The sequence below is a fragment of the Rhinatrema bivittatum genome, chromosome 5 (assembly GCF_901001135.1).
Source record: "Rhinatrema bivittatum chromosome 5, aRhiBiv1.1, whole genome shotgun sequence".
NCBI classification, from domain to species: Eukaryota; Metazoa; Chordata; class Amphibia; order Gymnophiona; family Rhinatrematidae; genus Rhinatrema; species Rhinatrema bivittatum.
The window spans coordinates 65,144,287-65,202,663 of NC_042619.1; the positions used below are offsets into that span (position 1 = coordinate 65,144,287).

The 58,377-nt window shown below is 42.3% G+C and overlaps 1 protein-coding gene across 1 annotated transcript; it reads right to left on the reverse strand.

The window, feature by feature from the left end:
- Positions 1-523: 523 nt before the first annotated feature.
- On the reverse strand, positions 524-46,032 carry LOC115092349 (matrix metalloproteinase-20-like). Its single transcript, XM_029603150.1, has 7 exons — positions 45,875-46,032; positions 40,912-41,060; positions 40,686-40,811; positions 28,155-28,316; positions 15,981-16,137; positions 8,936-9,039; positions 524-1,054 (listed from the first exon to the last, which is right to left on the reverse strand). The coding sequence occupies exons 1-7, from the start codon at positions 46,024-46,026 to the stop codon at positions 954-956; spliced, it is 951 nt and encodes a 316-aa protein (XP_029459010.1). The 5' UTR covers positions 46,027-46,032; the 3' UTR covers positions 524-953.
- Positions 46,033-58,377: the final 12,345 nt, after the last annotated feature.

Here is a 58,377-nt window from a genome sequence, read left to right on the forward strand (position 1 = left end):
CAAGGAGGGCGAAATGTGAGAATAAGGGACGGGGAGTGAAGAGGGCAGAGAGCAAGGAGGTGGCGACAACAAGGGAGTGAAATGGCAGAAAGAAAGGAAGATGAGAGCAAGAGAATGGAGAGGGTAGTAGAGCAGTGAAAGAGAGCAAGGAAAGGTGAGAGGAGAGAGAGCAATCGGAGATGAGAGGTTAACATTAAGGTGACAAAAATGGGTAAGAGTTCTGAGAGCAAGGGGGTGAGATAGGTGAGAGCAAGCTGGGATGAGAGAAGTGAGTGTGTGTGTGTGTGTATGAGTGTGTGTGTGTGTATGTATGTGTGTGTGTGTGTATGTGTGTATGAGTGTGTGTGTGTGTGTGTGTGTATGTGTGTGTGTGAGTATGTATGTGTGTGTATGAGTGTGTGTGTGTATGTGTGTGTGTGTGTATGTGTGTGTGTATGTGTATGTGTGTGTATGTGTGTGAGTGTGTGTGTGTGTGTGTGTGTATGAGTGTGTGTATGTGTATTTGTGTGTGTGTATGTGTGTATGAGTGTGTGTGTGTGTGTATTGGGGTGGGGGCAGAGAAGGGGCGCGGGAGTGAAACACATCTAGTACAGTACTTAAATAAGGGGCCCTCCATTTCATTACCACACCAGGCCATGATCCAGTGTAGATGGTCTGGACTACCTTTTGATACTTCATAACGTTTCTGACTGAATATTCTATCCCCTAAAATACTGCCTTTCAAAGGGAGTTAAAATACATATTTTTTTAAAGTTCCTATCCTCCCTTACAAGAACATCTTTCTCTGTATTAGCAGACATTAATAATTGCCCAAATGTGGGTAGTTTGAAAAAAGTTGATCTTGATGAATTGTTTTCTTTTCAAGAGACTAGGTCCGTTCTGCAGGCAGCACGAGTATTGGAGGAAGGCAGGTGAAGAATCCTGAATTTGCTAATGGGATAGATTATTATTGTCTAACATCCCAGCCATGTGTTGGCCTTTCCAACTTCAACTGTCTTCAGAGTTTCGTAGTCATACTTGTATGAATTAGGTCCAATAATAAAGTGTAGAAAACCTGTGTTTGCATAAACGAAGGAGATCTGTTTGATTAAACTAGAAACAAAAAGCTTAATCAAAGAAAATAATTAGTAAGTTTTAATGCTCTTTAACAGTCTTCGAGGATTATTTTTGTTTACATAGGTATGATCTTTTTGGACAGGTGTATCATAGCTTTGGGAGGAAATCATGAGGACTGAGGAGTTTCCAGTTGAAATTAATTAGATACTTTGGAATTCATAAACTCATAAACACACTGGACAGGTCGGAGATGGATTGTAAGGTGGGAAACTCATTTAGAAATTAGTTGAATGATAGACCACAGAAGGTGGTGGTAAACAGAGATTACTCCAAGCAGAGAAAGGTGACCACAAACTATGTGGCTTACTAAATACTGGTATGGCTCTTGAGGTGAGATCCCATATGGTTGTGTCCAGATTGTAACTGGGCAGTTATCTGAGGAAAGAGGTAAAAAGAGAGTTAGGAGGGAGCCAGAAGAGATCAGTATGAGAGACGTTAGCATGCAGACAGCGGCTGCTGACACTCTGGCAAGTTTACCACGTACTCCAAAGGAAAATCATGGCAACAGGACTAAAGTAACTCATTGTCCTACAAGGAGCGATTCCTTTCTGTGGAACAGAGATGAGAAAGATGACGCAACTACAGAGATCCACTAAGGTTGGATTGATGGAGAAAGAAACCAAGGTATGGGCAGAATGCCTGAGAAGTGCCAGGAGAGTTTCAGTAGTGCTTTTGCTCGGGGAGAAATAATTATTTGGACAAAGAGCTTCCGTATTACTGTTACCACACAGAAAAAGAAGTTAGAAAAATATCCCTTAAGCTGCCTTGAATGCAGGCAGTTTGAAATCCCCTCTGGGTGAGGAATGCTGACCTATTGTGAGGATTGTGATGAAAACACTGAACCTCGTAAACATCCTTTTTGATGAATTTTGTTAATAAAGCAGGCCAATTGGGAACACAGCAACTGTGTAATCTGCAGTTTTAGAAAAGAAAAATAGGATGGGATCAATATTCTGTGATGCGGTGAGTGGCAACAATATTCATGGAAAATCAAGCATGAAACTTGTCCTGGATATTCAGTGGGACCTATATTTTCAGGTCTCCCACTGAATCAATTCAGATGAAGTTCTGCCTGCTATTTTTCCAACTTAAGCCAAAGCCCAGGCGTTGGGATGCGGCCTCCGAACCAGGCCCCGGCATCAGGCCTGGGCTTGAGCCCAGGCCTTTGTAACTCAATCTTTGGATCGGGCCCAGGCTTGGCTTAGGCCGAGGCCCAGGCATCGAGACCTGGTCTCCAGACTGGGCCCCAGTAACAGGCTTGGGATGGGATATGGCCTAGGCGTCGGGACCCGGTCTGGTCATGGCATCGGATCCCAGATGGATCAGGTAAATGGGGGTTGGGAAATTTCCTGACCCCTGCAAAATTTTACAGGGGAGCCTTGGTCTTTGCTCGGGTCTCAGCTGAGACCCCCAACATTGCATTCGGACGTCTGCTGCAGCCCGATGCAGTCGCAGCCTATGCCTGTGGGGACGTTTGCAGAACTGAAGCCATAATGGACTGTAAGTTACTGAATCTGTGATTCATTTCTAGAGTCAATCACAAAGAATCAGAGCCAATTTCGCATTCATTATTACATTTAGTAAAACTTCAAAAATTTATTGGGGGTCTATTCAACCCTGCTGGTTTAGAGTGGATACCTGCAGTTTGAAGTTTGCTGAATACCAAATCTTGTTAAAGGAGATGTGTGAAGTAACTCAAATAAGATCTAGCAATGCTCAAAAAAGAAATGTGGGGCACACAATGGGTGGAGTCACCTTGGGCATTCCTGTTACAATCTGCACTCCTTCTATAGACCAGCCATGAGAAATTAGGAATGAATTTTCAAAGAAGTTTTACATGTAAAAATAGCATATAATGCAGGTAAGTAGCATGTACATACATATATATGTGCTATAATGTTGAGAGTCTATGCATAATTTCAATTTCATGTGTACATTTTCCTGGGGAAAAAATGAGACAGTCCAGGGGCATTCCAGGGTGGGATTGAGAAGTACACGCAGCAGTTGCTGGATTATGAGCCCACAGGGGACATGCAAATACTTACAGTACCTGAAAGTAATGCACTTTGAGTTCCTGAAAGGTCAAATATATAAAATAAATACATTTTATAAATGATTTATGCATTTCCATCACCAAGCTTCTTCGTACACTTTCATACCTGCTAATTTAGTTCAGTTTAATTTCAAACAGTACTTCAGGCACTAGTTTTCTCCAGCACTGACTACTGTAATGCACTTTTACTAGGACTCCCAAATACAACATTAAGGCCACTTCAAATACTTCAAAACACAGCAGCTAGAATACTAACCAGAAAAAGAAGGAGAGAACATATAACTGAAACCCTAGCTGAATTGCATTGGCTACCTATTGAACACAGAATTAAATACAGTCTTATGTACCATACATAAACTAATTCATGATGAGAAATCGGACAGGCTAAACACAGCACTATGAGTACACGTCCCACACAGAAACCTTCGTTCAGCAAACAAAGCACTTTTAACCATTCCTTCAGTAAAGACAGCAAAACTAACCCAAGTGAGAGAAAGGGCCTTATCGTTAGCAGGCCCCACACTTTGGAACACAATGCCTCTAGAGTACAAAGGGATCTCAAAACCTTTAAGAAAAGTTTTAAAACATGGCTTTTTTAAACAAGATTTTTATAAAGAGACCAGAGAATCTACCTTATAAATGGGCTCTGACCGACGGCCCGCAAATGCGCAGTAGAGAGCAGCTCTACCGCGCATGCGCAGGCGAGCACGTCGGTCAGAGCCGAGCGTGCCCGAAAAAAAAAAATGGCGCTGGGGCCGCAGGAGCGGCGGCGGCGGTGAGAAGCAGGATCGGCGGCGGCGGTGAGAAGCAGAAGCAGGAGCAGGAGCGGCGGTGAGAAGCAGGAGCAGCAGGAGCGGCGGCAGCGGCGATGAGCAGGAGCAGCGCCGTGCGTGCGGGAGGGACACCCCCCTCCCCCCTGGAGATCTTCCGTCTGCGGATGAGCTGAAAGGGGAGGGCATTGGGAGAGGGAGGAGAGAGGGAGAATAGAGGGGGAGAGGGGGGGAGAGGGAGGGAGAATAGAGGGGGAGGGGGAAGGTGAGAGGGAGGGAGAAAAGAGGGGGGGGGGAAGGTGAGAGGGAGGGAGAATAGAGGGAGGGAGAATAGGGGGGGAGGGGGGAAGGTGAGAGGGAGGGAGAATAGAGAGGGAGGGGGAAGTGAGAGGGAGGGAGAATAGAGGGAGGGAGGGAGGGAGTGGGAAGGAAATGGACCGAAATTTTTTTTTTTAAATGTAGCCCATTGTTACGGGCTTAACGGCTAGTAGAAAATAAACAAGAATAGGCAGAAAAGCACCAGCACACAGCACTATTGTTACGGGCGCGTCCACCACGCCGCCGACGGGCCGAGGGTTTGGAGGCCCTTGGGTACTGTTGTAGGCATGTGGAGCGCGGCCGCCTCTAGAGCAGATGGTGAGCCCTTGGGCCACGGCAAGACTTAGGGGAACCCAAGCCACACCGTAGGAGGTGAGCCTGACGGGTACTGAAGCAGGGGTTAAGGAGCGGAGTCTGACCCTCAGCCGGACCTGCACACCCATGGCAACCAGCAACGCAATGTTGGTTGATGAACGGTCCTCCGACTGTTCCAAGCCCTTTTGGACCTGTCGCTGGGTAATGGCATTGGGCGGCAGGCCGGACAGAGGACGAGGGCAGACAGAGTCCATAGTACACTGAAGACGTTATCACGTGTGTTAATGCATTTTGATGAATGATGCATTAAATTTGTAAAATTTGCATTTACATCACACATTGCAGTAACCATTGCATGGGTTAATGCATTATCACATGCATTAACACATTTTAATAAATTACCTTGTTTAATTGCTGTTAAATCACAAGAGGATTGTGAGAAATTACACAAGGACCTTGCAAAACTGGAAGGCTGGGCATGCAAATGGCAAGTGAAATGTAATGCGAACAAGTGCAAAGTGATGCATTTATGGGTCGATTTTAAAAGCATTGCTTGCACGTGTGTGGGCCTCTCGTGAACAATGTACATTTTAAAAAGCCACGAATTATGCACATACATACCCATGCAAGTGTCAAGAAGAGGGCAGAAAAGGGGTAGGACATAGGCAGGGCATGAGCATTGGGGGGGGGGGGGGGCAAGATTTAAATGTGTGAATCCGCATTTTAAAAAAGGTGAACATGGTACACATTGGCATATTATACGTGTAACTTTACTTCTGGTCCTGATGAGGAGTACATCTGGAGATCTCGAGTTTTAGGGCATTTAGCATAGTGTGAGGGTTCAGGGTCAAGTGGAGGGGCTTGAAGGATGAAGAACCAGAGGGGTCTTGAAGACCTCAGTATGAACTGGGCAAACTGGTGGTCTACTTGGAAAAACTGATTTTTCCCTTGCACGAGCATGTTTTAAAATCCGCCTACATCCGCACAGAAAAGCCACTAAAGCCCTAACCAAAATGGGAGGAGTACTTTAAATGATATGCATGTACTTGTGCGCATGATTTTTAAAATTGCAGCATCTTTCCGCTCATTCGCCGATAAGTGTGTTTATGGGCACACGCGTGTTCCTTTTAAAATCAACCTGTTTGGGAAAAGTAACCCAAATTGTAGCTACGCAATGCAAGGTTCCACATTAGGAGTTTTCATTCAGGAAAAGGATCTAGGCATTATTGCTGATAATACATTGAAATCTTCTGCTCAGTGAGCAGCAGCAGCCAAGAAAGCAAATAGAATGCTAAGGATTATTAGGAAATGAATGGCAAATAAAACAGAGAATATTATAATGCTTCTGTATCGCTCCATGGTGTGACCTCATCTTGAGCACTGTGTGCAGTTCTGGTCACTACATTTCAAGAAAGATATAGCAGAATTAGAAATGGTACAGAGAAGGGCCTCCAAAATGATAAAGTGGATGGAACAATTCCAGTATGAGGAATTGGTTAGGTCTCTTCTGCTTGGAGAAGAGATGGCTGAGGGGAGATATGACAGAGGTCTATAAAATAATAAGTGGAGTGGAATATTAAATGTTAATCAGTTTACTCTTTCAAAGAGTTCAAGGACAAGGGGGACACACATGAAATTACTAGATGATACATTTAAAACTAATAAGAGAAAATACTCAATGCATAATTGAGCTCTTTAAAAGAGCTGCAGCTATGATCCAGAAACTATAGACCGGTAAGTCTGACCAGTACTAGTTAAAATCGTAGAAACTATTATAATGAACAAAATCACAGAACATTTAGAAAGACATGGTTTGAAGGAACAGAGCCAACATAGAGTTCAACAAGGGAAGTCTTGCCTCACCAATCTACTACATTTTTTGAAGGTGTTAATAAACATGTAGATAAGGGTTAGCCAGCGGATATAGTATATTTGGATTTTCAGAAGATGTTTGACAAAGTGCCCCATAAGAGACTCCTGAGAATATTAAAAAGGTCACAGGATAGGAAGCAATGTTCTATTGTGGACTGCAAACTGATTAAAAGGTAGGTAACACAGTAACATAGTAATGACAGCAGATAAAGACTAAGTGGTCCATCCAGTCTGCCCAGCAATTTGCTTTTGGTAGTTACTGCCTTGCCATGCAAGTTAACCCCATGCATTCTGTTAAGGGCAGTAACTGCTGCGCCATGCAGTTACCTCCATGCATTCTGTTAAGGGCAGTAACTGCTGCGCCATGCAGGTTATCCCCATACAGAAATGTTACACCATCCAGTTTCTTCATTTCCAACCTCAAGCCTTTAGTGATCTGCAGTGTTTGTCCCATCCCCTTTTGAATTAATTTACTCTTCTTGTCTTCACCATCTCTTCTGGGAGGGCATTCCATATAAACACTACCCCTTCTGTAAAGAAATATTTCCTGACATTAGTTATGAGTTGTCTCCCTGGGGTTTCATATTGTGATGCCTAATTCTACTTTTCCTTTTCAGAAGAAAAGGTTTGAAGTTTGTGCATCATTAATGTCTTTCAAGTATGTGAAGGTCTGTATCATATCTCCCCTGTCTCTCCTCTCCAAGGTATACATATTTAGCTACTTCAGCCTCTCCTCCTAGGTCTTCCAAAACAGACCACAGACTATTTTGGTACCCTTCCTCTGGACCGTTTCCATCTTATCTCTATCCTTTTTTAGATATGGTCTCCAGAACTGAACATAGTATTCCACATGAGGCCTCATCAAACACCTGTACAAGGGCATTATCACAGAGAGTAGGACTAAATGGTCAGTGTTTTCAGTGAAGAAAGGTAAACAATCAGTGCCTCAGATATCTGTACTGGGACAGATGCTTTTTAATATATTTTTAAATGATCTATAAAAGTGAATGACTAGTGAAGTGATCAAATTTGCACAGAATTCTTTTTAAATCATAAACGGATTGTGAGAAATGGCAAGAGGAGCTTGTGAGACAGGGAGACTAAGCATCCAGATAGAAACATAGAAATGACGGAAGAAAAGGACCAAACGGTCCATCCAGTCCGCCCAGCAAGCTTATGGTAGCATCAGCAGTGCAATACAGGCCTCCCCATAATGGTAGCATCATGGGATGGCATTCTCCAGAAAGATTTGGTTTTCATATTTTCACAATAGGGATTGTCTCAGCCCTGCTCAAAAGTTAGAACAATTCTAGGCAAAAAATGTATTCATCACTGTAGCTAAGTAAAAATAAATGTAGGAGCACTGGCTGGCCGGCGCCATCTTTAAAGATGGCCGCCGCCATATTTAAAGATGGTCGCCGCCATCTTTAAAGATGGCGCCGGCCATCCAGTGCTCCTACCATGTGACAGGAGCCGGCCAATGGCACGGATACCCTGTCATATGGTAAGGGCAAAGGACCATCGGCGCCATCTTTATGAGTGGCAGCCGACGGCCTGAGAACGGGAGATCGCTCCCGGGACCACCACTAGACCACCAGGTATGTTTTGGGGGGCTCGGGAGGGTGGGGGAAGCTAAGGGGTTGTTTTTAAAGGGTCGGGTGGGGTTTTTTTTTTTATCGGCGCCATTTTTGAGTGGCAGCCAAAATAGCCAATGGCCCGAGAGTGGGAAATTGGTCCCCGCGCCCCCACTGGACCACCAGGTAATTGTAAAAGTTTTGGGGGGGTTCGGGAGGGTGGGGGAAGGTAAGGGGTTAATTTTAAAGGGTCGGGCCTCACTACAAAAAAAATAACGATGTGAATCGGAACCAATTCCTATTCACATCACCCACATCACCCATGATCAGATTTTTCCCCCCCTCTAGGCGAACCCAATCGTTAAGACGATCAGGCACACGATTCACATCTCTAATAATTACGAACATTTTATTCATTTTTTTTTATTGCTGCTACACACTGAGCTGAGGATTTCATGGTATTGTCCACAATGATGCCCAGATCTTTTTCTCTGATGGTAACTCCTGATATGGAAGCTAACATCATGAAACTGCAGTGTGGGTTACTTTTTCCTATGTGCATCACTTTCCACTTATCCACATTAAACTCAGAACCAACATCAGGAAATATTTCATTACAGAAAGGGTGGTGGATGCATGGAATGCCCTTCTGGATGAAGTGGTGAAGACAAAAACGGTGAAAGACTTCAAAGGGTCATGGGAAAAACATTGGCTAGAGGTTGGAAATAAGGAAAAGGCCACATGGGGGTAACTTGCTGGTGTGGCGGTTACTACCCTTAATCAATAGGCCTTCATATTGTTGATGCAACTCCATTATTGCTCTCTGTTTCAACAGCAGGGGGAAAAGAGGGAAAACTCCCAGCTCTCTAGATTACCTTGTTGCACCTGGTTCATGGAATGTATTGATTCAGACTTACCATTCAGTTCAATAACTGCATCTAATTTGCCACTTATTCCAGGGAAAGCTCCTGTAATGTTCTCTGGATAGCCCATATCCATAGTATGAGTAGATTCATCATAGCTGAAAGGAAAACACAATGAAAACTTTATTATCACTACTTCTTATCATTTCTATAGCACTACTGATGTATGCTGTATGACACATAAGGACAATCCCCTCTCTGTGTAACTTCCAGTCTGGTCAAGACAAAATAGGTTTCAGGAAATGTATTTATTGCAATGAAAATGATTAAAATCAAAAAAGATTTGATAATAAGGAGCCAGAGTTTAAGATTTCAAAGCCATCTCAATAAAGCAGGTTTCTGTAACATAGTAACGACGGCAGAAAAAGACCAAATTTGATCCTCCTAACAGGCCTTTCTATCTTCCTCTCTTCTGTCTTCAGCCAGGCTAACATGCACAAGACTTCATGTATTCAGCTGTTCTGGACCTAAATTAGGGAACAAATTACCTCTAACACTGCTCCTAGAGACCTGATACCTCATCTTCTGGAAGAAAATTAAAGCATGCCTCATCCTCTGGCACCTGGTCCGCTGGAAAGTCTTCCTGACCAAGGATCGCCTCCCATCTAACTCTATCTCTCACAGTCCTGGAGTTGAACTTACTTCTTAACTATATGTATGCAATCTATACCCATTACAATCTCTTCCTTGTCCCTACTAATGTACCTGCTCCTTATCTACTGTATTTACTTGCAATTCACCTCCCATCTGTATATCATATCTGTTTTCATCCATTATTTATGTACTCGGTGTCTTGTTATTTTATGTAATCTGCCTTTTGGCCTTCCTTTAGGAAAAGGCAGAATATTAAATACTTATCAATCAATAAATAAGATATTGCTGGAAGTGATACTGATGGCCTGTGAGTCAGAACTAAACCAGTTTTTTTTTAGCATGGCATTAGAAGAGTGGTAGTAAATAATTCCAAGCCATTAGGAACAGACTGAGTCCATCCCAGTTTTGGCCTATTCCATGTAGCAATTTGACTTCCTTCTCTTGGAGAAATCAGAACTGCAATTCCCTATATAAAGTAAGATACAAATCAGGCTTGGTGTACTCTGTCTCCTCTTCTAGACCTGCTAGATGGCACTAAATTGCTGAGTACAATCTTTCACATGAGACATAGAAGTTATGAAATCATGTCTCCTCTGCGAGCATTAAAGATTCTGTAGCATTTTTTTTTGCATGAGCGGGTATACTAACCATAGTGTAATCACTAAATTCCTGCACAGACTGCACAGTTTGGTCTGCCAAAAACTCCATCTAGAAAGAATCTAATCATGTTCAGAAGAGCTCGACATATATTTTAGTTTATGCATCTTTTACTAAATTGCATGGCATGACTCAAATACATAAATGCAATAATAATAGCTCTTTGCTGTCAGGGATTGAAGAGGAAAAAAGTGTGGGTACTCTTTTTTTAATGCTGTTTCGTAAATATGTTAGAAATCAGGAGAAAAGAAGATGATCCCTGAGCTGTGTGCTGCTGTGATCCCAAGCTGAGAGCTGTCGTCATCCGCAAAGAATTTGTAGCACACCACATGGGAGAACTTAGCGTAATTTAAGATTTCTGTTTTGCCTTTCTTTACTGGTAAGTCACTTCAAAGCAAATCACAGTACGATTAACACAGCTGACAAATATTAAGTGTAATTTACAGTATATATATATATATATATATATATATATATATAGGATAGATTGATACATAATATGGTCAGTTTGCAACATTATTGTTGATAGGAAAGAACATTGTTCATTAGTTCAAATTATCATATTTTTATAGAAAGTCTATTTCTTAGTTATTTATCACATGTCATAGTCTAGAGAGAATATAATCTTTTAATATTTGATTGCCTAAGTACAGGATCTTATATTACACCATATTTTCAGTTGGCACAGGTCAACTGGCCAAAAATCCATATTTTTAGCTAGTGCCTAAATTCCAAGTAGTTATTAATGTTTTGTAGCTAGAAGACATGAGTTCCATAGACCCTGTGCCACACGTTTGATGGCTCTAGACTTTGTTTCTCAATCTGAGTGGTTTTAATGACGGGATAGCCAGATATCCTTTTATCTTCTTGGTCAGGTAAATTAGGCCAGTGCTCCATATTGCCTTGAACATACAGGATAACATTTTAAATTTGATCCAAAGAAAAATTGGGAGCCAGTACAGGAAAAGGGGGAGGCCTTTTCCGATTTTCTGCTATCCATGATTGTTCTGGCTGCAGTATTTTGAAGTACCTTGAGTGTGTTGACTTTTTAGATAGTCCCAAATAGATCATATTACTATAGTCCGAGTGTATGATATTAATGATTGCATGACTATTTTGAGGTCAGTTGGGTACAAAAAGGGATGTAATTGCTTCACCAATTGTAGGCGCCAAAATAATTTCATTACTGCTGATATTTGGCTTTCCATGGTCAAAGCAGAGTCAGGGATGGCTTCTAAGTTTTTTAACCTCATGTTATGGACACAGAGTGACATCATCCAAGATCCTTCATGGGAATTTCTCACTCATAGGATCTCCATTTTGTTCCTGTTTATCTGAAGTGTGATACCGCCTCTGGGCATTGGTTGTGAAGTTTTATTTTTTCCTTCCACGTGTTCAATGTTGTTAAAGGAATCTGAATGAAATCATTATAAATGTATAGCTAAGTCCAAATTTTCTTGCAAAAGGTATGAGGTATTTATTGAATAGGATGAGGAAGAGTGGAGAACCTTGGGGTGAATATTTTTCTTTTTGGTCTGTATTAGAAACTGGAGTACTGCAGGAAATGGGAATATCAGCAAAGCCTTTTAATATCTATATGTGTCTAATTTGAGGACATTTGGCAGACCTGCAGCTGGATTATAAAATATATGCTGATGATATCCAGTATGCTTTCCCTTTGGTAGGATCAGTTTCAACTGAATGATAGCTATGCTTGTTGGTATAATGTGATTTGTATCCTCCATCCTGGGTGCAATGACAGAGGGCGCTATATAAGTGCTGGTACAGCATATTGAAGAGTACTGCCATGGTTTGAGCATTGTGCAGAATGTGCACTGTGCTCTATAAATGCTGCCCATTGTTAGTGATACAGTTAAGATGTTTTGTGGGTAACTCGACTGAATAGTTAACAAGCAAGAGACAAATTCATCATTGATTTTTTTTTTTTTGTCAAATTTACATTCAGGCCAGTTTATGGAGGAGGAGCCAAGATGGCAGCTTGACCGGTGCACTGCTCTGCCCGTTTTCTGGTATTCTTGCAAAGTTTCCAAATTGTTGTTACTCACAATTCCTCCTTAGAGGAAGGGGAGAGTGAGAACGTATCCCTCGTACTCTATGGCTCTAACTGGGCAGAAAACGATACTGCAGTGTACAGGAACGACTTTGCAAAGTGGGGCAAACATTCCAGCTGTGGAGGAGAACCTGCCCCGGCCTCAGAGGAAGTGTCGCTTAGCCCCCCCAGATGAACGTCCACCTCCAGCTACATGGGTAGCCATGTCGCCTCGCTCTGTTTGGAACCCAGAAGAGGGAACCCATATAGCAGAGGACGAGGGAGCAGCGTCATTGGAATCCCCCGTGTTTAGTTCCTCCAGAGTCAACGGGAATGATGCCGGTGTTTCAGAGCCGGTTGGGGTGACCGGTCAGATGTCAAGCGGAGGTGAGAACCCTGCCGTTGAATCTCTTTTTTCTGCCGGTTCAGTTGCTATAACTCAGAAACCTGTGGTGTTCACCCTAGAGTCTCTATGGGATCTAACATCTTCAATGGCTAAAGTATTTTCTGACTGCTCGTTGAAAATTAACTTATTATCTCAGCAAGTGGACACTATTTATAAGAACAATGATTTCCACTGGCAGGAAACTCTAGAAAAGTTTAAAAATGTGGAATTGCAACATGTAAAAGGAGTTCAGTCTACTGTTATTCAAGACTGTGGAGTTATAAATAGGAAGGTGGAATTTATAGAGCATGCTTTAAGACATTTAAATTTGCGAGTCCTACATTTTCCCAGGGTTGTGGGAGAAATTCCTCGAGTTACCCTCAGAAGATATTTCCTTGAAGTGCTGGAGTTTACAATAGAATTTGCTTCCCCCTGGATAAAGCTTTTTGCCTACTCACTCTAATATACAATCTCAAGCCTTTGCTGTTGATTTAGAGAACCTAACTGCTTTCTTAGAGTCATCTAACTATGAAATAACTGAAAGAGCTACTCTCTTGATATCCTTTTTCGTTGAAAAAGATCTGAGTGTTATTTTAAAAAATCTAATGTTCTTTTTATGGGTCAAAAAATCAGGATTTTTCCTGATTTGACTAAGTCTACTCAGATGAGAAGGAAAGGTTTTTTGGCTTTATGTCAAGAGATGTTATCTGTTGGTGCAACCTTTTTTCAGACGTTTCCTTGCAAGGGTATCGTTAAGTACAATGGAGATAATTATGTTTTTTTTCTCCTGGAGACTTAAAGAGCTTTATAGATTCCAAGAAGGTTATGCTACAAGTTAGCAATATCTAGGTTACTTCATCATATTGGGAGTAATGCATGTCATATTGAGCTATGTCATTTCTCTATTGATGATTTCCTATTGTTTTCTCCTTTTCTTTTCCTAGTGCTACCTCTCCCATTATTGTGGTCTAATGGGTAAAAAAATAGAAAATGAAAGATTATCTTGACAGTGTAATTTCTTCTTTTTATTTCTGTAATTTCCTTTGTGAATACCATATTACTGTACAAAGTGGATGCTTTGATTGAAGTTGTAAAAACTTAATAAAGAATAAATTGAAAAACAAAAATCAAATTTACATTCAGGGTAAAACATTCTTAATCAGGTCCCAAACCCTTGGCAAGCTCTTTTTTTGTCTTCCACCTAGTATTCACTGAAATTCTGTTAAACCTTTTAATACCGAACAGGTTTTGTACTGGTTTTCCTTCCCCAGCACCTGAACCTTCCAGTCCAATCAGAACCTGCCCCAACCTCCCCTTCCACTCTCTGCCATTTAACACAAGGGAGTTGCATATTAAGGTGCAAAGGACCTTGTTTTGTTGCCACTAGATAACATGATTTTGCTAACTCCTGCATTCCGATTTCCAACAGATTGCTAACTCCCTAGCAGATTTCCAACACTCTTTGCACCGATTGCACATACAATCTCTCAATAGCGGGTAAAAGATCATACATGTGGCACTGAATGCAAAAGACTGGAAAGCCCCCCTCTTGCTGCTGGACTTCTGCCTTCATCTTAGTTTTATTGAGTTCCTAGTTAAAATTAGGATACTAAGGGGCAGATCTTAAAACATACACACGGGCGTAGATTTGTTCACGCAACCCGGCATGAACAAATCAACGCCCGATTTTATGACATGCGCGCACTGCCGCGCGCATGTCATAAAATCCAGGATCGGCGCACAAGGTGGTGCACACATGTGCACCTTGCATGCGCCGAGCCCGAGGGAAGCCCCAATGGCTTGAAGGGAACTTTTTTCCAACCCCCCCCCCCCCCCCGGCTTCTCCTCCTTTCCCCTATCTAACCTATTTATTATTATTTATTATTATTTAAGGCTTTTATATACCGACTTTCTTGATACAGATCAAATCAACTCGGTTTACATCAAACGAAGCAGAACTATAACCAACCATACAACAAGACAATTTGAAGGAGCATAAAAGTTACATTCTAACAAGGTTGCCTTAACTGGGAGAAGGAAAAAAAGAGGGGGGAGAACAAAGATAAATTACTATATACAATAAATTACTATATACAATGGTGTATGGGGTATGGGAGGGAGGTAGAGGCAGAATCTCGTGATGACTTTTGAATAAATCAGGCTGTTGTGCTATTGGCAGGGAAGGCTTGGCAGAATAGCCATGTCTTTAGTTTCTTTTTAAAAGTTAGAAGATAACTTTTTAAAAAGTTTCTTTTTAAAAGTTAGAAAACCTACCCCCCATCCCTAACTAAATCCCACCCCCCTACCTTTGTTGGACAAGTTACATCTGCCCAAGGCAGGCGTAGTTTGTGCGTGCCAGCCGGCTGCCGGCTCGCCATTCCCCGGCCCAGGGGCTGCTTCGGAGGCCTCAGCCACGGCCCCGGAACGCCCCCGGGCTGGCATCACGCCCAAGTCCCCACCCCCGGAATACCCCCGAATGCCGCACCGCCCCGACATGCCCCCGAAACGCCCCCGACACGCCCCCAAGCAAAGTCCCGGGGCTTTCCGCACGCTGGCGGCCTATGCAACATAGGCGCGCTGGTGTGCAGGGCTTTTAAAATTTACCCCAAAGGGAGTTGCAATTAAAGTACTTTAAATTTACAGGAATATTTACTAATTAATCTGCTATTTAAGTTTAGGATACTAAGAGAGTTGGAATGAGAATACTTTTAAATTTACAGGTGAATTTACTAATTAATCAGCTAGTGTCCTACAAAAGGATGATTAAACTTTCAATAAGGTCTGCTACAATAGTATGATTTAGATGACCCTGATTGATTTTTTAATGAGAAAGTGTCTCGTGCCTAAAAATCAAGGGTTGAGTAGGTGGGAAAGACACACTAGAATTAACTATCTCTAGCTTGCTTATTACCTCAGACACATACAAGCTCTAAAGAATATATCCCTGTATTTCACCTTTCACCAAACTTTTACAAGTCCAAAGATTTCCAAAAACTATACCATTAAGCGCCTGCTTCCAGTCCTCCTCTACTGCAAAGGGTGCGGGGGCCTCTGGAAGCTGGGGCTGTGGAAGTCAACCCCTGGATCGCTTGCAGTGACCTCTGGACGCCTTTCCCGGAGGATTCCTTAAAATTGGTCAATACGTATGATTCTATGGATGTCACTGTTGTATGGAGACTTGGACCTCCATCACCCTGAGTCCTGTTATTACTGCCTCTGTAGCACTCTGCCTCTGGTCCCATGGTCAAGAGTTAAGTCTGAGACTCAAACCTGTGCTGGCTGCACATCATTGGATTACAAGGTTTAAAAATATGTTTAAGTACCTGAATATTTATTAAGGATTATCTACATACCTCCAGTAGTTTTCTCCTACAAAGAAAAGTGTTTTTCCAGTTTTATTAATATGTACTGCAGAATTGATTTCATCAACCCCAGCTGGAAATCCTAAACTGGAAATCTTGGTGGGTTTTTTCCTCACTTTAAGATTTGTAATGCTCCAAAATTTGGAACCTATGTAAACAAAGTTTGCATTTAGTAGAATTAATAATGGTTATGAAAATAAACAGTTATCACACTTTATCTTATGTAATTAAAAAGTGCCCATGAGCCTTATTTTCAAAAATCTGTTTCTTCAAATTCCGTGCATAAATGTACATTACTGAACAGCACTACCTACCTAGTCCTCTGGTTTCCTGTGGTAACTGAGGGGTAGAAAATGATTCAGCAATTGTGGTTATGTTTGCATACATATATTTAGATACAGTTTTTAAAATGCAAACATATTTTCCTTAAAATAATTTTTCAGTCCTTTTTGGTATGTTTTTAAATTTTTTTCACCTTTCCACTGTTTTGCCTCTTTTTTTCTCCCTTCTCCTTTCTCTCTTCTACCCACTCTAATGACAGTCTTCTTTCCTTCCAAAAGAGCTTGTCCTCCTATTTCTCTCCAAACATCCAGTGTATCCTTTTCTTCCGCCCTCCCCAGCCTCTTATCCCTCCACGTCACCAACCTTATCCCTCAGACCTATCTTTCATCCTCCCCTCCCTCAGCTTCACTACACCAGTCACTTTCCTTCCCTCCCCCAGTTTCATCCTCACTCAAGTTCACAGGAGGAGCAGAGCAACGGCAGTAAAGCTAGGCATGGCTTGGAAGGTGGGGGAGGGGAGAAGAGGGCTGGGGCTGTGGAAGTCGATCCCTGGATCGCTTGCGGTGACCTCTAGATGCCTCTCCCGGGGGATGCTGGGAGCAGTATGCAGATGAGCCTTCCAGTCCTCCTCTACTGCAAATGGTGCGGGGCTTCTGGAAGCTGGGGCTGTGGAAGTCAATCCCTGGATCGCTTGCGGTGACCTCTGGACGCCTCTCCCGGGGGATGCTGGGAGCAGTATGCAGATGAGCCTTCTGGTCCTCCTCTACTGCAAAGGGTGCGGGGGCCTCTGGAAGCTGGGGCTGTGGAAGTCAATCCCTGGGAACAGCAGCTGCCAGGCTAGCATGGCCAGAGGAGAGCAGATCAGCAGCAGCTGCTGGGCCGGCCCTGTGGAAGGGAGCAGAGCCGGGGAGCAGAAGGGAATGGGGTAGGAAGGGCAGTTTGCCACGATTTCATAGCCACATGTGAATCCTGCTGTAGGTGCCATCGAACTGCTGCACACCGTGGGACCCGGAGTACCGTCAGCACAGTAACGGTTGATAATAATCGAAAGCATTTCTAATTTTAGTTGTTCCCAGTATCAACCATTTACTTCAAATAAATATCCTGCTTCAAATTCTAAGCGATAATGAAGAATATAATTTTTACCTTTGAAAATGTACGCTGTTTTCTGAGAAGGGACCTCATAGGCAGCATCAATATCTGACTTAATTTGTGGTAAGAAGTTTCCGATCGGTTCTTCCTTCGTGTTTGATGTCTGAAGTTGCCGGATCCACATTTTGCTTAGCAGAAAAAGATGATCCAGGACATGTCAGGGAACAGTGGTACCTTTCAAACACGTTGAAGTTATCATTCTACATATATAGTTAGGTTGGTTGAAAGAAGATCCTTGCTAAGTTCACTGAGTTCATACAGAGCTGTAGCTAGAGAATTTTCCCCCCTTTTAAAAACAGTGACCTATCTTGAAATAGGAAAACATGGAAAAGGAATTAGAAATTAGTCATCAATAAATCCTCACCTACTAAGCATTTTTCCCAGAGACTCAGAATGGGAGAAAAGCCTTAGTAAATCAGGCCCTTAGTTATTTTTGTTAATTTATTGTAGGGTAGATAACTTAAGATGTTTAGCATGATATGGTAGCTTATCATAAGGACCAAGGGCTGAGTTTTGAAGCATTAGGGATTTACTGCAGTTCTTCCATATTAGTTCTCTAAAGGACCTTTGAGATTTTTTAAAAATTCCCAGTAGATTGTTTTGAGGCCCTCTTCAGGTTTTCTGTCACAAAAACATGGGTTTAACTAAGTCCTTAAACTTTTTAATGGACGATCAATTAACAAGCAAGTATGATGTTATACTGTACAGAGATCTCAGAGATAATGTAAAATGAGCTATTTATGTTATAAATAATAATTACATCTTTTTTTCACAGGTAAACATATTTATCCATTTAAAAATGCATTCTGAATATTGCCTTTCCCCTGCCCCTCACATGCGTAAACGTATGTGTGCTATTCACAGTGCGCATGCTTTTACCCTCATAAAAAAGAATGTGGACTGGTTGAAGGAGTAAAATGTACACTGGAAAGAACACATGGAGTTTTCATTTTCAAAACTCCATGCGTACTTTCCAATTAATTCTTTGCACCAGCTCCAATGGAGGTGCAAGGTATGCGGGCACATTTCTATCTGCTTTGTATGTGCTGGCTGTGTTTTAAAATGCACACTCCATGAGCAGATTACCTGTGAAAATGAGCTTGCAGTCCTACAAGACTGCAGATCCCACAGGGAGTTTCAAAATTTCCCTGCCTATGTCTAAAAATATATATTTTCTTACTGATTGCTGTGGCATGAGCATTTTAGTCTAGTTGGCAGCTGTGAAAACTGAAAAAATGAACAATTGTACATTCAGGAATAGAGGTGCTTATGCAAGAGACAGAGAATGACACATAGAAACTTTGTGGTCAGTTCATACAAAACAGCCAATGTACTAAGCTGTGACATAACTTGTAAAAATGAGCTTTACCCTCTATTGCCTCAAGTACAAACTAACAGGGCCATTCATCAAAATGCATTAGGGCCCTAACATCTGCAATAAGATTGAAAGTGAGGTAAACCTCTATCGATTATCAAAAAAGTGTGTTTGTGAGGAGCTAACTAAATTTAAAGTAGATAAGGCGATGGGGCCAGATGGGATACAGCTGATGTTTCTAAGCGTAGCTCTGGAGCTCTGTTGGCTTACCTTTTCAATGCCTTTTTAGAGTCAGGACTAGTTCCAGAAGACTGGAAATGGGTGGATGTGGTTCATATTCATAAGAGTGGATGTAAAGAGGAGGCTGTGAACTACAGGCCGGTTGCCTCTGTGGTAAGCAAATGAATGGAACTGCTGCTAAAACAGAGGATACTGCAGGTTTTGGAATCCAAGGAACTGCAAAATGCGAGGCAGCATGATTTTAGCAGAGGTAGATCTTGTCATACGAATGTGATCAATTTTTTTAATTAGGTGACCAGAGAGTTGGATCAAGGGAGGATGCTAGCTGTAGTGTGCATGGATTTAGGTAAGGCCTTTGACTTAGTTCCACATAGGAGACTTATATATAAATTGAGTGCACTTGGTATGGGACCTAAAGTAACTGATTGGGTTAGAAACTAGCTGAGTGGAAGGTGATAAATGGTAGTGGTAAATGGAGTTCATTCTGAGGATGAGGCAGTTACTAGTGGTGGGCCCTTAGCTCTTGGACCAGTTCTTTTCATCATTTTTGTGAGGGACATAGTGGAAGGATTGTCGGGAAAAGTGTCTTTTTGCTGATGATACCAAAATCTTCAACAAGGTAAACAGCCAGGAAGGTGGTAAAAACATGAGGGAGGATCTAGTGAAGTTGAAGGAACAGTCTAGGGTCTGGCAGCTCAGATTTAATGCTGAAAAATGCAGAGTAATGCCTTTAGGCTGTAAAAACCCAAGGGAAAGATATAATATTGGGTGTGAAATCCTTGGTATGGACCCTAGAGTGTCTGACTGGGTTAGAAACTGATTGAATGGAAGGTAACAAAGAGTAGTGGTAAAAGGAGTTCACTCTGAGGAGGGGGAAGGGGGCCTTACTAGCGGTGTGTCTCAAGAATCGGTACTTGGACTGACTCTTTCAGTCTTTTAGACAGCAACATTAAGGAAGTATTGTCATGAAAGATTTGTTTTTTGCCAATAAAGATATAGTTGCGATGGAGAAGGTACAGAGAAGGGCGACCAAAATGATAAAGGGGATGGAACAGCTCCCCTATGAGGAAAGACTAAAGAGGTTAGGTCTGTTCAGCTTGGAGAAGAGGCGGCTGGGGAAGGATATGATAGAGGTGTTTAAAATCATGAGAGGTCTAGAACGGGTAAATGTGAATCGGTTACCTCTTTCGGATAGTAGAAAGACTAGGGGGCACTCCATGAAGTTAGCATGTGGCACATTTAAAACGAATCGGAGAAAGTTCTTTTTCACTTAACGCGCAATTAAACTCTGGAATTTGTTGCCAGAGGATGTGGTTAGTGAAGTTAGTGTAGCTGGGTTAAAAAAGGATTGGATAAGTTCTTGGAGGAGAAGTCCATTGCCTGCTATTAATTAAGTTGGCTTAGAAAATAGCCACTGCTATTACTAGCAACAGTAACATGGGATAGACTTAGCTTTTGAGAACTTGCCAGGTTCTTATGGCCTGGATTGGCCACTGTTGGAGACAGGATGCTGGGCTTGATGGACCCTTCGTTTGACCCAGTATAGCATGTTCTTATAATAATAATAAAATCTGCAGTAGACTAGACAGGAAGATATGGAAACAATGGGGAGGGATCTAGCAAAGCTCAAGGAATGGTCTAGAGTCTGGCAGCTAACATTTAATGCTAAAAAATGCAGAGCTATGTATTTAGATTGAAAAACCCAAGAGAACAGTACAATATTGGGGGTGAAATTCTTTTAAGCACAAAAGAAGAGCGGGATCTGTGGATGATTGTATCTGATGATCTTTAAGTGGCCAGACAGGTGGATAAAGTGACAGCAAAAGCAAAAACGTTGCTTGGTTGCATAGGGAGAGGAATGGTCAGCAGAAAAAAAGGTGATATTGCCCCATATAGGTTCCTGGTGAGACCTCATTTGGAATACTGTGTACAATTCTAGAGACCACACTTTCAAAAGGATATAATCCAGTTGGAATCAGTCCAGAGGGTGGCTACTAAAAATGTTAGTGGTCTTCGTTCTAAAGCATATAGGGATAGACTTGAAGATCTAGAGGAAAGGTTAAATAAGGGAAATATGATAGAGACATTTAAAAATCTTAGAGGTTTTCATGCACAGGAGTCAAGCCACTTTCAATGAAAAGGAGACTATAGAAATAGGGGTCATGGGATGCGGGTGAAAGAGGGTAGATTCAAGAGTAATTTTAGGAAAGATTTCTTTATAGAGAGGGTAATGGAAACATAGAACAGTCTCCTAGTTGAGGTAGTGGAGGCAAAAACACCATGGGGCAGATTTTTATCCTTATGCTTGCGGGGTACATTTGTGCACACTACCCGGCACGCACAAATGTACAACCGATTTTATAACATGTGCGCGCTACCACGCGCATCTTATAAAATCCAGGGTCGGCGTGCGCATCGAGGTGCACACTTGTGCACCTTGCGCACGCCGAGCCCTAGGAGAGCCCCAATGGCTTTCCCTGTTCCCTCCGAGGCCGCTCCGAAATCGGAGCGGCCTCGGAGGGAACTTTCATTTCGCTCCACCCCACCTTCCCCTCCCTTTCCCTATTTAACCCACCCCCCTGCCCTATCTAAATCCCCCCCTTACCTTTATTGCAAGAGTTACCTTGTGCGTGCCGGCCGGCTGCTGGTGCACCACCCCCTGGCACAGCCGCTGTGCCAGAGAACTCGGGTCCGCCCCTTTTTCAAAGCCCTGGGACATACGCGCATCCCGGGGCTTGCGCGCGACACTGAGCCTATGCAAAATAGGCTATGCACATAACCCTTTGAAAATCTACCCCCATCTGAATTAAAGAAAGTATGGGATAAACACAGGGGATCTCTGAAGGAGTGACGGGAACATGAGAACATGAGGAATTGCCATGCTGGGTCAGACCAAGGGTCCATCAAGCCCAGCATCCTGTTTCCAACAGAGGCCAAACCAGGCCACAAGAACCTGGCAATTACTCAAACACCAAGAAGATCCCATGCTACTGATGCAATTATTATTAGCAGTGGCTATTCCCTAAGTGAACTTGATTAATAGCAGTTAATGGACTTCACCAAGAACTTATCCAACCTTTTTTGAACCCAGCTACACTAACTGCACTAACCACATCCTCTGGCAACAAATTCCAGAGCTTAATTGTATGTTGAGTGAAAAAGAATTTTCTCCAATTAGTTTTAAATGTGCCACATGCTAACTTCATGGACTGCCCCCTAGTCCTATTATCTGAAAGTGTAAATAACCGATTCACATCTACTCATTCAATACCTCATGATTTTAAAGACCTCTATCATATCCCCTCTCAGCCGTCTCTTCTCCAAGCTGAACAGCCCTAACCTCTTCAGCCTTTCCTCATAGGGAAGCTGTTCTATCCCCTTTATCTTTTGGGTTACTCTTCTCTGTACCTTCTCCATCGCAACTATATCTTTTTTGAGATGCGGCGACCAGAATTGTGCACAGTATTCAAGGTGCGGTCTCACCATGGAGCGATACAGAGGCCTTATGACATTTTCGGTTTTATTATTTATTCCTAATAATTCCTAACATTCTGTTTGCTTTTTTGACTGCTGCAGCACACTGAGCCGACGATTTTAAAGTATTATCCACTATGATGCCTAGATCATTTTCCTGGGTGGTAGTTCCTAATATGGAACCTAACATTGTGTAACTACAGCAAGGGTTATTTTTCTCTATATGCAACACCTTGCACTTGTCCACATTAAATTTCATCTGCCATTTGGATGCCCAATCTTCCAATCTTACAAGGTTCTCCTGTAATGTATCACAATCCGCTTGTGATTTAACTACTCTGAATAATTTTGTATCGTCCGCAAATTTGATAACCTCACTCGTCGTATTCCTTTGCAGATTATTTATATATATATTGAAAAGCACCGGTCCAAGTACAGATCCCTGATGCACTCCACTGTTTACCCTTTTCCACTGAGAAAATTGACCATTTAATCCTATTCTCTGTTTCCTGTCTTTTAATCCACGAAAGGACATCGCCCCCTATCCCATGACTTTTTAGTTTTCTTAGAAGCCTCTCATGAGGGACTTTGTCAAATGCCTTCTGAATTAGTTGGGTAGATTGGGTAGATTAGCAAACTAGATAGGCCATGTGTCAAGTTTCTCTGTTTCTATGATTTTCCCATGAAACATTTTGAGAAAATGATAACTTTTTTGCAGAAAAATTTAACTGCACCTTCCTGGGTATAGTTAAGTTTTGCAAAATAATATGGGCCAGATTTTAAAAGCTCTACGCACGTAAATCGCTTTATGTGCACCGGGCCTACTTTATAAAGGCCCAGCGATGCGCGTAAAGCCCCGGGACGCCTCTAAGTCCCAGGGCTTTATTAAAGGGGTGGTCCAGGGATGGGGCGGGGGGGGGGGGGGGAGGCCAGAGGCCTCCGACACAGCGCCATTTGCCACTGTGTTGGAGGATTGTGTGCCGCCATGCGCAACCTCTGCCTGCCTCCAAGCAGCGCAAAAGGTGAGATAAGAAATTGGGGGGGTGGTTAGAGTAGGGCTGGGGGGGAAAGGTTTGGGGAAGGGTTGGGAAGGTTAGTTAAGGGGGAAGGGAAGTTCCCTCACAGGCCGCTCCAATTTCAGAGCAGCCTGGGATGGATCTGTGGAAGACAGTGTGGCTCGGCGTGCGCAAGGCACACAATTGTGCACCCCCTTGCACGTGCCGACCCCCGATTTTATAACATGTTATAGCATTGAAACTCTCAGGCAAAATAAAATAAAAACTGAAAACAACAGTCCCTAAAGACAGGGAATTGTACTGTGTACAAACAATTTGATGGTGTAAAAGTCTGGATTTCTTAGCCTATACCTTTATCCACACTGCAGCAGGCAGAAGTTACTGCTGAAAGACAAACAGGAGGATACTGTGTGGATTGTCAAAGCTGGGCCATCAGAATAGATCTGTGTTCCCAAGCATGGATGCAGGCACAGAGACTGAGGGGAGGACTACACTGCCCACTTTGTGTTCATCGCTATTGCTCTCTTGGCACTATGGTTACTGCTATGAAATCTTTCCTTAACTTTGTTTTTCTTTTATGCCCTCCTCCAGAATGCCAGTGAGAGATGCATTGTGTGCTTTGTACTCCTGCATGACTCCAATGATCATTTATTTTTCTAATGTACTTATAGGAGTAAGGCCTTAAGATGTTTAATTTACTTACGGGCCGATACAGTACAGTGCGCTCCAACGGAGCGCACTGTTAACCCGCCATTGGGTGCGTTTTCCCTTACCCCTTATTCAGTAAGGGGCGGAAAACACGCGTCCAACCCACGGCACCTAATAGCGCCCTCAACATGCAAATGCATATTTATGGCCCCATTAGGAATTCGTGCGCGATTCAGTAAGTAAAATGTGCAGCCAAGCCGCACATTTTACTTTCAGAAATTAGCACCTACTGGTTTTCTGTGCACCCTCCGACTTAATATCATGACGATATTAAGTTGGAGGTCCCGAAGGGTAAAAAAAGTAAAAAAAACAAAAAATAAAAAATGTTGAAGTCGGCCAGCGGCTGTCGGGTCGAAAACCGGATGCTCAATTTTGCCGGCGTCTGGTTTCCGAGCCCGTGGCTGTCAGCGGGCTCGAGAACCGACGCCGGCAAAATTGAGCATTGGCTGTCAAACCCGCTGACAGCCGCCGCTCCAAGCCAAAAGGAGGTGCTAGGGACACTAGCGCTTCCTTTTGCCCGTTTCTACCGCCAGACCTAATTTAAATACTGAATCGCGCACAGGCAAGTGGCCTGTGCGCACGCCGGGAGAGTGGGCGAACGCACTCCCGCGGACTTTACTGAATCGGCCCGTTAGTTATTGGCTTGATAATTATTAATGCTTTGATATTTATTTATCTTCTGTATTTCTCTCTCAAGACTTGGGGGGGGGGGGGGGGGGCAGAGTGTGTCCATGGTAAGGGACAGATTTGTGGAAGCCATTTCGATGGAGCACGGGAAAGGGTTCATTTAGCCCCTTAGGAGAGATAAATACAGTCGCGTTGATTCACAGTTAAAGGATGCAGTTGCTTGTGAGTTATCTGTGTCTCTGTAAAAACTTACTGTGTCAAGCATTCCTCCCTTTTTTCCTCTACTCTGATAAGGAAGCAGGCCAGAAATTTCAAGGACACAGAGAAACTCAGAATACAGTATAATGGGCAACCTGCCACACACATATAACAGCACACGAACACAAGTAGTTTGATTAGAGAGAATAAATGTGAAGAACTTTGTCATGTTTTCAGGGTTAGGGACCTAGACAAAGACATGTGCACATGTGTGTAACAGCCATGGCGATTCCCCAGAAGTGTGGTTAAATCAACAGCAAAGAAGCTAATACTGGACTCCTTCTTCTTTCTTCATCACTTTCTGGAAGCAGAGCTCACTTAAGGATTAAGCAAAGGAAGGGCGGGTGGATTTCTTTGCAGCCCAGCAACCCCAATAGGAGCTGCATGATTGAGGGTCACCAGCCGTTTTTTTGTCCTCACGAGAAAGCTTGCAATCGCCGCTCACAAGTCAGAGGACAGCTTGCTGAGGGAAGGGATTTGCAGTTAGCGCTTACCTGTACTATAGCTAAGTACTCATTATTATTATAGCTGCTGTTTTTCTCTCTTTCTCTCTTGTGTATTTTATGTGTGCTCATTCTCATAAGCTAGCACTAGGCTTTTATATCTCTTGTTTTGGGAAGTTGTTTGTAGCACAGTATATTTTGCATATATCTATATCTATCTACCTATCTATTTTTCATAGTATAGATATATATATATATATCTGATTATTCATATCAGTCATTGGCTCCCGTGGTTTGTTTGCCTGCTGGTTTCTATCAGAGACAGCCCACCTGCAGGAACCCACAATACATTGTCTGTGGGAAGGAGAAATAAACTCCTTTTGCCTTATCCTGACAACCTGGCCTCTTGGCTCCATCTGTGACAAGAAGCAAGCTGTGGAATCTGTTGCCAGATGATGTGGTCAAGACAACTAGCAAAGCAGGGTTTAAAAGAGGTTTGGACAGGTTCTTGGAGGAAAAGTCCATCACATTATCAGCCAGGTAGTCTAAAGAAAGCTACTGTTATCCTTGGGCATAAGTAACAGAAATTAGATCTCCTTTATGGGATGTGCCGGGTACTTGCGACCTGGACTGTCTACCATCAGAGACAGGATGCTGGGCTCGATGATGTTGTCACCATTTAAATGAGAGGCACTACGCAAGCAAGGGATTCTACTATACGAAACGTGAGCAATGTATTTTTCATGCAGTCTAATTTTTAATATTCTTGTGGCTTTTTTTGTAAATGCTGGATGTGATAATATTTAGTATTATTTAAAGACTGTGCTATTTTAACTTAAAATGTAATCGTAGAAATGCTTACCTCTTTCTGAAGATTACAATGTTTTGTCCTAGAGTGGTTATAGCATCAATTGTCACGTTGGCATTACATTTCTCATCTGCCGTCAGCCATCTTGGGAAAAAGTAACGCAAATATGGGTGCATTGGGTATTGTATTCCTCCATCACTAGCTACTGGTCCTATATTAGTTAAAAATAAAATCCCTAATGATTTTTATTATACTTTTTTATTTATCTTTCTTATTCTGTGTGTACAATATATACAGATTGTTAATCTTTAACAAGTACATTTCACAAAACATTGTTCTGCTAATTCTAAAATGAGGTTTCTTTGGATTTCTGTTTTTATCTAGCTTTATTTGTGTATGTGTCTCTGTCTGTGTGTGTGTGTGTGTGTGTGTGTGTGTTTTGGGGTGATTGGGGGAACTAAAGCAATAGATGGAAACTCTTCAGATAATAACCCTCATCTGTTAAAGTGGGCAATGCCTTATGCCCATCAGGCAAACCATGTGTAGTATGGAGCTGTTTAGAGGCTGACGTGGGAAAAAAAGCCAGGCTGTGCTTCCTCAATTCAGCACCTCTGCTCTTTCCCACCCTCTCTTCCCGCAGTCATCCTTCAGAATCTACCAGTGCTCCTTCTTCGCACTGTGGTCCATCTCTTTTCTTTGCCTTTCTCTTTTTCATCTATCATCTGTTCTGTTCTGCCCTTCTTCTCCAGTTTATACTATTCCTCCTCTCTCCATCAAACCTTCCATATTCTTCTCCACCTTCATATTCCTCTGTTCCTCTCCTCAGTATTCCCCTCTTCACATTTAACCCCTCCAAGCTCCTCTTCCTCCATCTCCATGTTAATCTCTCCCATCTCTTTTATGTTCTCCCTCATATCTAATAATCTCTTGCAGAAATACTAATGAAGAACTTAGCAGAAAGTTGGAGATGACCCCCAGAATCTATTGCTGCACCAGTTCTGTGGTGTCACAAATATCAGTAGTTTGTGATGATGCCCATATGATATGAGGTTCCATTCTCCTCCATAAGACAACACCATACACAACACAAATGATGGAACCATATCAACTGAATTGCTCCAATCGCATATTTTCCTGTGGACATGAAATGCTGTAACTATTTTTAATGAATATAATTTACAGGCTAATTTTAAAATGAGCACACGTGGGCCCATACACGCACGTATAGGCGCACTTGTGAACTTATGATTTCAAATACACCTACCGCATGTAAGTATGCTCTTAATTATAAGAAGTTACTTGAGCAAACCTACTTTATGTATCTTCCCTAGAACTCTGACAGCTTTGACACATGTATGTAAGTGGATTTTCAAACATGCTCACATGAGGGACATTCCCAGTTTTCCCAATTACTCCACCAGTTGGCCCAGTCAATCTTGAGGTCATCCAGACTCCTCTGTTTCTTCATCCTGTGTACCCCCTAATTGCCTTGGATCCCTCACCTTCTCGTGTAAGCCTAAAAACACGAGATCTGCAGACCTGCTTCTCATCAGGAGCAGCAGTAAATTTACACGGCTAACAAGCCACCTCTCGCTGCGGCCTCCGGTTTTAAAACATGGAGTTATGCATGTAACAGTTGGTCATGCCCCACCCATGTCCTATCCATTCCCTGCCCCTTTTCCACCCCCTTATTTTTGCATGCACATATACACACATGAATCGCGGCTTTTATAATCTGCGTTGCTCACATGTCACCCACATATAGACATATGTGGGCAATTTAGCATGAGCAACACTTTTAAAATACACCCCTTAGTGATTAAACAAAATATATTATTATACCATAAATCTTTGTAACCATTTGTCTGTCTTCATTGGACAGTGGAGATCCATTTGTGATGCGTGTTTTATATGTTGGATACATCAGTGACGAAGGGTTGGAAGAATGAGAAAGCCCTAATGAATGGCCAAATTCATGAGCAGCAACCAGGTAGAGGTTAAATCCTAGAAGAGAAACAAATAACATTATAGTTTCTTCAAAAATCATAATACTATAAGGTAAAATGTATAAATATTTTTCCTATTGATACAAAATGGGGAAAAACCCTTTAATATTTCTGGCTCTTAGTCATATTAATTTTTCTCTCTCTTTTTCCCCAGCTTTCCTTCAGTAGACAGCCAATGTTACATCAGACCAGGTACCAAGCAGCACAGCAATCCATACCACCAAATGTATCAAGGTTATTTTATGAAATGGTATAAAGAGCCCTCTCTGGAGGGGTATCCTGAAGCTTTGCCTACCAAACTATCCATGTTTCTTTTGTTATAAATTTAGTAGGAAAAAGTGAACTAAATCTTGAAATTTTGGAAAATACATACTTTTCGTGCCAACCTGATGACTCTTATTGTTGTGATTGGCAGTCCATGGTCTGCCCCACAGACCACCACTCTTACCGCCCAGGCCTGGGCCAAGATGCGGCAGGACACTGACAGTGTATATGGCAGGACACCACCAATGGTCTCAGGCTAAGCCTGACCGTCACTCCTCTTTGCCGCGAAACGTTGACAATGACTCCCGCACGGTGCGCCCTCCCTAGGCACGCGCATGTGTCTCTGCCCCACATTTAAAGAGACCACAGTGGGAAAGACCCCGTGGCCCCTATTGATGATGTCTGTGCCTAAACCCTTTCAAAGAGAAGCGCTCTAGTCCTTCCTTGCCTCAGCAACAGGTCCGTTTGCTTGTTAGCAGTGTGAGTTGCCCAAGCATCCTGTCCTCTGCTCCTGTGTCTTCTACATCAGTCTTCAGTCCCAGCGTCCTAGTCATCTGTTTTTGGTTCCAGCTCTTGTCTTTGTTTTTAAGTCCTGATGGTCGGTTCTTCTATTCCAGAGTTCTTCTTCAGTGTCCTTCAGTTCCATTGCCTGTCATCTTGTTCTTCAGTCTCGTAGTCAGTCTTCTATTCTTTATTGTTCCTCATCTGCCCAACTGAGACCTCGGCTTGCTTCCTGGATCATTCTTAGCTGCTGCCTACCTTGAACTTCTGCCTGACTTCTGGACCTTGCTTGTTTGCCACTTGCCACTGACCTTTGCCAGTTTCTGGACATCCTTGATCACCACCTGCCCTGACCCAAGTCTGCCTTTAATTCTCCTGCATGCCTGACGTCACCCACAGATCTTCTCTTCGTTAGCAAAGGCCTCCACCTAAGACCTGCTGGCTTCAACACCCAAGGGCTCAACCTAAGGGGAACATGGGCTGATATAGGCAAAGCTTCAGTTGGGCCTTTGCCTCGTCCAACTCAGCTAGCCAATGGTGGGGACCTTCAGGGCTCCACCCTACAAATTGTGCCAACCCCTCCTCGGTGCAAGGATCCACACCCATACATATTGCCGAGGCCATGGACCCGGTGGACCTGTCCATGTTTCAGGTCATTCAAGGCCTAGCCCAGAAATTTCAGGCACTACAGATGGCCATGGAACTCCTAGTCACAGACATAAATCGTCTCACTGCGTGTTTAGACACCTTGTCCATATCCACCACCCAGCTTCCACTAGTAGTGGAACTAGCACTGCCATCAGTCTCTGACCATCCTATACTACAACTGCAGACCCTGCCCTGTTACACCATGGATCTCAAGCAATGCCTGGGTTTCCTGAACTAGTGCCAAATGCACTTAACCGTGCAAGCATTGTTATTCCTAGACGATTTATTGAAGACCACATCTATCCTCTCTCTTTTGGATGGGAAAGCCCTGGCATGGGCCTCTCCCTTCTGGGAGTGGACAGATCCATTGCTGCAGAACTTGCAACAGTTCACAAAGCTGTTTAAAAATGTTTTTGAGAAGCCTGGTTGTAAGACTATTATGAGTTCTGATCTACTTCACCTCTGACAATGCACCAGAACACTGGCAGAGTATGCCATTGAGTTTAGAACCCTGGCATTGGAGCTCAATTGGCAGGAAGACTGTCTTCTTCCTATCCAATTCAAGTATACAATAGATTAAAACTAGGAATGGATCTGCAATGTTCCTTATGACAATCCCAGAGAAGACTTTTGCTATGATAAACAATATTGTTTTCAATTTATTTTTTCTTTGTATTGTGCCAGCAATAAGTAATGAAGAAACAAGTAAAAATAGTAAGCAAAGTTTTTCTATTCCACAAGTTGCAGGAAATGAAAGCTATGGGCAAAAAAAAAAAATTACTGTTTCTAAAGTGTGCAAGCAAACTGACTTTTAGGCTTTTTGTACATGTTTTTCTTTGCTGTTTATTTTATTTTTTTGTTTTTGTTTTTTTGCTTGATACTTAAATGTGCCCCATATTTTCCTGATATGATCTTAATGTCTTAATTTTAAAAGTTAATCATCAACAACTTTAGGTCTAGGAAACTAGAAACAAGTGGCAGATTTGATGTCAATTGCCCTACATAGTATGGAATGCCAAAGTAGAGAAAAATAACCATATTTCTATAATGCTTGGTTAAAGCAGTGGGGCTTAAATCTCCTCCCTTCCTAATAAATATGCATGAGTTGCATTTGCATGCACTGCCTTACTCTCCAATGTATGCAAATATATCTCATGCATATATGACAAGGATATCTTGAAAACCCAACTGGCTGGATAGGGAAGAGGAAGACAGTTTGAGCACCATTGGATTAAAGTCCCGTATATCTCAAGATTAGTGTGATAATTCTGTAGCTTCCACAACCTATCATAATCCATCTAAACTGCCCTGATTATAGTTTTCATTAAGTATGAAGATTAGAGTAGGGGTGGGAGGCTTTGTGATATTTATTTGACTTTATTTTAATTCCTCTCAATCATGTTAAGAAAGAAGGATCTGTTTTGTACAGCTCACAAGTTGTTCCGTAATAGCTTGGCTAATTTTTATAGTAGAAAACAGAAAAAGAGTTGAATGAATTGGCACAAGTTAGAAACTTGTGAGTAGTAGTTCCAATCATCAAGGCTTCAACCCTGGCTACTGTCCATTTGTACATGTTTCATGTACATTCAGGAGGGAATTTCGAAAAGCATATATGCAAGGAAAACACTGTTTTACACATGTATATAGGCCTTTTGGAAATTACCCCAAGGGTTGTATGCGTAAAAGTAAGCATGAAGCAATTTCACGCATTCTTTTATGCATTCTTGAAAGAGGCATTTCTGGAGGTAGAATTAAGGTAGGGAAACCATTTTTATGCATACTTTCTAAAATCAAAATTATGAGGTACATTTTTAAACATACGCATGCACGTCCATGTGCATGCTATACCTGGCGCATGCACATGGACACGTGATTTTATAACATTCGTGCATGTTATAAAACACGCATGTTGTAAAATCCGGGGCAGCATGCACAAGGGGGGTGGTGGTGGAATAAAGCAATTTTCGCGCGGCAACACGTCAATGGGTTCTTGGAGGAGAAGTCCATTACCTGCTATTAAGTTCACTTAGAGAATAGCCACTGACATTAGCAACGGTTACATGGAATAGACTTAGTTTTTGGGTACTTGCCAGGTTCTTATGGCCTGGATTGGCCACTGTTGGAAACAGGAAGCTGGGCTTGATGGACCCTTGGTCTGACCCAGTATGGCATTTTCTTATGTTCTTATGTTCCCAAATTCCCTCCCAGTCTGCTCCAATTAATAGGGATGTGGAGAGGGATGCCATACGTTGCATTCGGGATTCGTTTTCATCGGGGGGGGGGGCAGATATGTTGCAGTCGGCAAGGGGGCCTCCCCGATACGTTTATACGTTAATTCTTATTCATTTCCTGGCTAAAATTAAATTAACTACAACTCCCCCATCCTCCTGACCCCCCCCCCCCCCAAGACTTACCAAAACTCCCTGGTGGTCCAGCGGGGGTTCCGGGAGCCATCTCCTGCACTCACACCCTCGGCTGCCGGTATTCAAAATGGCATCGATAGCCTTTGACCTACTATGTCACAGGGGCTACTGGTGCTATTGGTCAACCCCTGTCACATAGTAGGAGCAATGGATGGCCAGCCACTGTGACATAGTGAGGGCAAAGGCTATCAGCTGCCAGTATTCAAAATGGTGCCGATAGCCTTTGCCCTCACTATGTCACAAGGGCCGACCATCGGCCCTTATGACATAGTGAGAGCAAAGGCTATCGGCGCCATTTTGAATACTGGCAGCCGACGGCCCGAGTGCAGGAGGTCGCTCCTGGACCCCTGCTGGACTTTGGGCAAGTCTTGTGGGGGTCAGGAGGGTCTCCCAAGACTTGCCAAAAGTCCCTGGTGGTCCAGCGGGGGTCTGGGAGCGATCTCCTGCATTCGGGCCGTCAGCTGCCAGTAATCAAAATGGCACCGATAGCCTTTGCCCTTACTATGTCACAGGGGCTACCGGTGCCATTGGTCAGCCCCTGTCACATGGTAGGAGCACAAGATGATGCCGGCCATCCATTGCTCCTACCATGTGACAGGGGCTGACCAATGGCACCGGTAGCCCCTGTGACATAGTAGGTCAAAGGCTATCGGCGCCATTTTGAATACCAGCAGCCGAGGATATGAGTGCAGGAGATGGCTCCCGGACCCCAGGCTGGACCACCAGGGAGTTTTGGTAAGTCTTGGGGGGGTCAGGAGGGTGGGGGGGGGGGTTGTTTAAATTGGCTCCTTTAGGCAGCCAAATAATTCGGCGAAGATTCGTTGTATTCGTGGGGAATCGCGATACATTTCGCTTCCCCATGAATACAATGAATATGGCCCTATTCGTTGCAGATTACCAATTTGTAGGGAACAAATGCACACCCCTACCAATTAAGGAATGGGCTGGGAGGGAACTTCCCTACCTCCTTCCCTAACCTCCATTCCCCTTCCCCTTCCACTTCCCCTCTCCTCCCCAATCCCTAATTCCTACCTTTCTCCTTCTTTTTCTTTTATTTCACAACTTACTTCAGGGCCCGACCTGAAGTAAGTTGCATGTGCCGGCAGGCTTCCAGCTTGCTAACCCCTGGCACAGTGGCAAATGGCCGCTGTACCGGTGCCTCAAGCCCCGCCCCTCAGACCGCCCCTTTTCTTCAGCCTGGATCTTGTGCACGTAACAAGGGTTATACGCGCGACCAGGCCCCTTCTAAAATGCGTGCGGTGCGTGCAAGACCCAGCCATGCACGTAACCCCCATATTGTACGCACGCGGGTGATTTAAAATTTGCCCGTTTACGCGTGCGGGCGATTTAAAATTCGCCCGTAACTATATTTATTCAGCAAAGTGTAATTTTTGTACGTGTAAATGAACATGTTTTGTTATACTGTCCACTTTAGACAGATTCTTTAAAAGATGATTGAATTATGAATGTATATGAAGGATGCACAAATAGACAGTAGCCAGCGTTGAAGCCTTCATGATTGGCACTGCTGCTCACCAGTTTCAAACTTGTGCTAATTCAATCCTTTTTTGTGTTTAACGTGTCCAATCTATACACACATACTTTTCTGTGTATTTATGGTAGGGAAATGCTTTATTTGATATGGCATGCCAAACTGAAGACATTTTGCAAAAATATATCAACATTTAGTATTGAATATAGTGTAAATATTGTAATGTTTTGATTCATAGTAGATATAAAATATTCCATTATCAGACCAATAATACATGCCCTTCAAGAATACCAGCAGCACAAAATAATTGTATACTCATATAAACTCCTCTCTTAGGGTTGTTGTGCATAGGATGTGATTTCACATCATAAAAAGTTATTATGCCCTACGGCTACAATTCTGAAAATGCAGATGTATTCAAAAAAAGTACGATAAGAGCAAATCTCCAAAGGAAATAAGTGAATATCTGCTAAGTCAGTATACATATCTTTTTTTTTGCAGCATGAGAAAAGGTGTTTGTCCACTTATGTAGCACAAGAATTTTGGAAGAATTGAGGTGTTTGGGCTTAATTCACCCACATTTGTGGCTTAGGAACATTTTGGACAGAAAAGTATTTGCCGAATAATAACAACATCCTATGTTAAACTGCCTTCTCCCCACTCCCCTTACAATTCAGAGTCCTTTTCTTGTAAAAATGCATAGCTCCTCTCATTTTGATGTGCACAGGCTCATTATCCATTTCAGAGTATGCACAGACACTTTCATGATTCTGGAATTCGATGACGGAAGTGCAGTGAGCATCTGTGTCTGTGATGTTAGTGTACAGGAAGACCATGAGGCCAAAAACGTTTGCCTGCACCTTGGACTTCTCACAGCTTCATATGGAGCTTTTAAAAATTGCTTCAATTTCTTATCTCCATTGTCATCAATGAGAAAGTCTTTCATGCTCAAGCAGCTGCTGTAAAACCCTATTGTAGTGGGTGATTTGATCATTAGGAAAGTGGATAGCTGAGTGACTGGTGGTTGTTAAGATTGCTGCCTGCCTGGTGTGAAGGTAGTGGACCTCACACACTACTTAGATAAGATTTTGGAGAGTGCTGGGGAGACACCGGCTGTCGTGGTATATGTGGGTGCCAATAACATAGGAAGGAGCAGGAGGTAGGTTCTGGAGGCTTAGTTTAGGCTCTTAGTTGCATTCTCAGAAATGCTTCCTGTTCCACACACAGGATCACAGAGGCAGGCCGAGCTTCAGAGTCTCAATATGTGGATGAGACGATGGTGCAGGGAAAAAGAGTTTTAGGTTTGTTAGGAACTGGGGAAGATTCTGGGGAAGGGGGAGCCTATTCCAATGAGATGGTCTCCACCTTAACCAGACTGGAACCAAGTGGCTGGCACTAACCTTTAAAATGGAAATAGAGCAGCTTTTAAACTAGATGATGGGAGAAAGCTGACAGTCACTCAGCAGCGCATGGTTCAGAATGATATATCTTTGAAGGATACTAACAAAATAGGGAAGATAGGGCATCCTGATAGAGAGATTGCAATAAATGCTATAGCAGCCCAGGTGCCTTTAAGAAAAGAGAAGACATAGCAGAATGATTCCAAATTACCTCTGTCAACTGATAAGCAATTTATTAATACAAACAAAAATATACTTTGAAATATTTTCTATCCAAATTCTAGAAGTCGAAAAAATAAGATGGGAGAGTTAGAATGATTAGCACTGGATGAAGAGGTAGATATAAGACCTGGTAGAAGGAAGATAACCAATAAGACACTGTAATACCAGGGTATAAATTATACTGCAATGATAGGACAAACCAACTTGGTGAAGGGGTGGCACTACTTGTTAAAGAGAGTATAGAGTCAATCTGTTGTGAGTGCAGATGGACACTCGAGAGCGTGAGCCCCTGTGCTGCGACGCAACCTGCACAAACCCAGGGCTGGCTGTGGTCCACACTGCTAGTGGGCAAGAGCATCGGAGCATGGCCTGGCTAAAATATGAACACTCTTGATTTGGAACCAAGAACGCACTTGGACTTGGAACAAGAACACTTGGTCTTGGAACAAGAACACTTGGACGTCCAGCACGCACAAGCAACTGAGAACCAGCTGGTCTCTGGAGTAGCCCTCTGTCCACTCCAAAAGCCCTTTGGACTTCCGCTTGGAAAGAGTATGAGCGTGAGGACAGATGGAGGCAGAGGATAAAAGGTGACTCTGGAGACGTGGACAAGACGTTGGAGACTTGGACATAACACTGAAAACTTAGACAAGATGGAGGCTGAAGCATGGATTGAAGACTAAAGCATGGCTTGAAACAGGAACATGGCTTGAAGATGGACACAAGGCTTGAGACAGGAACATGGTTGGATGAAACAAGATGAGGGCTCAGGACTTGGAACAGGCAGGTGACTGGAGCAAGACCTCAGGAGACCGGGGCCAGGACTCAGAAACTTGGAACACAGACTCAGGAACTCGAAACTCAGACTTCAGACTTAGGACCACGGACTCAGACTCAGGAACTAAGAAAGAGACACCGAAGACTTGAATCAACAGCGAAGACTTGGACAGGACTCTGAAGACTTGGGCTGAAAACTTGGACTCAGGAACAAAGACTTGTACCATAAACTTGGACACAGGAACAAAGACTTGGAAACAGGAGACCAGGAACAGGAACTACACAAAACAGGAGATCTTGAAGGACCGGTAACCTTGTGAAGGCCTGGAGCAATGGAAGAAGTGGCTTTTTAAAGGCCCAAAGCAGTGATGTTGTCAGGCGATGCCGCGGGGCTTTTGCCGCCGCGGGGCCTTTAAATTTCAAGCAGGGACATGCATGTGCGCTTAGGGAAGACAGGAGCAGCCATGGTGTTCAGCGGCATTCCAGGCCACGAAGACTTAGGGCAGCATCTGCGTCCCTTTATTGTATAGCTCACTAGTGGCAGTGGTGGTCAGGCAGCATCAAGTGAGGCCACACAGGAAGACAGAGGCAGCGATCACCGGCATCAGATGTCAGTGGTGATCAACCGCATGATCACCAGCGGCACCTCTTCTGCTATGGAAGGTGACAGCATGGGTCCGGCGGTGATGGGGACAGCGCCGTTTTAGGGCCACGCTGCAGCAGAGGTGGTGTCCAGGTGAGCCAGGCCACTCGTGGGGCCCTCCCTCAAGCGGTAGAACAACATAAGCAGGATAAAAGTTCTGCAGTAAAGAAAATGCACTATACAATCTTTATGTAAAGAAATTCCATGTGAGAAGAAGAATAAAATAGCAGTGGGGGTGTACTACTATCCACCTGGCTAAAATGAACAGACAACGAAATGCTAACAGAAATTAGGGAAGTTAAAAAAAATTAGCAACACAGTAATAATGGTTTATTTCAATTATTCCGGTACTGACTAAATCTCACATCAGGACATGCTAAGGATGTAAAGTTTCTAGATGAACTAAATAATTGCTTCATGGAGCAGCTGGTACAAGAACCTGCAAGAGAGGAGCTATTTCAGATCTAATCCTTATTGGCACACATGATTTGGTGTGAGAGGTAAACAGTGTTGGGGCCACTTGGCATTAATGATCATAACATGATCAAATTCAACTTGATAACTTGAAGGAGGACACTAAGAAAATCTACTGTGATACCTTTTAACTTTCAAAAGAGAGACTTTGATAAAATATGAAAAATGGTTATGAAAAAAATGAAAGGAGCAACTGCAAAGATTAAAAATTTGCATCAGGCTTGGATATTATTTAAACATACTTCAGTCATCTCATTGAGTGCATAGGAAAGAAGTACACCGGTGCACCCAACTAGAGAAGGCATCGCGTCTCTAGTCGATGACATCATTTTGCCCGACACATCGAGAAGGCCCTGCATGGAAACCACGAAGTTGGCAGCATCGAATGGCTCTGAGGAGATGGCGGTCAGTACTCTGTAGATTACCCACATGAGAGTCCAAGATATGAGGGTTTCTCAAGAAGGAACATTATCACAGCACACTCTGGGTGAGATTACAGAAACTTTCTTCTCTATGTCTAAGCCTCAAGTATTTACTTTGGAAGAGATTTGGCTACCTATTGAGGGCCTCGGGAGAACTTTGTCTCTCCAAATTGCTCAAGCTGTGGTGAACTTAAAAGATATCAATACCTGACTTGGTGACCAGGAAAAATCTTTGGCAGAGTGTTCTAAAAGAGTAGACACTATGGAGCAGAAAGCTGAGCAAATTCAAATGAATGTTACAGCTGTAATTAAAGATAATTCTATGATTCACAGAAAGTTGGCGAATCTTGAAAGTTCCTCTAAAGCAAAAAATCGTTGTTTGATTCATTTGTTCATTTGTTCATTTGTTCATTTGTTATTCCCCTCATGTTATTTGTAAACCGATCTGATATGAATTTCTTTCATGAAGGTCGGTATATAAAAATGTTAAATAAAATAAATAAATAAATAAATTTTCCGAAGATTGATTTGATTTCTTCAAAAAAGTTGTTTTGGAAGTATCTGATCAAAGTTTTAAAAGTTCTAGTCAAATCCGTTCCACCAGTTGCTTGTGCTTTTCACCTGCCTACATCCCAAAAGGAGAAACCCACAGTTTTAGAAAGGGAATTAATTTCATCTATTCCTTTGAACATTGAAAATTTAACAGCTTTTAGAGAAGACTCTAGTCAAAGTCACGTTAATGTTACAACTTTAGTGGTTAATTTGGTTTTGGAACCAGACAAAGTTTGGATTATGGAAACAGGATGCTGGGCTTGATGGACCCTTTCTTATTTTCTTATGTTCTTATGTTCTTATGAGATGAATTATTCTATCAATGTAAAATTTGAATTTTCCCTGATGTGGCTCATGCCATTCAGTTGAGACATAGGCAGTTTCTGTTGTTAAAACCTAAAGTATTTCAGATTGGTGCTATATTCTGTCTGACGTATCCAGCAAAATGCTTAATCAGATATCGTAATGTTAGCTATGTATGGAATTTTTTGAAACTAGTCAATTGATTTCTTTTTTGTGTGGTAAGGTTCCTTCTCTATTACCTGATTGATGTTTTTGTTTAAGTTTTCCTGGTTAAATTTGGGCATGCTCTTCTGTACAGTTATGGGTTGGTGATTCTTGCTTTTTTGAAAAATTTCTTTGATTTGTGCCTCCCCCTTCTTTGTGGGCTTATTTTTATTTCTTTAGTTATTTCTTATGGTATATGTATGCCATTTTTTCTTATTTGTACACTTTTCTGTACAAGATATGCTTCTTGAAATTTTATTTAAATATGATAAAAATAAAGTATTAAATAAAAGATAATGCAATAGGATAAGTGTTTTAGAGAGAGAGAAAGCGATAGAGAGGCTCAGTATAGAAGAATGGGTCAGTTTACTATTTATATCAATGTAACAGGGGGAACTTTTAACTCGGGGTGAGGGGTGGGGAAGGCTTTGGGGGGGGGGGGCAGTTTAAGATACGCTGTAACAGGTACAAACAGCACAGTACACACCTGTGCAGATTTGGTGTCATTAGGAGTGCTGAAAGTTGAAAGAAAAGTAGATTTGTAGACTGTACTCTCTGTAGAGAGGACCTGCCCTCCAGGTGATGCCTTATCCTCTCATACCGAGAATGTGTCTCCAGGGTCATGTGCACATGTACAACACCTCACTAATAAGTAGATAATCATACATGCTGCATTCAATACAAAAGACTGGACTCATGTCTGCATCCTAATTTTATTAAGTTGCTAAATTTGTAAAGCTTATTATGGAGTAATTATGTCTCTCAATGTAAGGGGTTTGAAATCATTTGGTTGCTTGTAAAATCTAAGGAGATAATTTTCAAAGGAGTTACGGGCATAAATGTATCATACTATTGTAGCAATTTTCAAAAACCATTTACTCATGTAAAGTGCGCTGATACAGGTAAATCCTATGGACAATTCAATGGCATATATTGTAGCAATATTCAAAAGCGCACTTGCTTGAGTAAATTGATTTACATGTGTGAAACACAAATTTAAGCCTATAAATGCTTTTAAAATCAGGCCCTAAGGGGGTAATTTTCAAAAAACATTTGCATGTGTAAATGTAACTACTATTGTAGTAATTTTCAAAAGCCCACTTACATGGGTAAAGTGCATTTACATATGTAAAACCTATTGATTTTAGGGCCTCATTTTCTAAGCACTTTTTCCATGACCCAGAATGGAAGAAAAGCTTTAGTAAAGCAGGCCCTTAATTTGATAACCAGGTGACATGTTAGTTTGGGTCTTTTAGTTAGTTGATATCTTTTAAAGTCATAAAGTCTGATTTTCAAAAGCATTTACATGCTTAAAATTGGATTTTACAATTGGGTTTTACAAAAGATTTACTGTTGGAGCCATTTCTTAGTATATGATTATCTTTAAAGGAATTATATCTCAACATAGACATCATACTTGCAGTAAAATAAATTGACTAGAAAAGTAGAAATATAGGAGTTTGAAAACATATAGAGGTAGATTTTAAAAACATATGCGTGTGCGTACTTTTGTTCGCGCCACCGGCGTGAACAAAAGTACACCAAATTTTATAAGATACGCATGTAGCCCCGCGTATCTTATAAAATCCGGGGTCGGCGCGCACAAGGCTGCGCAAAATCGGCAGCCTGCGCGTGCCGAGCCGCACAGCCTGCCTCCGTTCCCTCCGCGTCCCCCCCACCTTCCCCTCCCTTCCCCTATCTACCCCACCCCCCAGCCCTACCTAAATCCCCCCCCCCCTTACCTTTGTTGGGCAAGTTACGCCTGCTTGAAGCAGGCGTAACTTGTGCACGCCGCCCCCGGCCCGCCCCCGAACCATTGCCATGCCCCCGGACCCGCCCTGGACCGCCCCCTGCTCCAGACATGCCCCAGACACACCCCCTCCCGCCCCTTTAACGAAGCCCCGAGACTTACGCTCATCCCGGGGCTTTGCGCGTGCCGGCGGCCTATGCAAAATAGGCGCGCCGGCGCACGAGTGCCCTGCGCGCGTAAATCCGGGAGGATTTACGTTCGCAGGGGTTTTAAAATCCACCCCATATTGTACCAGTTTGTGTGGCTGTCCATTTTTCATCTTCATCAAAATGCGTATCACCTCCGACTCCTTCTCCAGGGCCAAATGCATGTGCTAGGGTTCCCCCTGGGCCATCAAATGGATATGAATCTCCATGAGCTAGAAGAATTGTCATGAAGTCGCTGTCAGTAACTAGTATTTTCTGAGCCAGCAATAATGACACAATTAAGTCCTTCAAGAAAGCTTCTAAATACAATACCTCTCCTTGCAAAGCTGATAACTATATCTGCATTTGGACCGTTGGCCGGTTCAAAGCTTAGTGAACTGGCATCACTCCAAACTTTTAAAGCTGAAGCAATAAGTGAGTTCACTTTGGAAGGAGGCAGACGTGATGTATATGCTGATATCCTGTGGAACAAGACAAGGGTTATTGACTGTATTTTAGTATGACAGTATTTAAAAATATTGTTATAATTGCCTATTTTTATATACATTAATGCTTAAGGTTAAACAGTGATTTATTTACTAAAAATCAACATGTTTAGGAAGGTGAGGTAACTTGATGAATTCGTTTTTCAATGTGGAATTTCTTGGTCAGTTCAAGCAAACATAACCACAGCTACTAAATCTCAGATTCGTATCAAGTCTTCAGAAAAGGTCAGTAATAATCAAAAGGCAATTTACTAGCCCCTTGTCTAAGGCAGGACTAGAACATTCTCTGCCCCTTTTCACACAACGGGAATGATTCATGCATTTTGAGGCTGCAAGAAAAGGTTGAGATAAATAGCTGTTGAGGAAGACCAGTAAATATAAATATTTGCTATTCAAAGCTGGAGCAGAATTGAGAAATAATGAGCCTAAAATGAAGAATACTGGATGTGTTTGCTCCACGCTGCAGAAAGCATTAGATGCCTTATTATTCCCATATACATGAGCTGCATTACCCTTATCAGACATGCAACGTTTTTCTGACATTGGACATTGGTCCCCTATAGAAAGAGTCAGGAAAATCACAGTGAGCATAATCAAACCATGATGTCCTCGCAATCTAAGAAGCCAGAAACACCTGTCCAAATGTCTATCTCATTTGCATACATTTTGAAACCTCAGCTGCATAAGAATCAATGGGGAAATACCAGCACACATTTAGGTAAAAACAATGTTATGTATAGTCAAAAACAAACTGACATTACCTTACCAAAATATGAGAAATTGTCAACATACAAGAACAATGTGTCCAAGTCTAAAAAAAGAACAAAACAAAACACTTTTCCCAGGTAACCAGTCTTAATTTTGCATCCTTTCCCTCACAGCTTCCCCATGAAAAAAACACAGCATTCACAGGACACTAGCCTTAGACTTTTACCTTGCATACACTATGCAGTCCTCAAACCCTGCATTGCTGTCATTGCTTCACAATCTTGCAACCTCCTTCCATACAAGCCAGTAAGAGTAGGAACAATGACCACTGGATTCTCATCTGACGAAATGGACTCTGTCCTTGAAAACTCATGCTTCAAAACATAGGTTAGTCTATAAGGTGCTACCCACCTCTTCTCAGTTTTGGATTCTCATCTGTCACACATAAAGAATCTATTACTACATCACCTACCTTGCATCACCAGCACTCATGTCACAATAGAGGGGGTGTTACCGAACTACCTGCCTAATTTCATTCCTGGTGCAATGCCATAGACTTTGGTTAATCTCTGACTTTTCCCACACTTCTTCATTGTTAGTGAACCTCTGGGGCAGATTTTAAAAAAGTAAGCGTGCGCCTACTTTTGTTCGCGCAACTGGCACAAACAAAAGTACGCCGGATTTTAAAATCCGGGGTCGGCGCGCGCAAGGCTGTGCAAAATTGGCAGCCTGCCCGTGCCGAGCCGCAACTGGCGCAACTGCGCAACTGGCGCAAACAAAAGTACGCCGGATTTTAAAATCCAAAATCGGAGCGGCCTTGGAAGGAACTTTTTTGTCCCCCCCCCCACCTTTCCCTCCCTTCCCCTATCTAACCCACCCCCAGCCCTAACTAAATCCGCCTCCCCTACCTTATTTTGTCACCGGCTCCCTGCCCCGGCACAGGCCGCTGTGCCGGAGCACTCGGCCCCGCCCCTGGACCTCTGTCATGCCTCCGGCCCCTCCCACAGACAGCCGTCACGCCCCTGTCACTCCCCCAAATGCTGCACCGCCCCTGAACGCCGCACTGCCCCCCGACACGCCCCCCAAGCAAAGCCCCGGGACTTACGCGCGTCCCTGGGCTTTGCGCGCGCCGGCGGCCTATGCAAAATAGGCCGCCGGTGCGCAAGTACCCTGCACACGTAAATCCGGCAGGATTTACGCGCGCAGGTCTTTTTAAATCTTTTTAAATCTACCCCTCTGTCTCCATCATCTCCACTGGGAAGCTATTTCATGTATCCATCACTCTTTCTTTCTTTCTTTCTTTTTTTTCAATCAATAGTTTTTATTATATTATTCTTGACAACAGAGGTAATATAAGGCTAGAACATTATTGCCATGGAGAAAATGGGCTTTGGGGAATATTTCATGACCTGGTTGCAGAAACTATATCATAAAACTCAGGCATACGTTAAAGTGAATGGGGGATACTCTAACAACTTCCTAGTAGAGAGAGGGACTAGACAGGGCTGCCTTCTATCAGCCCTTTTTTTTGCTATTTTCCTAGAACCTTTTGCTATTAAGATAAGAGAAAACTCTCAAATAACTGGCTTTTGTGTAGGGAAAGAAATCTATAAATTATCCTTGTTTGCAGATGGCATTTTATTTACTCTGCCGGACCCAGCAGCCTAATTAGATGCAGTGGTGGAAGAGATGGGCAGTTTTAGAAGGGTCTCAGAGTTTAAAATCAACTGGGAGGAATCAGAAATCTTACATGTGTCCTTATTGGTTGAGGCAGAACATCTCTTGAAACAAAAATTTCTGTTTAATTGGGATCCATCACTCTTTCTGATGTTATTCTTGACTGTACCCCCCATGGAGCCTCCTACCGTGACTTCCATCCATCCCCCTCCTGCAAGCACCATGCTGTCATCTACAGCACATCCGTGATACCTATTGGGTGGCATAGGGCCTTCTAGGCTAGGATGTCCTGCATATCTCCTGCTTTCACTGGTCTAAACAAGGATGCGCATCAATATTCATGGTGGTAACCATGCCATTTACAAATAAATAGACATATCTGGATATCTTCTTCCTTCTCTTCTTTTCAGGTCTGCTGTTTAGAATCACCAAACAGCAGCAGAATGTTTGACAGCTGGACCTAGGCAGCACAAATAGACCTGATCTCTTTAAAGCCTGATATCATGCCACCCTAATAGTGGTACTGGATGCAGGATAAAAGTGTCAACATTACATGCTTATGGTCATTGCCTGCTGCCTGCCATGAACAGCCCCCTCCACTGTCACTCTCGGCTGATGCCCAACCACATTCCTGCAGCTGGCCCTCTAGGACCAGAATTGGGATTGCGAAGGCTTCCCCAATAGGTTCTCCTTCCAACTTCAGTATGCCTGATATGTCTTGTCTCATATTGTTCTGTGTAAGAGGTAGGGGCCACTCATTTTTTTGCTGTGTCTGTTGTGTGTTAGAATGCAAGTGAGTCATTTATCTAGAAAAAAAAACAACCTTTGTCCACCAATGAATGTTTTCTTGTTTTGGGATTTTTTTTTTTCAGACTCACATGGACCCCATGAAATAACTGCTTCTGGTACAGGGGTTAGAGTGGGGCAACTTGCCTCATGCCTACCAGGAGGCAAAATTTGAATTGGTAAGTGTGACCAAGGAGCTACTGGAGGACCCTCAACCCTGCCTAAACTTTCAGAAGCTCATTACAAAGTTTCTGTGTTAGTATTTTAGGTGTAATAGTATCTTCATTCAAAAATCAAATGTGAACACATTTCTTGGAGATGAGGAGAAAGGGTCCATCTCAGTTTCCATGTAAATGTAAATAAATCTCACAGATTTAAATGATTAAATGGGTCTATATTTTCATATAAGTTCTGCAGTACAGAGTTAAAGTTCAAATTTCATTATTTAGGACATCTAAAAACACTGAATAGTGAATCAGTTAGCAGTAGTATTTTGAGAAATAGGCAGAAAAAAGGTGCATACAATAAGAACATAAGAACATAAGAAATTGCCATGCTGGGTCAGACCAAGGGTCCATCAAGCCCAGCATCCTGTTTCCAACAGAGGCCAAACCAGGCCTCAAGAACCTGGCAATTATACAAACACTAAGAAGATCCCATGCTACTGATGCAATTAATAGCAGTGGCTATTCCCTAAGTAAACTTGATTAATAGTCGTTAATGGACTTCTCCTCCAAGAACTTATCCAAATATTTTTTGAACCCAGCTATACTAACTGCACTAACCACATCTTCTGGCAACAAATTCCAGAGCTTTATTGTGCGTTGAGTGAAAAAGAATTTTCTCCGATTAGTCTTAAATGTGCTACTTGCTAACTTCATGGAATGCCCCCTGGTCCTTCTATTATTAGAAAGTTTAAATAACCGAGTCACATCTACTCTTTCAAGACCTCTCATGATCTTAAAGACCTCTATCATATCCCCCCTCAGCCGTCTCTTCTCCAAGCTGAACAGCCCTAACCTTTTTAGTCTTTCTTCATAGGGGAGCTGTTTCATCCCATTTATCATTTTGGTCACCCTTCTTTGTACCTTCTCCATCGCAACTACATCTTTTTTGAGATGTGGCGACCAGAATTGTACACAGTATTCCAGGTGCAGTCTCACCATGGAGCGATACAGAGGCATTATGACATTTTCCGTTTTATTAACCATTCCTTTCCTAATAATTCCTAACATTCTGTTTGCTTTTTTGACTGCTGCAGCACACTGAGCCAATGATTTCAATGTATTATCCACTATGATGCCTAGATCTTTTTCCTGGGTGGTAGCTCCTAATATAGAACCTAACATCGTGTAACTACAGCAACGGTTATTTTTCCCTATGTGCAACACCTTGCACTTGTCCACATTAAATTTCAGTGCTAAGGAGCTTGGAGATCAAGTGGTCATTTTAATAAAAAAGCAAAAGAGCAGCCAGAAATGCAATTTGGCTGACCTTTAGTTTGTCACCATTTTGTTTGTCTTATTGTTCACTGTGTAGTGTTTATAATGGACCGTTCTTGCTGAGACAGCATCATGTCTGGAATGACCAGAATTGCATACAATACTCAAGTATCTTACCTGTAGGTTAGCCTATTCTTCGACCAGCGATTCCTTTGTTCCAGTGAGCTGTAATTATTAACATCAGGTACACCACAACGTGGGGCTCTCATTGCAGCCAAAGTTTTAGAATCCAGCTGACCAGTAGCATTCAGATGAAAAAATATTTGCATTTGTTTCAGTCTTCTTGTAAATAAGTCAGTGCTTCTCTTGGTCCGGTTTGTTAAATATTCACCCAACTGATAGAAATGTTGCAGATATTCCTAAGTGTTACAAGGAAAAGGCTCAGATTACCAAGGATTGATCAACCCAGTGGTGTAGCCAGAACTGAATTTTTGGTGGGGCCCAAGGTTAACATGCGTGGGCAGTCGACATACAGATCTAGACCCTACTATTTGTACTCTTATTGATAAATAATGCATTAGCATGCACCCTACAATGGACTTCTCAGTAGTCTGCAACAGCCATCATGCATCATGAGTGACATTTTAAAATATTTTAATTCTATTACTTCAAGCGCCTACCAACATTAAAAATGCCTTATTAATCTATATTATTTTATTTTATATGTGGTGCAGTTTATAAATACACAATATCATCTAAAAAGAAAACAAAGAACACTTATTAGAAATGTCAGATCCAGTCACTTAATACAATAAATATCAATGTATTCTTTTATGAATCCTCTTTCCAAAAATGCAGAGAATATCAATACTACAATAAAAGAGCAATAATCATAATAATTATCATAAAAAGATTTGCAACAGGTGCGGAGCAGAACTAGGACATGCAAAAATAATAATTCAAATTCCTGTGTCACCTGAGTGACAGTAAACCAAATTCCTTTCACTGCCAAACACTTTGGTGTTGATTTTAAAAGCAGCCCGGGCTGTCCATGTGTGTGCGGTTCCTGGCACTCACACATGGACGCGCTGATTTTATAACATGTGCGTGCGGTGTGTGCAAGGGGGAAATTTTCACTAAATATGCACAACAAAATTGGGCCTCCCCCAGTTCCCTCCTAGTTCATTCCCATTAAGGAGTGGACTGGGAGGGAACTTCCATACCCCACTGCCTAACCTTTGTTCCCTTTCCCTTTCCACTTTGACCCCTAACCCCCATTTAGCTACACCAAATTTTTTTATTTTACTACTTACTGCTCCTCTGGAGCAGAAGTATTTTCCGCGCACCACCAGCAGTTGGCGCACACTTCCCTGGCTTCCGTCCCACCCTGTCCCACTACTTACTGCCCAGACCACGCCCCCGGCTCGCCCCATTCTCAGGCCCAGCATGTCTGCACATAACAGGGGTTACATGCATGGACGGGCCTGTTCTAAAATGCGCACAGCGCGTGCAAGGCCCAACCACGTGCGTAACCCCTGTTTTTACGCGCAGCAGGCTTTTAAAATTTACTTGTTTTTTAAATAATACAAACCTTGCAAAAAATAACAAAAAAAACTTCCTAGAACCTTACCATACCATAATAGCAGTAACTCTCAGGACTCAAATAACAGCAACCTTATCTATCAAAAGGCAGCAAGGCAAACATTACACCAGGCCCTAGAACACTAATACACCACCTAATGGTCAAACAGAAGAAACCAGACTGCTACAAATCCCTACAGAGAAACTAGATGCTAGCCAAAATACTGCATCTCTGTCACACATGAGCAACACAGACAGACCCTTATCTAATACAGAATAAGGAACTACAAATTAGAAACAAATATGCAGACAAAACTGAAATGGAAAGCCAGAGAAATGTTGTGAATTCAGGATTCATGAGGGATAACAGAAATGTGAGCAGCATAATTTCTAGCAGGAGAATGAAGGAAGAGTAATGTAAAGCCTCAGGAAGCACAGGAAAAAAATTTGAAGTGTGGTACAGCTGCTGATAATAATGCCAGTTATTTTTGAAGTTGAATCTTGGCTGTGGAGCCTGTGAACTCTGATTCATTTGGTAATTTTGTACTGCCCTCTATCATCTTGTACATAGCTGCTGTGCTGGTCATTCCAGAAATAAAATTGTAATTGCTTGAAATGTAACTTGGCATGTCTCATGATTGGGGGCACCTTGACTGCCAGCAACCACTACAGAGAAAGAGAGGGCTTGGTTCACAGATGGGAGACCACTGAGGGTTTGATATCCCTATTCCAATTAAAAAAAAAATGCATTCCTTTCTGCCCTCAGCCCAGGTCTGTTATACCATCCCTTTTACTCACATTGCTGAACCCTAAAACTGAGAGACTGGCACTTGGGTCCTAGGGATGCCAGACCCTCTCAGCAAAACACCTATTAACCTATAGAACTGTACATTATATAGTGTGTGCAAGGTAAATGTACTCTCATTAAAATATTGTGCAATTCAGGGGTCAATATACTAACCAGCATTAAAACCAGTACGGCAACACAAGTTACCTGCCAGTTTTAAATGCCAGCAGCAAGGTACTAAACTAATGATTATAGGGAATGTGGCAGAGCAAAGACAGGGAAGCCATGGTAACACTATTGTACTCTGCATATTAGATTTTCCTGTACTAGCAGGGAAAATCCCCCCATCCTACCCTCAAATATGGGCCTCTCCATGTAGCTCCAACCATGCCAATCACAACAACGAGCCTCTGCAGCCCTCCCCATAATATTTCACTCCCCATTTCCCAAACACATTTATGGCCTTTCAGGGTCTCTTTATCTCACCTGCTCCCTCCAAACACAATGACGGCCATCCAACCCCTTCAACCGTCTCCCAAATAAACAATCTTGGGGTTCTGACCCCACCCCACCTCACCAAACATATTGATAGTGAGCCTGGGCCTCCTGAAGTTTGCCCCTACTCTCCTTTAAAGAAATCAGCAGCCCTCCAGGGCTTTCTGATCACTCATCACTCACATGCCCAGAAGGACATTCACCCTCTTTGAGATGAATGTCCTTCTGGGGCTTCCCCAAACATATTGGAGCTTTCCAGTGCCTTCATTCCCCCCCCTCCCCCAATTTCCAAAGGGGCATCCGGTCTCACAACACCCTCACTCAAATATCCCTTTCAAGTTTCAGATAGAATTCTGAGTCTTCAGCTGTCAGAAGAGAGCTGGTTTCCTTCCTGTTGGCCACGGTGGCAAATGCACAATAGTGCTGCTGACACTCTGACCCGCATACACAGGAAGCCTAACATTCAAACCTGTTCTCAGTACAGCATTTGCATGCATGAGTGGATGCATGGAGATTTATGCTAGTATTTTAAAAACTCTGCAGCGGGTAGTTTATAAAATACAGCGTATTTCTGCTCCAAAAGTATGCGCCTATGTATCAGGACATGCAAATATTTCCAGTGCAAGAAAACACATATTTTCTCTGCCTATTTTATAAACATATGCACGTATGTTTTAAGTGCATAAAAATATATGTGCACGTAATAAGCCTGATTTATACATGGAGGCAGGTATTTTATAAAGCATGTATGTATACCATTTTGAAAATACTTGCATGCATACTTTAAATCAGCAGATACTAATACCTCTGCCAGTTTACCCAGCCCATCTCTAGTTCAGTTAGACCCTCTAGTCTAGCACTTCATCCTGAAACCCCACATATTCACCCAGACCTCCCACCCCAAAATGCAGACAACAGCAAGTCTGATTTCAGTTGTCCCTTTTTTACGCTGGTAAAATGTACACATGAAATGGAAAATACACACCTACTCTCAATGTCTATAAAATATTTATGCACATATATGCTATTTTTACGGGCAAAACCCCTTTGAAAGTTTACTCCAATTGTTTGGCCAAGGGGAAGGGGGGCTGGATGGCAGTCAGTGTATTTTGAAGAGGGGGCTATGGAATCCATGGAGGCACCTTCTTGTTCTGGTATTGGGAGGGAGTAGGGACATAGGATACCAAGACCCATATTTGTGTTTTCGGAGCGGTGTGCATTAAAACGCAAGTTAACTACACCATCTGAAATGTAATTAACTTTCCTGTTTTAAGTGGCCCATGTTAACTTGCTTAAATATTAATGCCAGATAATTTAATGAGCTCATTATCATTATAATATATATATATATATATATATGTATATGCATATATAGATCTACATCTGTATCTATATATGCATATTTGTAGGTGCATTAATGTTATTGATGAGAAACTGGCAGTAATGCTAATATGCATGTAAATAGTGCATGTTAATGCACTTCATACATGGGCATTATTTAATGTGCATTTAAATGCTGCCGATAATTTGAATGCCCGCTGGTACATAGGCCTCATAAAGGATTAAATATACAAATTACATAATTACATCAATTGCAGATTTAATTTTAGAAGTTCAGTTCATGCATCTCATTCTAAGCTAACCATTATTATTATATTCTTTACTACAATATTAATGTGTGATTTAAAGTACAGTTCTCAGTTAATTTTCCTGCAAATATGTTTAAAGGGGAATTTTCAAAGGCATTATACATGTAATTGTAACATACTATTGTAGCAATTTTCAAAAGCAATTTACCCGCATTAAGGGCTCTTAATGTGGATAAAACCTATTAACAATTCAATGGCATATATAGAATCAATTTTTAAAAGTCCACTTACTCTGGTAAAGTGCATTTATACATGTTAAACCAAGTTCTAGGCATGTAGGTGCTTTTAAAAATCAGGTCCTTATAAATCAGTGCTCCATTTGAGTTCTAAATGTATGAGGAAATGGGTTTGTAACTCCAAAGGAAGGTAGTTCAAACTCTTGCCCTTAGACCACCCGAAGTTAGACCTTCCTGTAGCAGACAAAGAAAATTTACAGACCTTAGCAAATCTCAGGTCATTCTCTGTTAGCCTTTCAGCTGTTTGGATCCTGTCATCATCTGTTTCATCAACCAGAGGCACAGCAAATGAGAGTGTGAGCAGCACCAAACCGAACAAGAAAAAATACTGCAAACTCATCCCGCTTTCAATACTGACAGGGCAGCAAAAGGCAGATGTCTTCCTTCCTATTGTCTTAAACTTCAGCATGTACATGTTTTTATAATCTCGACAGTGTGTTGAAATTAGGAACACAGTGATTCATTTTTGGTCAAAACCAATTAATGACTAAGTGTTAATGCTCAGAAAGAAGATTATGTTGGAATATTTTTTTGGATCTACTTCTATGTTATCTTTTTCATATTAGTAGCAAAACATGATTTAGCATTTGTGGGAACCTTTGTGCTGAAAGGTTTTTCTATGTTCCTATGCTTCTTAGTTGTAAATACAGTTTAAAAAATATTCCATTGTTATGTTCTCTTGTTGCCTTTTAGGAGCAGATACGGAAGGTAGTGGTAGAAGCAAGGCTGGGGTGGGGTGAGGTCTCTGGGCATTGTTTTAAATAATTGAACTTTTATAGTCAGAATGGTACAGGACAAAAGAGGGAAGACAACCAAAATATCTGACTTGGATAAGGAGCAATAGCATGCTGACAGTCAAGCTTGAATGGTTGGCAGCTTGACTATATCATTAGCTACTGAAGTATAGAAGGGAATTAGCTATTAACTGGGCAGACTGGATGGGCCAATTGGTCTTTATCCGCTGTCATCTACTGTGTTCCTATGTTATTTGAAAGTAGTTGTCTTGCAATATAGAGCAGCAATGCAGTAAGTGTAAAATGCATCATCCTAACATAGTCAATCCTTTAGCAATTTAACCTAGAGATACTAATTGTAATTGCTCACTTGTACAATACGTAACCGGAAAATAAAAAATAAAAAATTATATACATAAATTTGCTTTCAAGAAACAAAATAATTTTTGTTAGAAATGCTTATCACAAAATTCATTTTATTTGATAAATGATGGTTTCATACCCACAGGCATTTAGTAGGATGCACAATTAAAAATCTTAAAACAAAGATTAGATCTCTCTAGTAATGTTGTTACCGTTCAAACTAAAAACTCAGTTTAGATAGGGCATGAAAGTGTGTGCATCCAGCACAATACAAATAGCCAGCGGTTTTCTGTAACCATAAATCATGTATGTATTTAACTTTAACAATTTTCATGACTGCCATGTGCACCTGTGCATCACATCTAGAGTTCGAGTAGCCACATGTTGTAATGTTAAAATATCATTTAGAAAAACTCATAAAGGGCTCTACAAGGAGAATAGCAGCTGAATATCAGGTTTTCATAAAGATAGACTCTTGTATAAAGGGATATTTGGTAAATATTCAGTGTGTTTTTCAAAACTCCAAAGGTTACTCATAAGGGCCTGAATAAAGATATTAGGAGCAAGCAAAAGTCAGAGCCCAGTTGTACTTTCCATTATCAATCTCTTCTCCTCCTCTGCTCATACTCCCAAAGGGTTAGTCACCCACCTAGATATGCGGCTTTTATTCACCTCTCGGGATCTTCTATTCTTAGATGCTCAACTACCCAAAATGGATGAACCTCAACTGGGCAGACTGGATGGACCGTTTTGGGTTTTATCTGCTGCCTTTACTTAGGGGGAAATGATCAAACTGCCTGCATTGATGCAAATTCTGCAAGTACATTTTACTCACTGGGTTTGCACCAATAATAAAAGCAACTACGTAGTTTTTAAATCTCTGAATAGTCTAGTCCCTGATTATCTCACTATGCAGCTGAGTCATTATTGTTGCATTTGGCCAGTCAGGGGTCTGTCCTGCGACCGGCCACTCTTACCTCCATCCCCAAGTCAGAGGGGGCCCACTGACAAAGACACTGCAGGCTTCCGCGCAGGCCCAACACGCCGCACTAGGGATACTGCTCAGCTGAGCGGGGTGTCCCTAGGCGCACACAGCTCTGAGAAATTTAAAGGGCCCACGGCAGGAATTCCACCACGGCTCCTTCAGATGATATCACAGACCTTACCCTATTTAAGGCCTGGTCTGACTTGCCTCAGATGTCTTGGCAATAGAACTCCTCAGAGTAGCTGTTTTCCTCTGTGTTCCTGGTTCCAGTTCCTGATCTTGATCCTGTGCCTTGTCTTCATGTTCCTGGTTCTGCTCTGTATCTCTGGAGGTCCTGTGTTTGTTCCTGGTTCTTCTTCGGTCTGGCCTTCTCCTGAGTCCTCGTCTATCCTCATCATCTTGTCCTATTGTTCTGTCCTGCCTCACCACCTCGGATTCACCTCCTGGCTTGACTTTGGTTTGGATACTTGGCTTTGTCTTTGACTGGATTTCTGGCTTGACTTTGGACTACTTCTCGATGCTGCTTGCTTTGTGCCTGAATTGTGACCACTGCCTACTCATCATCTCACTTGATCTTTGCTTGCCCAGACCTCAGCCCGGACCTCGTCACTGCACATATTCCACCTGCCCCTGACCTCAGCCTGCACCAGTCTCTGCTGTCTGCTGCCTGCCCTGACCATTGCTTGGACTGAGCCTGTTTCACTCCTTCTGGCCTACAACATCCTCCACAACAAATTCATCTCCTCCCAGAGGCCTGAGCCTAAGTCCAACCGGCCCTGGCACCTGAGGGCTCAACCTAAGAGGAACGATGGCTGGTACTGGTGAAGTTCCTGTTGGGCCTCTGCTCCAGCCAGCAATGCCTGCTGATGGTGAGGACCTGCAAGACTCCTCCCTGAGATAGCACCCACTTCACCTCGGTCCAAGGGTGCACTTCTGCAACAATTATAATTCCATATGAGTTCTTAGATCAAGCTCAGAGGGGCTTTTATAAGTGGCATGAGTGAAGGCAGCAAAACTGTTGAGAACTTGGCAAGGAGCCTTCTTTTGCCAGTTTAATTATGTGGAATTCATTGCTGAAAGAAATACGTAGCACTTCAGGTGTGGGCCAGTTCAAAAAGCAGCTGTTTGCTCAGGCATTTGGGTGTCAATTTTCAGCTGCTCTGCAGCTCAGTTAGCTGGATAATTTTATCTGGCTAATTGGGAGGGTATATTAAGGTAACCCCAACCTTCTTGGAAGCTCAGGGTTGTTTTGTCACGGCTGTTTAAGATTGTAACTGTTGCTCCATGCAGGTTATCCTAATGCCTTCTTGGAAGCACAAAGTTTCAATTTTGCATTAATTCAGTGTGTTGCCTGCTTGTTATCATGTGCCCACTATAGCAGTAATTTTCAAGCAGCCTGCCTAAATTAGTCATCAAAAACGTACGCAAGTTACACCAATTTCCAAGGCAGACTTACCTTCATAAGTCTGCTTTGAAAATTATCCCACAAAATTTACCCACACATAACTACAACTGCTATTATATGTGAAGAAAATTTTGGGAAAATCTAAACACATACTTTTGAAAATACAGAAGTGTGCATACAAGTCCAACCCCCACCTCCACTTTATCTAGGTAAACTTACATGTGAACAAGACAATCACACAAATTGTCTTGCATATAGAGTGGACGATTTCGTAAAAAGGTAATTTCTGTGAAAATTACCCTCCCTATGCATGTGTATTTTTTTGGGACATGATTGTAAGGATCCCAAACGATCCTTTCTAGGTTTATATGTCTTTGGCCGTGGGGACATGTAAATAATGATGAGGGTAGAAGGAGGATGAAACCATTGCCCAGTGCATCTGCCCCGCTCTTCACTGGGAGAAACCACAGTGGTTTAGTCTAGTGTTTATTATTATTATGATTTTTATCTCTAGAGAGAATTCTAGAGGGTTTGTCAAGAATAATGACTTGGACTTTGAAGAGAGAGGAGATGTTTCCTCTTTCTCCCTGCCTGCAGTGGGCTACCCAGAAGGCATAGCAGTGTTCAAGCTGTGGGTTCACGAGGAAAGGCTGCTTGTTTCTTCACAAAAGCTGACTTCCTTCCCTTTTTTTCCTACCGTTTTTAGGAGTGGGAAAGTTTCCCCTTGTTTCCAAAGGAAGGAAAGCTCTACCTTTCCCGAGTTTGCCTCCACGTAGAGAAAACTCTGTGTAACCCGGATCTCTAGTAGTGCACCAGGAATCCACAGCTATATTTCTGTAACAGCTTTCCTAGCAGGTATCCGGGCACTGAAGCCATAAAGGGAGTAAGGAGCAAGTATCTATCCGATAACAAGGAGATTAGAGTCAGAGAGACTGGATTCAAGGAGAAAAGGTACCAGGGGTGACCCGTTAGCAGTGGGAGCCTCAGAAACATCCACACAGCTTGGATTAGTCAGAAAATGCCTAGAGTGTGTTTGCACAAGTATCAACTGCCAAGATGGATTTTTCAAGAATAAGTGTATTTTGTGGATTTGTACCCAATTATGGTTTGGGGTTTTTTTGCATCATGAAACTTTATTTTCATTGGAACAAAGATACATGGTGTGAAGAGTAGATTTGTTGAATGTCTGTAGTCCTGTTCCTTTAAGAGCCCTGAAGATCAAGTCTTTACAGCTATTGAGGAAGGACCCAGGGCTAGGGACTTGGAGTCAGGTTTCAGTACTCCAGCAAACTAAACCTGTACTGAGGACAAGGAGGAGTAGGGGGGAGCCTACATTACAGTTAGGTGTATTCTGAATATGAACCAGGGATGCTCTGTTTACAGATCAAAGGACATCACACAGTACAGACAAAACAATTAAATACAATAATACAACATAAAGACAAATTCATAAAATTAGGATTAAATATAATTAAGAAAAATACGCAGGGTTACAGAACAACAACACTTTACTAAAGAATAGTAGCAAATGCCTCCAAAAGCAGATAAGATTTTAACTTTTTCTTTCCAGGAGTGCATTTTTGCTTTATATGTGAACGGTAAGTGCTGCATTGCTGTAGAAGCAGTGTGTGGACTGCAAGCGTGCCGCACACCTGCTTTTCTGCACAGGGCATAGAATGGGGGCAAAGGTCTGGGGGAGCATGGGGTCCTGTATTCCTCATGGAGGACTGTCCGACAGCTTTGGAGTGAAATGCAGAATTCTGAGGCGAAAGGCTGAGGAAAGGGTATGGGAGGTTGTGTTTGTGGCAAATGGGAGAAGATGTATGATTTGGGGTGAAAGATAAAGCTAGTGAGGGAAGGGAAGCAAGCACTGTTCTGAAGGTGCCAAGTGGCTGCTGTCTTGGATTTCTGGGAGTCTTTTAGATTGTAAGCTCCATGGTGCAGATCTGCCTCTTTTGTGTATCTATCTGTACAGTGCTGTGTAGTAGCACTATAGAAATGATAGCTTCTAGGAAGTAGTAATAAATGTCTCTGTATCTGGGGATACAAGCCCATAAAGCAGGAACTTATAAAATCCTCAGAATAAAGTCTGGTGCCTTTAGTCATCTTTTGTAATCTTATCTTTTCGACATTCCTGTCAGCTGTTGTTTCTCTTCCCTTTTGGAATAAATAAGTGAAAGTACATCAAAATCTAGATTCTATATAGAACAAAATTATTTGTTTTTGTTTTTTTTAAGCCTAAAAGCATAAGACTACAAAACAGATGTGTTACCTTATATTATATTGGATGTTGAAAGTGACAAAACCACAGCAGCATTATGTTCACACATTCTCTACCTGAAATGTTGTGGTCATTTTGATTTTCAGGTTACACTATGGGTTAGGGATGTACAAACTAAATTTTTAGATGAAGTTTGTGAGCTAATTTATCAAACCTGTGGAAACCCTGGGCCTTTATTGACCTGGGGAAGCCGCGGATTAGTGGAAATCTGCCAGCAAGTTCTCTGCAAATCAGTGAACCTCTATGTCATCTGGTACAAATTTCTCTGAGACTTTCAGCAAAAAATGTGTTAGATTATTACGGGACATCCATATACATATTTTTTTTTTAATGTGAGGAGAGCTGAAATTTGCCTGGTTTTGAGCTCAAATCAAACTGTTTCACGCATCCTTAGTGCAGATTATGATGAAGAGAAATCTGCAGCATGAAAGGAAAAAACACAGAATGGCATGTTTTTATGGAAATGAACAGCAGAGCTTTTTGTATTGGTTTCAGCAGGAAAATCATATTTTTACAATGCTTGACTTGCAGGTTAGGTAAGGGACTTAGGAGGCCCACAGCTAATCATAGCTATTTAGATCAGCGGATAGAATCAAATCAGTAATTGGGTTTGTCTGGCAGGCGGCAAGTTCAGTAATTAAAAGTGGAAACACAAGCACTCACCTAGATGGAACTGGCTGTCAGACTAAGGAGGGGACCTGGGAGGCCGGAATTTTGGGCAATGGCCACCCTAGAATTGCTGACTGTTTAGATTATTACAGAGCCGTGGTTAGGTATTGGGAAAGGTGGGTGCTGGGGGGGACTAAGTGGGGCTCTTGCATGCTCTTTTACCCAAGATGGTGGTGCAGAAAGGAGGAGGACATGAAATACAATCCAGAATGAGTAGAAATCTTTCAGGGAATCATAGTCTGTGGTTTGCAGTGCATTTAATTACTCATCCTTCCAAACCCGAGCTCAAGGCAAGTTACACCTCAGATACTGTAGGTATTTCCTTACCCCAGAGAGCTTGCAATCTAAGAAACTGATGTACTAATCATGGTATTTCCTGCCAGTTAGCAGCCTGTTTCCATGCAAGTTTGCTAAGGAGGCAAAAGGGCTTGGAACTCAATAACAGCTATTGCAACTTTCATGGGAGATATTTCATATGTTGCCTCAGCCAGGAAACTTGAGTGCTCCCCACCATGCAATGCGTAATGATGTCCTGGGATCCTTGGGGCTGTTTTGATATTAAAAGGACAGCATAGCCCGTCTAAACCCTACCAACCCTGCGCTTCTAAAAATCCCTGATGGTCCATATGAACCCCCCCCACCCTCGATCCTGACCCCTGACCCCCAACCATGACTCCAATCCCCAACCCCCTCATGGGCTGCAAATGTAAAAAAAAAAAAAGTGTCCTTTATTAAGCCCGTTCCCTCTTGTCCCTAAAAATGAGTAAGAGAACCAATTTAAGCCACTTCCCATTCCTCCCATCTCCCCCAAAACTTACCCCATAGTGGCAGTGGTCTTCTATGGGAAGGAGTGATCCCCACTTATTTATTTATTTATTTATTTATTTATTTATTTAAAGCTTTTTCTATACCGTCGTTAAGGTGGGTACCGTCACAATGGATGCCTTATTCTTGCCATGCCAGCTTCATCTTGGAAAATAATGCCGGCTGTCCTCATGTGCTCCTTTGCAATCATGCAAAAGGGAGCTTCTCAAGAGAACATAGTAGAAATCTCAACTTTGTGAGACTTATTCACTCCAAATGACATCAAATCTTCACCAAGATGTACTGTGCTGTTCATACGTCTCACTCTGCATGTAAAACTGGCCCCTAAACCCTAAACTATGACCAACATCTCACCTCGAGCTATTAGCTGGCCTTCCTATAGAGATATAGATAGTTGAATACTGTGAAGGTTTCCCTAGAGGTTCTCGCTTCTCTCCTCTCCCAGAAATAACCAAAATGCATTTTGCAATCTTTAATGCAAATTGCATTACATCCATCTCAGGCATATCACACAGCTTAACACCAGGAAAAAAGGCGTAGTTATTTCCTGCATTAAAAACATGCAATAGTATGCATTATGCTATCTCAGTGCAATATTGGCCCTCATTCTAATTGATCGCACCCCTTCAAAAAATTTGCATTTGCACCATGCAGTAACATGATTATTACA

Coding starts and splice junctions, on each gene's coding strand:
- LOC115092349 (XM_029603150.1), bottom strand. CDS start 46,026: ATGCAAATATTTTTTCATCTGAATGCTACTGGTCAGCTGGATTCTAAA. Junction 40,812..40,911: donor TATCAGCTTTGCAAGGAGAG/GTATTGTATTTA, acceptor CAATTCTTCTAG/CTCATGGAGATTCATATCCA. Junction 1,055..8,935: donor TGCAGTTATTGAACTGAATG/GTAAGTCTGAAT, acceptor ATGCAAACACAG/GTTTTCTACACTTTATTATT.